Source organism: Rosa rugosa, chromosome 4, assembly GCF_958449725.1.
Source record: "Rosa rugosa chromosome 4, drRosRugo1.1, whole genome shotgun sequence".
NCBI classification, from domain to species: domain Eukaryota; kingdom Viridiplantae; phylum Streptophyta; class Magnoliopsida; order Rosales; family Rosaceae; genus Rosa; species Rosa rugosa.
The window spans coordinates 43,138,521-43,208,305 of record NC_084823.1 but is presented as its reverse complement, the minus strand read 5'-3'; the positions used below and the strand labels follow the sequence as shown (position 1 = coordinate 43,208,305).

General features: G+C 40.8%; 9 protein-coding genes and 1 long non-coding RNA gene across 10 annotated transcripts in view; 6 read left to right on the top strand and 4 right to left on the bottom strand.

Annotated features, from left to right (window-relative positions):
• LOC133706535 (uncharacterized) overlaps window positions 1-239 on the bottom strand; it is a 1,336-nt gene extending 1,097 nt beyond the window's left edge. The window contains exon 1 of the mRNA XM_062132075.1: window positions 1-239. This exon is cut by the window's left edge and continues 1,097 nt beyond it. The gene's annotated coding sequence lies outside the window, so the exon portion shown is untranslated.
• A 974-nt stretch (window positions 240-1,213) lies between these two features.
• On the bottom strand, window positions 1,214-3,259 carry LOC133706502 (expansin-A7-like). The gene is made up of 3 exons (XM_062132048.1): window positions 3,064-3,259; window positions 2,370-2,685; window positions 1,214-1,812 (listed from the first exon to the last, which is right to left on the bottom strand). Exons 1-3 carry the CDS (start codon window positions 3,218-3,220, stop codon window positions 1,500-1,502), a joined length of 786 nt encoding a protein of 261 aa, XP_061988032.1. The 5' UTR covers window positions 3,221-3,259; the 3' UTR covers window positions 1,214-1,499.
• A 7,029-nt stretch (window positions 3,260-10,288) lies between these two features.
• LOC133745223 (histone deacetylase complex subunit SAP18-like) lies at window positions 10,289-12,544 on the top strand. The gene is made up of 6 exons (XM_062173256.1): window positions 10,289-10,482; window positions 10,568-10,600; window positions 11,266-11,376; window positions 11,481-11,576; window positions 12,063-12,140; window positions 12,241-12,544. Exons 1-6 carry the CDS (start codon window positions 10,318-10,320, stop codon window positions 12,271-12,273), a joined length of 516 nt encoding a protein of 171 aa, XP_062029240.1. The 5' UTR covers window positions 10,289-10,317; the 3' UTR covers window positions 12,274-12,544.
• A 2,142-nt stretch (window positions 12,545-14,686) lies between these two features.
• LOC133744862 (uncharacterized) lies at window positions 14,687-15,732 on the top strand. The gene is made up of 3 exons (XM_062172892.1): window positions 14,687-15,011; window positions 15,105-15,617; window positions 15,716-15,732. The coding sequence occupies exons 1-3, from the start codon at window positions 14,687-14,689 to the stop codon at window positions 15,730-15,732; spliced, it is 855 nt and encodes a 284-aa protein (XP_062028876.1).
• A 10-nt stretch (window positions 15,733-15,742) lies between these two features.
• LOC133744861 (uncharacterized) lies at window positions 15,743-16,628 on the top strand. Its single transcript, XM_062172891.1, has 3 exons — window positions 15,743-15,812; window positions 15,902-16,548; window positions 16,614-16,628. The coding sequence occupies exons 1-3, from the start codon at window positions 15,743-15,745 to the stop codon at window positions 16,626-16,628; spliced, it is 732 nt and encodes a 243-aa protein (XP_062028875.1).
• Window positions 16,629-16,655: 27 nt separating this feature from the next.
• On the top strand, window positions 16,656-17,373 carry LOC133742619 (uncharacterized). The gene is made up of 3 exons (XR_009862641.1): window positions 16,656-16,822; window positions 16,900-16,977; window positions 17,048-17,373. It is a non-coding gene; the product is annotated as an uncharacterized LOC133742619 (long non-coding RNA).
• A 942-nt stretch (window positions 17,374-18,315) lies between these two features.
• Window positions 18,316-22,171, bottom strand: LOC133706841 (PGR5-like protein 1B, chloroplastic). Its single transcript, XM_062132398.1, has 10 exons — window positions 21,867-22,171; window positions 21,145-21,251; window positions 20,749-20,845; window positions 20,545-20,645; window positions 20,403-20,459; window positions 19,866-19,942; window positions 19,195-19,246; window positions 18,899-19,009; window positions 18,712-18,809; window positions 18,316-18,598 (listed from the first exon to the last, which is right to left on the bottom strand). The coding sequence occupies exons 1-10, from the start codon at window positions 22,066-22,068 to the stop codon at window positions 18,529-18,531; spliced, it is 972 nt and encodes a 323-aa protein (XP_061988382.1). The 5' UTR covers window positions 22,069-22,171; the 3' UTR covers window positions 18,316-18,528.
• Window positions 22,172-40,485: 18,314 nt separating this feature from the next.
• LOC133707549 (uncharacterized) lies at window positions 40,486-41,262 on the top strand. Its single transcript, XM_062133199.1, has one exon. The coding sequence runs from the start codon at window positions 40,571-40,573 to the stop codon at window positions 41,051-41,053; it is 483 nt and encodes a 160-aa protein (XP_061989183.1). The 5' UTR covers window positions 40,486-40,570; the 3' UTR covers window positions 41,054-41,262.
• A 20,400-nt stretch (window positions 41,263-61,662) lies between these two features.
• Window positions 61,663-64,534, top strand: LOC133744860 (uncharacterized). Its single transcript, XM_062172890.1, has 3 exons — window positions 61,663-62,671; window positions 62,955-63,109; window positions 63,599-64,534. Exons 1-3 carry the CDS (start codon window positions 61,663-61,665, stop codon window positions 64,532-64,534), a joined length of 2,100 nt encoding a protein of 699 aa, XP_062028874.1.
• A 784-nt stretch (window positions 64,535-65,318) lies between these two features.
• LOC133744859 (uncharacterized) lies at window positions 65,319-66,088 on the bottom strand. The gene is made up of 3 exons (XM_062172889.1): window positions 65,894-66,088; window positions 65,553-65,803; window positions 65,319-65,454 (listed from the first exon to the last, which is right to left on the bottom strand). Exons 1-3 carry the CDS (start codon window positions 66,086-66,088, stop codon window positions 65,319-65,321), a joined length of 582 nt encoding a protein of 193 aa, XP_062028873.1.
• Between the last annotated feature and the right edge of the window lie 3,697 nt (window positions 66,089-69,785).

Here is a 69,785-nt window from a genome sequence, read left to right as displayed (position 1 = left end):
ATAAATGTAGTATGGTTTTGTTTGATTTATTGGGCATGTAGCTAAAAGAATGGCTTGAATTCCTGTAAAACTACCTCTATATCAGCTTTCTGTGGATTGTAGAGATTGGTAAAGGGTTGCAAAGAGTGAAGCTTGCACTGTTTCAGAACTTTATAGCTCAGCAAAAGCTCTGCTGGATTAAAGGGTAAGCAAGCAAAAAGAGAAAAGAAAGTTCTTACTTTGTTTCTCATTATGAAGCTCTTGGATGGAATATATGTTGGGTGGTTTGACATTTTTGATCCAAAAGTTTCTCTGTTGGTTTGAATTTAGGTGGGGTCAATGGAAGACTGGCTTAGCTAACAAAAAAAAGTTTGGACAAAACAACAAATGTATGCTTGTTTTCTCAGAAATCAAAACTCGAGTACAGCTTCAGTGACAGAGTACGTATTTATGAACACAACTTAATTTAGAGTTCGAATCCTATTTTTCTCAACTTTCCTTTTACCCGAAAAAGAAAAGGAAAAAGAGGAACATATTGAGTTGGCCAGGGGGATGGAGTCACAGAGTCATATGGCAAAGGGGTCTTAGAAATGATGTTGGAGCTTGGGTGATGATTACAGTTTGTCGCAAAAGGAAGTGAAAAAGAGACTTGGCGTGCTTAGGCTTAGAGGCAATGAAATGGGAGAAAAGCATAGGCTCTTTGTGAGGGCATAATACCCCTAATTTGTGCTTTGAAAACATGTTCCCCACTTTAACCACTTTGTGGGTCTCACATTTTAGCAAGCATGGCATTCCATTTTGATTCCTCTCCCTTCTCATGGGCCCAAGGTGTCACAAAAACATTTAAAATACATGACATGCTAGCAATGACTAATGAGCATAGATAGTCTTGCTAAAAATGACTATGATTTAGGATTTCAAACATGCACCCCATTTGTTCCACGAAAAGCCGATGTGGGGTTTGAGTCGTTTGACTCTAGAGAGTTCATTGTTTGTTTCGTGTACTATGGGATCACAAGATTGATCATAAACTTTGTCATGGCTTGGACTGATTAGACATGGATGAGTTTGCTTCATTGCATTTTTTGACTTGTGAGTGAGCTATAATCATGAAAAACAGAGAAATTGGAAGTATTTTTTATTCATATAGGAAGAAGCAGTATGATAATTTCTACTTGTTTCCATAAAAAATAAAGAAAACAAGCAGCTGTAGTAGTACTCGTAGCATGTGAATCTTCTCTCCACGTTTGTGACTCAAGATTCACTTTCATAATATCAGATACAAATTACTTGTGAAAGGGGATTCAAACTCAGAGTCGCGGGTAAATAGTCTTACCACTAGAGAGCTACAAATTCCCGCTATCACCAGATACAAGCTACTGAAAGAAAAATTTGCCATACCAAAGCGATATATAAAGGCCTTGGGGCTAGTTATATTATGTATCAGAAGGATCAAACTGAGAAAACAAAAAAGTGATAGAGAGGACAATCTTAAGATTGCTCTGTTGTTTTGTACGTGATCAGAGGAAGTTGGTATTTGACTTGTAAGTCAAACCCACATTCCAATTAGAGGGTGCAACATTCCATGCAATGATGGTCTGCTTGGTTGTGTAGGAAGTGACCCTGAAAGAGAGAGCTTGGCCCTTCAAGGTTGCAAAAGCCTGGTATGAAGCTCCCCAGTTATGGCTCATCTTAATCCACCCAGATCTGGTTCCCTTCACCCACATGTTTTGGATGTCACCAGCTCCTCCCACATTCATCACATAGACCAAGAGCCAGTACCCATTTCCTTGGAAAGAGAATCTGAGACCCCCAGCCCTTATGCATGGTACCCTGAAAGCAAAACCACAGGATAAATGAGCATTCTACAAATTTATGTCTGTCAATATCTTACATAATCAAATGTTTAAGTGGAAACTTTAAGTTCACTCCATTTTGCAATCAATCATTTCTTCACAGTTAGGTAACATCAAGAACTAATTAAGGATGCATGGGATAGATTTTTCATTGATTTGATTAATCTTATTGTGTGGGTGCAATGCACTTATTTAGGAAATTAAGTGTCTCAAAAGATAATTCATCAAACACCTTTCGTCCATCGCATTGAGGAGAAAATAAATAAGATGAGGGCTGCATCTTCAGTCAAGTTTAATGATAGAAATATAAGGTTGATGATGTCAATTGTCCCCAATACCTAGTATATGAATCCACTATCACCAACTGTCATGATTTTATGTGATGAACGTACTGAGGGAAAGTTGAAAAAGATGACCTAAACTTAGGATTAAATTTTTCAAATTAATTGTTCTTTTTCTAATGTCAACTAACTTGGGAATATAAAGACTTCCTTGCAACCCAAGAAAATCCTAAAGTAAATTCTAAAGGCATACCTGCGGTACATGATTGGAACAATGCCAGCCTTCCACTGAGCAATCTTCATGAAGGCAGGCTTGGCCATGTCGAAGTGAGCCCTAGGAGGGTTGCACCAGCCTCCGGCATTGGAGTCCTGGGACCAGTTTGGCGGGCAAAGATTGGTGGCGGTAACAGTGGTGAACTGAACATTTTTAAAGCACCAGGGAGACTGATAACATTTGATCTGGAAACAAGCTCCACAAGAGTATCCATTGTTGAACAGCGTTGAGCTCAATGCTACAGTATCTGTTCCATAGCCATTGAGGAACAGGTTTCCATATCCACAAGCTCCTCCTTCAAAAGAGAAAAAAGAAACAAAATAAAACTTTTGCTAACATGATCACATGACAACATTCAAGGGGTACGCTAAAGTATATGTAAAACAACATGGCACTGATTTTGCTAACCTTGAGAGGGTTACAATTAATCACAAAGTAATGATATTTCATTTTTTGTTTCTGAACTATGGGGAACAAATTAAGTGGTATTTAAACCTTTACATTCATGAATAAGACCTAAACTATTGAATAACACATCGATCAATTTGATATCTACAACTTTCGTAGATATGATTTTCAAAGTCACTCACAACATCACGATATAACGTGTCAAATACTTGGCAAAAACTTAATCATTCACATATATGAATGAGCTAAAAACTGAAAGACATACCCATGGTCTCGGATGCAGTTTCGTCCCCGTAAAAAGTAGCATGAGCGAGTTGCCATGGGCTTGGTCGGTAAACCGCCAAGGTTGTTCTGCTTATGATTGCCAACATCCATGACAATAAGAGGAGGCTGAAACTCCATGAACGAAGGAAAGAAGCCATGGTAGTAGTTAAGAAACTTATTAAGGGCAGCAATGTTAAGCTTTTGGATCAACTCTGGGATGCTCATTGGATATTGTTGCTTGCCCTTATATAACGCTCACTTCAACGACTGCAAGACATGGAGGTGGCTCGAAACGCCTTCGTGACCACAACGAATTAGAGAATGTCCTACAAGTCAAATAAGGGTTTTTAATTTTCTTATAAAATATGAAGTGTTTTTCATGTTAACGTGCAGGCAGGTTTTGTTCCTTTTTTTTCAGATTTGTTAAGTGGGTGATAGACAATTTAAGATTGTGCGACGAATTGGAGCTAGAATAGAACACTAATTAATTTTTCCAATATTTCAGTTCTTATTTTGTCTTGAGGTTTATTGATGGAATGTACAGGTGTTGGTGACCATGTCTTTGTAATCCCCTCCAAGATAGAAGTTTCAGTCACCTCCTTTAAGTAAGCTTAGTTTTGCAGGTTTCTTCTATGGGGTAACATGTATATGATTCCAGTAGCAAGCGTCGGTAATTGAATAATATTGAACAAGAATATGAACAAGCTAGCTTTAAATCCCTAGTTTATTTGAATCAGTTTTAAGTCAAAATCTAAAAAATTATATCACATTTAGCCAAATGCTTGTATGCACAAAAGACGGTGGAGTATCGATTTGACTTTTTGTACCTAATTATTTGTACGAATTATATGTTAATTTTTGGATGTTATCTACAGTACGTAGAACATGCTAACTTATACGGAATTCGATCTCAATGTTTTTGCTGGATTTGAAGGTGGGAGATTCAAATGTCAATCTTATTAGATCAATATTTTGGATAAAGATCAAACGAAGTTGAGACTAGAACTTCTGAGTTATTATGTTTTTACACAGATTGACACATCTTAGCGTGTGTGTTTATTGAGTTGTTTTAAACTTCTTTTTAATCAAAAGTTGTTTTAAACTTTTGAGCTACACATGTTTTGGTTGAACTTCATAAATTGTATATTTTAGAGGAGCTTGATACAAATAACTATAGTCTCATCTTAATAAGAAACTTGTAATCTAAATCTCATTTAGAATACTTTTTATAAGATTAGTTTTGTTGCAGGTAGGGCTACTTAGGCTATGTTTGTGTCACGCCCCGAATTTTGAATAATCAATTCAAATCCGAAACATGAATAAACAATTAATACAAATAACGTTCTGAATTTTTTTCTCAGAAACAAACACACCACTCGCCACTCAACATAAAAACTCGAAAACCTCGAGTTAATTATTACAATTCACTCTTACAAGGTAAAATTGTAAAGCTCTAAATGAGCATAACAAACCTCACAATATAATGCTGTAATTCACATAACACTACTCTAAGCAGCCCGATCACCGTCCTGGTTCTCCTGACCTGCAGGGTTATCCGCTACACCGTTTGAATAGTGTACCGGGATTGCAACAACACAAAACCCGGTAAGCTTTTGACAGCCCGTATGAGTAAAAAGAAATGAACGGTTGCTTTATTATTACACAATACTTTTAACTCAGTAACAACCAACAATCTCAACATCTGCAAGGAAACATCAAACAACACACGGAAATCCACAACGAATGCATTTCCACAATCCTCTAACCACAATATCACCACTTTGGTCCTACAATCACTCAACCCCTTATATCACCACTTTGGTCCATCCCAACAACACGTTAGAGCTCTAACTACATCGCTACTAGTCACCTTGGCCTAGGTGCAAGTAATACGACATACTTCGGTTAAAAATAAACCGTCGCACTTTGGACATCCCCATCCTCAGCACAATATACTTCGGTTAATAATAAACCGTCGCACTTTGGACATCCCCGTCCTCAGCACACAACTTCGGTTAATAATAAACCGTCGCACTTTGGACATCCTCGTCCTCAGTACACAACTTCGGTTAATAATAAACCGTCGCACTTTGGACATCCCCGTCCTCAGCACACAAACACTCCGGTTATCTATAACCGTCAAACTTCGGACACCTCGTCCTCAGAATCCTACATTCTCCAACTCTATACATCCTCCAATGTAAATCATGAATATTAACAAGAACTCATCAATCATGATCATCACATATAATTATGGTAAGTCAATTTCAATTCATAGTAATTTAATCATCCCAAATTCCACACTCTTCAATGTCACACCATTCCACATATAATCACGTAAATATATATATACGTAATCACCCACTCAGGAATGACCACTAATACCAACTATAGTTCACACAAGAAAATCGTGAAATTCATTTTGTATAATTAAAATCATTTTACTTACCTATGGACCGTCGTTGATCAAGTCTGTATGATTTAAAACAAATATTTATTTCATAAATATTTTCACACAATTACAACTAAAATAAAGTAATTAAAAGTGCTCGGTTCGTAATATGAACCACGTGAGTTTTACTCACCTCTAAATTCCCGCTGCGTCTTCTTAACAGCTCAAAATACAATTTCACGAATCGTCCGCCAAATCAAACCGTCGATCACCTAATCAAACATGACCTTAACTTAGCCAATAACTCAAAAAACAAAATCAAACGACAATCCAACGGTCGGATCGAAATTAAATGATGATCCAACGGTCGGATCCTCACGGATCGCCTTTAGGATCACCCTCAAAAAATCATCACGAAGATCCAACGGTCGGATATTCCTGAATCGTCCTTACTAACATCTTCACAAATTTATACGAAAATCCGACGGACGGATTCTCACGAATCGCCTCCCTAATCACTGTTTTGCATTTATAGGAAGATCCAACGGTCGGATCTTCGCCCATGACCACACAAAGCCACTGGGACAGTCATAAGATCATCATATCAAAACTACAAGTCCATCTGACGGTCCTAACTTCACAGATCACAAATCTAACGATCGAAATCGATCTAAACTTAAAAATTCGTAACTTAATCATACGATATCCAAAAATTGCGTATAATATATCGAAATGATCGTATTGAAATATAGAATCTGAAAATGTACAGAAACCATATTTTTGATCCCCGGAGGTGGCCGGAAAGGGCCGCCGGAGTTAGTGGCAGAGCCGCCGCCGACCACCACCAATGGTGTCGGGGCCGGGCTGCTCTTCTTCCTCTCATCATGCTTAACAACTTTCATAACTACCATGTAAGCTGAAAATGACCGGAAGTGGTTGAAACTACCTAAAACAGTCGAGGTGGCCGGAATTTTTCCAGAAACCGGTGAGAATTTGCAGAAACCGGCGAAGCTCCGATCAACGTAAAAATGTCCTCCTTTCGCTTCGATTCCTTCAGGAGACTTGTTCAGAACTTAAAGACGAACGCACTGGTTCAAGAATCACTCAAAACGAAGCTCTACAGCTCGAGATATCTTGATCGAAAGTTTCGGTAGCCGGAAAAATTCCAGAATCCGGTGAGCTTGAGTTCCGACGTAAAAACTTCCACTACTCGCTTCGATCCCTTCTGGAGAGTTGTTCAGAACTTCAAGGCGAGCTCACTGGTTCAAGAATCACTCAAAACGAAGTCCTGTAACTCGAGATTTTTGGATCCCTTGCTCCGTTTCGATTCAAGTCGGGGTTGAACTCCAACCGCCTCCAGAGACAGCGCCGCCGTGAAAGGGTGTTTCTGGGAGTTTCAGATGGTTGAACCGAAGCTGTGGACGAAGTTTGAGGAGGTTTCGTGATCTGTAGCTCGAGTTATCACACTTGGAAAGAAATCGGGGCTGGACGTACCCGGTCTCTTCGCCGCCGTTTCCGACTGTGCCGTGACCCAAAACCGCTGCAGGTAGCTTCGCAAGGCTGAGATGATGCCACTGGAGGTTGTCCGGCGTTGAATGATGGCCTGTGGAGGAAAAGAGAGCTTGGAGAAATTTTTGCTTTGTTTCGGTATCTTTCGGACGAGAGAGAGTGAGAGAGAGAGGTCGATAGAGAAACGAAAAAAAAGAAACAGAATGATGGCTCTCCGACAAGAGGAGGACCGTTACAGCTAAAGGGAGGGGTGAGAAAACTAAAGGAAGGGTGAAATGTTTGTCTTTGATTCTTTCACGAGATGGTATTATTCCTCTATCGAGGTTCGTATTATTCCTCCGACGAGTTTCGTACAATTCCTCTAACGAGGTTATTACAGTTTGGTAGGGCTGTTCTTTGAGAAAAAGCTGGCTTCTGCTTATTTCTGAGAATAAGTGGCTGAAAAGCAAAGCTGCTGAGTGTTTAGTAAACTAGCTTTTTATAGGAGCTGTCAGTGGCAGAAGCAGTGGGAAAGTGTTTGGTAAATCAAACTGGCTTGTGCTTTTTATTTGTGAAATGACCAAATTGGACATGGGAGATTTTTTTGCCTTGATTATATACCAAACAATGTTGTTCAAATCCTCTTGTTATTATTTTTAATTTTTATTATGTTCTTATTAATTTTTGTTAACTTTCAATTTTTATAAATCATGGTGACTATATGATTAATATTGGACAATTTTAAAAATAACTTATACAAATATATTAGTAACATTAATAACAATTTGTTTCTGGTTCGCATCAAATGTTCACGTTATTACGCGCATTCATCAAACTTTGAGTAATGTTATTTCTTATTGTTTTCATTTCTTGTGCACCGTGACCATGATATTCTTTTTCTACATCATCATCCATTTCTATCTCACCACTTGACCTATAACCTTCTCTTGCTTCACTGCGGACAAAATGTCTATCACCATGTGCATGCATCCGTATATAATTATGAAGTGTCATGGTAGCAATGACAATCTTCACTTGCTTTTCAAATGAATAACCTTGCATGTCCCTTAAAATCTTCCACTTTTTTTTCCAAACTCCAAATGTGCATTCTATAACGCTTCTAAGAGAAGAGTGTGCTTTTTCTTCACTAAAAAGATGTATTGCTTTCCCTACCTTGCCCTTCTGCTTTCCCTGCCAATTTCCCCTTCCCAATTCATTATCTAATTCCTTCACTAAATCCCCACATAAAAATTCCTCAAACCTCAAAAAAAAAAAAAAAACCTGCTTGATTTTCTTCATCATCGTCTTCAAACTCATCATGGTTGCCCTTGGAAGCCTTCGCCATGTCCGATACACACTGCAAAATGACACAATCAATTTCTGCCAAGAAAACAAGAAAAAGAAGCCAAATTTAGAGAGGAAGAGGGAAAAAAGAGAGTACCTTTGAGGTCGGAGGAGTGGAGATGGGTATATCGACGTCGGGGCTGCGGTCTATGATGACGGACGGAGATGGAGAGCGGTGACGGGGAGCAGCGACGATGTGAGGGAGAGAGATACGTCTGTGATGGGGAGCAGCGACGATGCGAAGGTGACGGGGAGCTTCGAGGATGCGGCGGTGAGGGAGCAGCGAGGATGTGATCTGCGGGTGTGATGAGGGAGAGAGATGGGGAACAGTTACCAATTTGGGAAATGCGTAGGGTTAATGGTTCAGCTGAAATTGTTTCAGCTTGGAAGGGTATCTACCGGTATTTTGAAATTTTCATTAATCTACAGTAACACCGCTACAGTAGATTTTCGGGCTTCTGGCTTTTAAAAGCTGGGGTTCGGCAGCTTCTGCTTTTGGGCAGAAGCCACAGCAGCTTCTGCTTTTGGGCAGAAGCCACAGCAGCTTCTGGAGGAAGCTGATGAGAAGTTGGCTTACCAAACACTTATGGGTCTTCTGCTTATAAGCAGGGGAGCTAAAAAGCCCCCCCAAACATAGCCTTAGTCCGACTTTCCAAACCTAGAAACCTCAAGTATCTAAACAAAGTGGATGGAGCTATTTCGGTCCATCTTGTCCTAGAGGCATTGGGTAGTGATTAAAGACACTTCACTCTTCGGACCCATTTGATTCGCCGAAATGAAATTAGTTTATTTATAGGAAAAATAAATTTTCCACTGCTAGTTTATCTACTAATGTTTGGGAAAACCATGAAAGTGTTCGAAAAATATATTTTATTTTTCTCTTCATACACAAACCAAACATAGAAAACTGAAAATAAAGTAAAATACATTTTAACCACTGCAAGTAGCCTAATGGTTCTTGTCTAGTTGGGTGTGCTCCCCAACCTAGGTTCGAACCCCGAAGCTGTCAAAGTGACCAGACACTGTGCTGCAATGAACAGTTGGAGCATTTCACATGCGCCGAATGAGGTTTATCTTGGGTCTAGGAAGCCTTTGGGTTCGCCTTGACAAAGTCAAAAAAAAAAAAAAAAAAAAAGTAAAATACATTTTCCAATTTTTTTTGTATATAAAAAGGAAAGTAAGTAATATCAATTTTCCAATAGTATCCTTATTATCAAAACATAAAAAATTTAATGTTCAAAAGTTTCTTGGATAAAGTTGGTAATAATAATTAACCTTTAAAATGATTCTTAGAGTAGGCAATTAATTAATGTGCAATTAATCCATGAAAAGTTTGAGAGAAAATAAATCTCATGGGTGTGGGAGGATCCACTTTATCTATATTTTTCCTTCACGTAAGAAAGTAGTTTATTTCCTTGAGCATACCAAACAGAGGAAAGGATAAAGTTTTCCTTTCCAAGTCTTTCATTCCGCAAACCAAACAAGGCATTCAAGTAATTTTAGTACGTGTTTAGCTTCATTGTGCAAGTCTCCAAAAGGCTTGAATATCAGTACTTTTGATTTACGGTGTCAAAGCAACTTCCGAATAGATAATTATAATCTACAAATTTCAAAGCAATATTGAATATCACTAAAAAATTGATAAGATAAAGTCGTTCTAAAGTCTATTTTGGCTGTACGTAGTACCCGACCACACTAAAATATTAATATTGGGGAGTGAAATTCACAGTCCCCATTATACACTCCATTGTATCCTTTTTATCATCTTAAATTTTTGTCTTTTTATAGTGTGGATTGTAAAATATATGATGTTTAAGATACTAAAAAATGTAACATGGAGTGTGGATTATCAAATAGAGAGTGTAAATTTCACACCCCTAATTATTTGACTTTGGTAGTGGATAAGACGCATGTTCATGGGCTCCGGGCAAGGCCCGTGTCCTTGGGCTTCTTCCCTTTCGCTCCTTCCTTCCTCTAATAAACCCGCAAAGAGAGCGAGCTCAGAAAGCAAAGCAAAGCAAGGGTTTAAGAATGGAGAGGAGAAGCAGAGACGAAAAGATGGGCGGAGGAGGAGGAGGACCTGGTCCCCGAGGTGGCCCACCCGGTCGACCTCTCCCTCCCCCTCCTCCCCTTCCTCAGTCCCGCGGCCCACCTCCCCCGCCGCCCCGCCGCTTCGAACCAGTCGACCGTGAAAAGGTCCCTCCTTTCTTCCCCTCTCTAATTTAGGGTTTCCACATTTTTTTATTTTCGTATTTAAATTTTGATTATTCGTGCAATGCAGACTTGCCCTTTGTTGCTTCGGGTCTTCACTAAGGTATGCCCCAAGTCTTTCTTCTTCAGTAATTGTAATTATTTTTGTTTTTGAAATCTTGCTTGGTTGAACTGAGCTGAATTAGGTTGGTTAAATTAGTGTAGTAGTTTTGAGAGCAACTTCTTTGGTTAAAGATTCAATCTTTGCTTAAACTGGAAGTCTGGAACTGGGTTTTGTTAATTTTGTTACACAAGATAGCGTTAGAAAAGCATTTGGGTTTTGACTCTTTGGTACAATGAATTATACATTGATGTTACAAATTGTGTTGTGGAGACTCGTAAGTTCTGATGATCATGTATATTAGTCTTTTTGCTCTCTCTTGCCCTCGTAGGTGGTTCTAAGTAGCATCTGAGGACAGTTGTCTTTAGATAGTTGCAGGAGAAACGATACACGTTCGGTTACTAATATAATTAAAGTAGTCTCATTTTGATTTGGAACAAATATGTATAATTAGGAACCTTTGTGTTACTGATAAGAAAATAGGATACATGGAAACACATTGGAGTAGAACTAAGCAACTTTTGATAAATTGGCAACTTAGTTTGACTGATAAGGAGTGGGTGGGGTTAGAAATGGAGGAAGTTAGGATGAAACAGACTTGCTCATGGGTGGGGTGATGAGATTCGGAATTAGAATTTGACATATTTGTTTTAACAAATATTTTGCAGATTGGAGGTCATCACAATCAGGAGGACTTTGCAGTGAGAGGCAAAGAACCCAAAGATGAGGTTCAGATTTATACATGGAAAGATGCCACACTACGCGAACTAACTGATCTTGTATGTTGTCTGCTTTCATGACCTCATGTCATTCTATCCTCTTTCCCATATTCTGGTGAAATAGCTTATTACTTGTTCAGGAGATGACTATAATTGTTTGTCAGGTCAAGGAGATTGCCCCAGCGGCTAGGAGAAGAAATGCAAAACTGTCATTTGCTTTTGTATACCCTGACAAGGGTGGTCGTTTTGTCTTGAAACAGGTACTTGCATGTGTTATTATAGACTTTTGATTTTCCAAAAAAGTAAGCAAGATGAGTCAATGAGATAGAGTCCCAAGGAAACCTTGCTTTGCTCCACTCTACGGGATAGTGAGTCCTCTTTATTGCTTTAACTAAAACTTTTGTTGATCAGAGTAAAAGTCGTCTGTGCTAGTAAGAACAAGATGTGATTTGTCTATGTTGTTATAATTCTCTGCCTTTGCAATGCTTCTTGACATGCAATTGTTAGTATCAGATATCTTTGAAATTTGTTTGCCTTACATATGGTTGTAGTCTAGTCTGGGGGCTAGTATGACATTGTTACATTTTAGCATATAGGTGGTAACATTTACCTTAGGTACAAATGCAATTCAACCATCGGTTATGATCTTTAGTTCTTTACATAATTGTGGAAATACCATACAAGTACCTGTGCACATATTTAAATTGTGATTTGTTAAAACATGTGTATTTCTTCTCTTCTTAAAGGCGGGGATAACACATGCTTATGGAAACATGGGGAGACGTCTAGATGACAGCAAGTCCTTGAATGAGCTCAAGTTCCAGGTAAATGTTATGTCTTATTTTAATGCTCTAGTTTATAACTTTTGCAGCTCATCATTTATCTTTTGTGGGGGCCTGACATCTTCTCATTTTGATTATGTAGATTGGAGATTATTTGGATGTGGCAGTCCTATAGAGGAAGATGGTTTTCACTGCATTAGTTCTGATTGGTTCAGTCGCAACATCTCAGATAGATCGAGTCAGAAGTAGCCCGTCATGTTTTGGCCCATTTGAGTTGATGCTGATTTTCATGGGCATGTATCAATAACTAAAATTACTCGATTTGCTCCTTACTCAACTGCCATTTGAACCTGGTCTGTATGTAATGTAGGAATGATGTTAAACACTCCAGAAGACGTGCTCCGATCTTAATGTTTCTTTTTACCAGATGAAAGAGCATTTTATTACTCTGGTCGAGTATTCGTAAATTTTTTTTTGGACTAAATTCAGTTTGCCCCTTCAAAATTTGGGGCGAACATCAGTTTGGTCCCTGATCTTTATTTTTTTAATCATGATGGGCTTCTATTTTCCATCACAAGCCTCCAAAATTCAAAAATGGCTCGAAATGTGACGTCATTGGCCCACGTTTCTGTTTTGTCCCTTTAATTTGGTCAAAATGTCCTAAAAACCCCTTGTGACGGTTTTGACTTAATTACGGATCTATTACACGAGTTAAGACCTGTAATGAAACACTAAACTCTCTCTCTCTCTCTCTCTCTCTCTCTCTCTCTCTCTCTCTCTCTCTCTCTCTCTCTCTCTCTCTCTCTCTCTCTCTCTCTCTCTCTCTCATCACGATCCTCTCTATACAGAACTCGAAACCCAGATCAAGAGATTACTGTATTATAGACACGACGTGTTGGCGACATAGCCGGGGACCCGATAGATGAATGGATACCTCGAATCGAAGCTGGAGGCGACGAAATCCCCAATTACGGTGAGTTAGGGTTTTCAATTTCAATGAATTTATTTGTGTGGGTTTTACAAGTATTATGGATTTAGGGTTGTAGTTGTGGGTTATTAGAGATAGGGTTTAGAAGCTTCAGATTGGGGGTTTCGAGATTTAGGGTTATGTTTTTAATTTTTAATTTTCTAGGGTTTGTCTGTTTCTGGTTGAAATTGAATAATGAATGGTGCATGTGCTTGTTGTTGGGTAGCTCAAATAGGGGATTTAACAAAATGCGAGTGATTACAAGTGGTATTGAGGCAGTGTACTTTGTGGCCCTACTGGAGAATTCAATTTTGTTTAGGGTCTTACTGTTTTAGTGGTTGGAAACGTTGTGAAATGGGTTGGTGGATAAGGGTTAACCATTTGTTTAAGCTGCCTTTTTCAGCTACCCTATTTATTGTTTAGGGCTTATTGTTGTATTATGTTGGAACCCTGCTGTCAGCAGCCTTACATTTGTTGTCATGTGTTGCTTTGTTTGGCTAGGATATTGTGCTCACTGATTTTGTATTCTTGTGTTGCAGTACACCCTGATTATTTTACAATCAAGGTATACCATGGTGGCTACATAGAGCATGAGGATAGCAAGTACATTGGTGGAACTGTCAGCTACTATGATAATGTGGACAAGGACAAAATGTCATTGACTGAGGTGGATGGCATGGTGTGAGGGATCAAGTCTGAGTATGTGGGAACAAGGATTGATTACTGGTACTCTATTGGCAGTGAGGAAGATGCCATGTCTAAGCTGAACAATGACTCAGATGTCATCAGAATGTGTTGCATGGTGCCAGAAATCAGACTGGTTATTCTGTACCTTGACCACTTAGAGCTTGTCCCGGGTTATGAAGATTTGGAGGATTTGTTCATGTATGAGGATCAGATACCTAATTGGGGATGCAGTCAAGCTGGATCATCTGGGGTTATAATAGAGGAGCTCCCTGACTCACCAAGGAAGCCAAAATCAGGGGTGAAGATTAAGGAGATTCATGATTCACCTAAAAGGCATGCTGAGGTGGTAAAACCAGTGACAACACCATCAAGGAGGTATAAACTGTGTGCAAAGAGAAAGAAGGCTATACCTGCTCTACCTGGTGTGAAGATCAATGAGGCTCAAGATGAAGTTCCAACTCAAGCTAGTAGGGCTCCAATTGTTGACCCTAGTGATAAGGGGAAGAAGAAAATGCAGATGGAGGAACTAGTTGAAGAAGATGAGAGTGAAGATGATGGGTGGTTTCAAGAAGAGCTTGAAGATGAGGTAGCAGATGGGGGTGAAGAAAATTATGTTGAAGCTTCTGATGATGATGATTTAAATGATGATGATTACAACCCTGCAAAAGATGATGATGTGTATGCAGGGTATGGAGTGGATGATGATTTTCTCTTTGACTGGTTAACAAAATCTGAGGTTGTGTCTAATCCAGGGGAGGGCCCTTCTGTAGCAGGTAAAGGTCAGGAGACTAATGAGGAAAGTTTTGATGATGTAGAAGACAATGAGCAGATGTTTGGGGTAGAGGATTCAGATGAGGAAAGGCTAGGGCCAGAGTATAACTCTGATGATGATGGAGGTAACGATAGATTCCCTTAGTTTAATCCTAAGGTTGATATGAGGGATCCACACTTCTGCAAAGGGATGAAGTTTGCCACAGCAAAGGTACTCAGAGCTGCCATAAGAGAGAGGGCCATTCAAAATGGTTGGGAAACTGTTTTTCTGAAAAATGATAGGCTGAGGATTAGAGCCATTTGCAAGGCACCAAACTGTCCCTTTGAGCTGTTTGCATCAAAGATGCAGCATAAGGACACCCTGATGATAAAGACTTATAATGGAGAACACAATTGTCCAAGGATTCTTGATAATAGTATGGTACAAACACCATACCTTACACAGAAGTTTGCTGAGCAAATCAAGCTTAATCTTGGTATTTCAACAGGTATAATCTCTGCAGCTCTTTCTTTCTTTTGAATTGTCCTTTGTTTAATATAGTTTGCAATGTGATTATTTTTGTACTTGTTTGTTGCCACAGAGTCTCTTGCACAGCCAATGGCAGCTGGTGTGAGGGCCAGAGTCTCTTTTCAACAAGCTTATAGAACCAAGAAGGCTGCATTGAGTCTGCTTGAGAAGAACATGAAGGAGCAATATGCTCGAGTACAGGATTATGCACAGGAGCTGAAAAGGGTGGATTCAAACACCACTGTTGATATCAAATATGATTTCAACAACCCTGGTCAGCTCCCTGTTTTTAAGAGAATGTACGTTTGTTTAGGAGTCCTAAAGATGGGGTTCAGAGATGGATGCAGGCCCATTTTGGGGCTAGATGGTTACCACTTGAAGAGTGCTTATGGTGGGCAGCTATTATCAGCAGAGGGATTGGATCCAAACAACACAACCTGGGTGGTAGCTTATGTTGTGGTTGAGATGGAGAGTAAGGATTCATGTGATTGGTTTTTGAGGTTATTGGTGAAAGATTTGGAGATTACAGGAGATGGCAATGGTTGGACTTTCATATCAGACAAACAGAAGGGACTGCTACCTGCATGTGAGGCTATGGTGCCTCTTGCAGAACATAAGTTCTGTGTTAGACACTTGTGGACCAATTTCAATAAGCTGTTTCCTGGGAAAGTTTTCAAGGATCAGGTTTGGGCAATTGCTAAAGCAGCAACCATGGCCTACTACACCAAAGAGCTGGTTTTGATGAAGCAAATGGACCCCAAAGCTTATGACTGGTTAACAGGTATTTCAATACTCTAACCCTACTGTATTAGTACTTGTGTTATGAAGATGGCATCCTAAGGTTAATTTGGGTTGAATTTCATTTTGTAGATCCTTTGAGGCCCCCAAAGAATTGGTCTAGAGCTCACTTTGGCACCACCCTGAAATGTGATATTCTTCTTAATAATTTGTGTGAAAGTTTCAATGCTTTCATTTTACCTGCTAGAAGCAAGCCTGTGATTTCATGCTTTGAAGATATTAGGGTCAAAATGATGAAGAGGATTGCAATGAGAAGAGACAAGATGAGCAAAGTTGTGGACCCTATCTGTCCCAAGCCTAGAGAACTCCTAGAGAAGAACAAGATTAAATCTGCAACAGATTGCATACCATATGCCTCTGGCAGCCCTCAGATTAAGGTAGAAAGCTTTGGAGGATCTAAGCATGTGGTTGACCTGACCAGGAGGACATGTGCATTTAGGACATGGGACCTCATAGGCAAACCATGCAAGCATGCCATAGCTGCTATCAACTTCATGAGACAAACACCAGAAGACTATGTGGATTCTTGCTACCTCACCAAGACCTACATGATTGTTTACTCTAACACAGTAAAGCCAGTTAATGGAATGGACTTATGGATCCCTAGTGGTGAACCCCAAATCCTCCCATCTCAGTACAATAGGAAGCCTGGTAGGCCAAGAACCAAAAGGATTAAAGATGCATCTGAAAAGGAGTCTGAGGGTCCAAAGCTTGGCAGGGTTCAAAAGAGTTTGAAGTGTGGCAATTGTGGCATACTGGGTCACAATGTGAAGACGTGTCATAGGAATCTTCCTGTTGAGAATATATACATCCCACATGGGAAAAATGAGACCTTGCTAGTGGGTTTATAAGGGTTTGAGTCACTCCATCCATTGCCAATTGATTTTAGATGTGAACCCCAGATTACTTTATCATGGTATACCCAAGGAAAAAGCAGCTAAGAAGAGGAAATTGAACACAGGAGAAGCATCATCAACTCAAACTCAAACTCAGGTATTTTCACACTTCTGGTTATTAGTAGAACTTGCAAATGATATAGCTGTGGCCACTGACCACATTACTTGTTGCAGGCCAAGGGTAGCAAAAAGCAGCCAAAGACCAAAAATGAGCTTAGAGAATCGACAAAGAGAAGAGCTGAACAACAGAAGGTAAACTGATGCAACTAGTCATTTGATTATTGATTGGTTTTCTAAGTTATTTTTCATCTCATTATTGTAGAAAAAGAGGGATGAAAAGAAGGCAGCAGCAAGGGCATCAAAAGCATCAACAACTACAGCTGCTTCAAGCAAGGGCAGACCTCCAAAAGCTCCTTCAAGCAAGGGAAGACCAGCTTCTTCTTCACAGGCTTCATCAAGGTCATCTGCAAGGATCCGGGAAAATGCAAACAATGGTGGAAAATAGAGCAGGAGCTGTATGGGTTAGCAACCAAGGTTAGGTTATGATTTAGAGATGCATGTTGCAATTTTTTGTGCAGCCTTGTGCTATGCCAGAAGGTTGCTAGGTCTAATATTTTGTTTAGATTATTAGACCTATGATTTTGTGCAACAAAGGATCCAAGCTGTATTTTTTGTTGGTTTGGATGTAAAACACTTTGATGCATCTATTTGGTTGCTACAACAATTTCTGGTAATTTATGCACTCCATTTTATGCTCAGTTTCAGGTTTTGGTAATTTTCTAGTCTTCTTCATGTTTTGGTAGTTTTATAGTCATTTTCTGGTCTTGTTCATGTTTTGGTAATTCTCTGGTCTTGTTCATGTGTTGGTTCAAGTTTTGGTACTTTTTTGGTCATGTTCATTATTTGTTGTTAAGTAGGTTTATTTAGAGGTTTGGACCTCATTTTGGAACCCTTTTTGTGGTTAAAAAGGGATTAGATTATGTAAATTAAATTTTGGAGGGAAAATATTGTGAAATGTCCGTTATGCCCTTTTAGGGGTGATTAAATCTGACGAATGGGGCCCTGCTGTCTGGTCCAGCTCAGTTAATGACGTCACATTTCGAGTCATTTTTGAATTTTGGAGGCTTGTGATGGAAAATAGAAGTGAGAGGACTATCATGATTAACAAAAAAGGTCAGAGACCAAACTGATGTTTGCCCTACAGTTTGATGGGGCAAACTGAATTTAGTCCTTTTTTTTTTTTTTATAGATAAAGTCAAGTATTTGTACATAGCTTGTTTACCAGCAGTTGTGTTCACTTGGTCAGTTACTAACTTATGCTCAATCACCCTAAGATCTAAATCCAAAGGTGAAAAACAAAACAACTCAATTTAATAATAATTCTCTCCACCATTGGAATTACATCCAAGTATGGTTGAGTATAAGTTTCCTAATCAGTCACTAACCAGCCAGTATTCTTAATCTGGTGTACCTGTTTTCTACCTACAAAGAGTTGATGTGTACACAGGCGCTGAAGCTCATCTCAGAATTGGATCAACCAATGTTGTCAAACTTTGGAATTATGGAATGCTTAATCATAAAGCTGAACTATCCGGTCATGATACTCTCTTCCTGTGTATTCATATTCACAATCAACTGTCAAGGTATTCACAATCAACTTCTGGATCTTTTACCAAAGCAACTGTCGAGTTTATTCTTCAGCACAAGAAAACACTAGCACGATACAAGTGCTGATTATGAATTACTTAATGCTACATAATTGAGTTGGGGCATCATTACACACTCCCAAGTTTTAGTTATAATCTAAGCATTGCTTCCTTCTGGCAAGGTAATCAAGCGCGTAGTCTTATCATATACCAACGGAGTTCCACAGCTGCAATAAGGTATAATCATAACAGTTATAAGAGCTAAATTGTAAGGAAATGGCACAAGAACATGGAACTGAAAAGTGAAGGATAGAATATCAATTATTAACTTGGCACTTACTTTGAGCACTTAAGGTTGTTGGTAGAACCACCATTCGAAATTGATAGTATCGACCCAAAGAATGACTGATTCTCTGTACCACAGTTTGGACAAGGGCCCTGGACAATAAATATTGTCAGTTGATATTGCATCAGGTAGGTCTTACCGTACACCTTGAGAATTGACATATAACAAAACAGAACTCTACCTTTAAGATCAAGACATCCTTCACAATAAGTTTGGTGAGTTGTGTAGCTAGATAAACTATGACTGGCACGGCAGCAAACCATGTGAAAATGAAGCTGAACGGTTCTGGGAGCTGTGAGTCAAAGTATTATGAGAGTTTTGTTAAGACAGCATAAAATCGGTGGATAACAACTAGTAGTATGATGTGGAAAAAAACTTTGTGTCCTGTGTCCTGTGTCCTGTGTCCTGCATCATGACTTTTCGTAGGCCTAGATATTTGGTAATTAGAACAAGGTATAACGCATGGTGACTACATACCTCCAAAAGATATGTAATTTCGAAACCAGTCAGATCATCCAAGAAGAAAAACCTAGCGGAGTCAGAGAAGAAGGAAAATTAAGTAACCGAGTGTTTACAACAGTCAAAAGAGGACAAAGCTCTATTAAAAGAATAAGAAATGTAACTCCAAAACTAAGAAAGGCAGAATTTCATCAGTATGACCAATAAATCAAAAGGTAAATATTAGATCGTAGTTTATACAAAGTTTACGAGGGAGTTTTTTTTCGAATAATTGAAAATGAGATGACAAAAGGATAACAGGAACCACAATGCTGTGGAAAATAGAGCATAACAATAAAATACCCCTTCACTCCAAGGAGGGATGTGTACATACCAGAAGAATTCATTATTCTCAAGAAACTATATGTTGAGTTGCATATATAGCCCCAGAGTTAGGCTAGATAGTTATACTAGGCTAATGGCTCTAGAGGTCGATTATTTTAGTAGCTACAACTTCTATATCAACTACAAACTCTAAGATAGACTTCTCTGAAAATTTGAGAAAACTTTACAGAAAAGGAAGTGGTCAAGGAGTTAACTTTGGAGTCAGAAGATTTAATGATATCTATCTATGGGATTTTAGAATTTCTCTCGCGTCATCAGCTTGGGAATTTTAAGCCTACACTTGATGATATAATCATATGACTTACGCTCCTAAGGCAACAATGGTTGCTGGGACATTCAGCAGGAGCATCTTCAAATAGTCAACACTCAGGTCACTGTAAACCTGTTGAAAGAAAGTTAATTAGTACAGGCAGAAAATTCTGCTAGATCCCTTATTCTGCAACCAAGGAACCTCACAAAAAGCTAATGCTGGACAATCCAAAAGACACGTAGACTTTAAGTCTTTGAACAACTCATTCCATGGTAAGTTAACACTACCAACTAAGTTTGGAGATCAAGAAAATGAAGAAAGAAGTTTACAATCTTAAGATTTGGTACTGAAGTAGTGTATGGTGTGATTGATACTTGTACGATCAAAGAAGTGAATACAAAAAAATGTAAAACTATATCTTCTTATAGAGGTCAATCCTTGTGATGCCAGTATAATGTATTCATGTTCTTTAAGTGTAGCAGAAAAAACATCAATTATGAAAACACGTACTTCCTCCCACAAACATAAGATTACACAGGAGTCGGTACATGGATATTATGAATAAAGAGTAACAAAAGTGAGCACTTCGTACCTTTCTAGTACGGAGACTGCATCTGGGACCCAGGACGACAATATCACTCCCTTGTGACTGGAAAAGAAATTAAGATCAGTCATATAAAAAGATAGATGGCAAGAACTTTACCCAGGAAAAAAAAAAATAGACACAAACAAACCTTTAGTCTTATCTTCAAATCATCATACTCTTGGTCGCTCAAAATTGGTTTCCCAGAGACGTAGGCCATTGAAGCTTCCAGAAACTTTTGTTCATCAGAACCTGCGTTGCAGAATCAAACAAGAGAAATTAAATCTTATAATTACCACTATGAATCCTCACATATTGAGGTCCCAAGTCGATTAAGAAAAGAAGTAGTATGTACTTAGCATGACAACACTGCTGCCTTCCCACATTAGCTCTTCCTTGAGATTATCAAATTCCTCATTTGACATAATAGCTTTTCCATCATAATAAAATGACTTTAGGAGGGGAAAAAAAAAAAAAAAAAACAGAAGTCAGTGTCTCAAATACAGATTCATTTGCTATCACACTACATCCATATCAAAAGAAAAATTAGTAATTGTAGAACAACTGAACAAGGTAACGCAACGATGGCAGTTTTTGCCTACATAAGTTGTTAATCCATCCGAAAGTTGAAAATTGTAACCTAGGTTTATATTCAGATGTTCATATGCTGTTATTACTTCGTCCATAAGATCATTATATGTGCGATGCAAAATATAGTAAACATAGAAAATGAAATGCAGTGTAAAATTACTTGTAGAGCTTGAAGAAAGTCTTGTTCAAGTTCTCCCAATGACTTCTTCCCTTTCTTGTCTATGCTACAATATGGCAGGATCTTAGTATCAACAACGTCCTCATTTCCTGAAAAGAATACATGATTGAGAGAAACTCAAATAATAAATACATTTGAAAAACCACATGATCAAACACGCAGCCTTTCTCATTAATCCAGATTTTTTTTTTTTTTATAAGGTTTGAACCTACAATGCCACTAGCCCATCTATGATGTATCCGCATATCAGCCCCAGCCATGAGTTATATAAATTAAAGATCGGATCATGAGTAAGCCGGCGGTTGTCTTTTGTACATACTTGTCTACGTACATTGGTCGTGTAGTGATTTTGTAAAGCAGATTCTTCATACTATGTATCATGGATTCATATATGGTCCTAGTAATCTGCTCTCATCAATGCAATAGAGAAAATCAAACTTTCAACACAGTTTCTGCGCGCTAACCAAAAGCAACCTTTTTACTTAATGATCGATGATAAGCAAATTAATTAGTGTTCAAATTCATATCGATCATGAAATGACTCTAGTATCTAAATTCTAGTAAAAGATGCTTAATTTCAATTTCCAATTCCATGCACGAAAACATGAACTGATCAAATATAATGAATTACCAGGGTATCGGATCGATTTGATGTACGTTTAATTAGATAGATAAAAAAAATATTATGACCCTAACGTACGTACCTTGCTGTTGGTCAGCGGCAGCCTTAGAGGGAAACACCTGCAGCAAACGACGTCGTACGCAGAGCTGCCGCCCGCTGAACTGAAACGACTGCACCCTAGTAGAGGAAGACGAAACTGAAACAAAGGGTCTCTGAATAGAAGGATTGTAGGAATTACGAGTAGTAGGAGCTGCTACTAGGGTGAAGGCTAATTTGCTGGCCATGGATGAAACAGTTTCAAAAGGCTAATTTACAGATTGAGCCTGAGTGGGTAAATAAATGGAGGCCAAGGTTTTGGGTTATCTCTGAATTTTTTTTTTTTTTTTTTGGAGGGAAAGCTAAGAGAGGAAGATAAGGGAATATGTGGAGGGAAATTTGTTCTGTGTTTGCGAGTGTGGAAGGGATTCCACGTGGAGGTGGGACCTGGTGTGATTTTGCTTGCAATGGCTGAGTGCCACGTGCTGTCTCGTGGCTTTCGGGCCCAAAGTAGTCAAGAACTAATTAGGCCTCATCAAAAAGCCCGCGGATCAAGTGGGCCGATGGAGGCCCGCCGGCCCGCAGGGCTTTTGCCCCGGCCCGGCCCGTCAAAAAGCCCGCCTTAGCCCGCAAAACCCGGCCCGGTCCATAGGCCCGGCCCGTAAAAGCCCGCAAAATATTATATATATATATATAGAGCCGTAAGTGTTGAGTATATTTGATTAGTTAAAACTTCTCAAACCCCAGGTGGCGGACTACCGCCTAGGTGTGGTATTTGAGTCGTATCTATAGAAAAGTCCTCAAACCCCAGGTGGCGGATTACCGCCTAGGTGAGGTATTTGAGTTGATATCATTTATTCTACTTTTATGCTAAGTGATTATCTGTCTGGTTCCAATTCTTAAGTTTGTGAATCCCTATTTTATCTTTTCTTTTCCACCTTTAGCCTATACCTTTCTCCAACCAAACAGTAAGTCCAGGTCCAAACAATGAGTCCCGGGTGAGGCATGAGCGGATGCGGCATGAGCGGAGAAGAGAGATGCCTAGTTTAAGGTAGAATTTTAAGGTACTTTAGTCTTCCAAACTTAACTTTTTGTCCCAGCCTTTCTAATCACTTCTCCTAATGAGTAGACTATTTAGATCCAACTCAGTTACCTCCAGTTCGTCCAGATCCTCCCTAAATAGGATCCCTGACATAGTTAATGAAGAACAAATTGAATATCAGTCAAATGATAATATAGACATGAATGATTGGAATATACCCAGAGTCCCTAGTAACGAAATTTATAAGAAAAAATGGTCTCTTTCTTCATTCAAAAGTGAACATCATATTAAAACGGTAGAACAAGTCTATGCCCTTAGTAAACAACATGAAACTTGTCAATTATTTAGCCTTGAGTCAATTAAAAAACACAAAAAAGATGGTCACAATTTCTTACATATAGGTTTAGTCCAAATCGGTGTTAAGCCATTAACCCGAAAGGGTCTAAATGCCTCTATACTCCTATGCCTCAGAGATGCAAGATTCACCGACTTTAATGATAGTACCTTAGGTATAATTGAGTCCAGCCTATTTAACGGTCCAATCCATTTCGATTGTTACCCAGATTTTACAATTAGTCTTAGTGATCCTCACATCTTAAAATCCTTAACCTTAAATATTAAAACTTCAGGTTACAATGTCCTAGAAGGAACCCAACCATTAGCCTTAATTTATAGAATCCACTATAAAGTCACTGGTACAAACATGAATTTTCAAGCCATCAATAAAAGCCCAAAAGATCAAACTCTTTTAATTCAAAGTAGTCAAGAAAATGCTAATATTAGAGTTCCACACACAATCAGATGGTCAGATGTTCATCTACCTTCTGAATGGTCTCTTACTAGTGAAAATCAACCCATCAACATACAACATAATTTATCTGACTTAAACTGTATCCAACAATATAATGATGGTACAGTACGAATCAACTTCCATAACCCTAGAATAAGTCAAAATCTTAGGATTCAAGAATTAGGTCAATCTTCAAGACATTCAGAATTAGGTCAATCGTCAAGACATTCTTTCACAGCTCCAAGGCATTCTTTTGCAGGATCCACATCTGCTGAAACTATGTCTAGACAAGACTGTGAATTAGATAAAGAAATAAAAAATATTAGAATAAAAGAATTAGAGGAAGAATTACAAAAACTAAAAATTAAAAACATTCGGACTGCCTCACAAGTCAGTTACCCCAGTTATGCAGAAACTCAACCTGCCTTAGATGAGGAACAAACATCTCCCACAGCTACTGATTTTGAAGTCGTCCCTCCCATAAATCCTCAATTAAGTACACTCAGTAGACCTTTTAAAATTGATTATCCCAAATTAGATAAAGATCTTGAATCTGAAGAAAATATTCATAGAAGAAACCTTTATAGAAAACAATACCCCTTAGTCGAACAACGAAAACAATTATTTAAAAATTGGCAAGCTTTTATGCTTGAGACCCAATCTGAAATATTTTTCCTTGATTTCATTGATCAACAAAGCCAAAAAAATATTAAAACCCTCACAAAAGCAAAATGGAAAACACCCACTAACTCAGTTATTTCTTCCAGTCATCCCCCTGTTGAAACTATAGTCATTGATCACCTACAAACACTCATAACTGCATCACCTTTTAAAGTTTCTGGAGATAATCCAGAAAGTAAAAAAACAATTGAACAAAATAATTACACAAATCAAAGCCTAGTCACTATAGGAAGCCAATTAGACAAAATAGAAACAAAAGTAGATAACATCTTTTCAAAAGTAAGCGTTATACCCCAACCACGATCAGAAACACCTTTAATCCACTTTAGTGAAATAAATAAACCTAATCTCAAGCCCATCTCCACTGCACAAAAAATTGAACAAATGCTCAAAGAACTCAAAGCTGAACCCAGTAGAATTGCAGTCATCCATACCCACGAATCCTCCTCAGACTCCTCCTCTGATAATGATTCTGATACCATTTCTTAGATAAATCAAACATTTCAAGAACTCCAATTACATAGGATAGTTCACCCAAAGAAACGGCATTTTAAAAATTGGACAGAACGCCCTTTACCATTAGACATTCAACCCACTAATTATCCCAGTAATCAGTTTTCAGTCTCTTCCGATAAAACGTACGAATGGAATATTGATAATTTATCAGAACAAGAAATATTAAACAAATTACATCACATGTCCATGGCAGCCAATAGTTATGTCACCAATCATAATTTCAGCCAGCCTGAAATTATTGATATCCTCTCCACAGGATTCACAGGAATGCTTCATTCCTGGTGGGAGAAACATCTCACTCCTGATTCCAGAGCAGCCATTAAACAAGCAGTTAAACATGACGAAGATGGAATTCCAATCTTTGATGAACACATAGGAATGGGAGTCTCTGATGCTGTCAATACTCTATTTTATACAATTATTCAACATTTCATAGGCACACCTAGTCACATTACCTCTAGAATCCATGATCAACTTAGTAATCTTAGATGCCCCACCTTAAGCGATTTTAAATGGTATAAAGATGTTTTTATTTCTAGAGTTATGCTTAGAGATGATAGTAACCAACCCTTTTGGAAAGAAAAATTCATAAATGGTTTACCTAAACTTTTTGCCCACAAAATTAGACAAGTCTTAAGTAATGAAACAGGACACATTAATTATGATACTCTTACATACGGAAACATTATTACCGTTATCCAAAAAGAAGGGTTAAAAATGTGTATAGATATGAAACTAAACTCTCAAGTCAAATCCGATAAGAAAACAGCCAAATATGAATTAGGCAATTTTTGTGAACAATATGGTCTCCCATCTTTACCTCCTTCCCGACGACATAAAAAGAAAAATAATGAATTTGACTACCATCATACAACAAGAAAATTTAACCGCAATAAATTTTACTCAAGAAACAAAAATGATTTTGAACCAAATAAATTTTACTCTAAAAACAAATTTCGAAAACCTTGGCCCAGAAAAACAAATCATCATTCAAAAAAGCCTTTTGACAAAAGTAAAACCAAATGCTATAAATGCAACAAACCTGGTCACTTTGCAAATGCCTGCCCAGTAAAAAATACTATTAAACAATTAAAAATCAGTAAAGAAGAACAGGAAAATCTTATTCGACTTTTAGAATTAAGAAACACTGACTCAGAAAATGAACATAGTGAAAATGATTTCATGCCAATAGAGTCTTCCACCTCAACTGATTCTGATGAACACTCTTCACCAGATATCTGTTTCGGGTGCAACGATACTTGTTGCAAAACTATAAATGTTCTTTCCAAACAAGAAGAACAGGAGGAATTATTAATTGATCTAATAGGAAAAATCGATAACCAAGAATTAAAATCAGAATATCTTAAGAAATTGAAAAAATTAATCACACAAGAAAACGTTGTTAATATCCCTCAGGAAAAAATTTGTCTTACCTCAACCTTTGACAAATTTAAAACTAGTAAAAAAGAAATAACAATCCAAGACCTACAACAAGAAATAAAGACAATTAAAACACAAATACAGTCTTTACAAAAAACAAATTTAGAAATCAGTCATGACAACAAAGAAATCAAACATGACTTAACTATTCTCAAAATAGAACATGAATTCCTTAAACTACAGCATTCTAATGACAACCCTCTTAATAACGATCCACCTGGGCAAAATGATGTGGAAACATCAGAACAAAACACTATCAGCATCATTCGTCAAATCAAACTCAAAAAATGGTATACCACAGTACAAATTAAAATTAATGATTTCCAGTTAGTAACAACAGCGCTTATTGATTCTGGTGCAGATCTCAACTGTATCCAAGAAGGCTTAATACCTTCTAAATACTTTGAAAAAACAAAAGAGTCATTAAGATCAGCTAACGGAACCAAGATGGATATAAAATATGAAATCCCTAAAGCTCATGTTTGTCAAAATAATGTATGCTTCAAAACACCATTTGTTTTAGTCAAAAACTTAACCGACAAAGTAATTTTAGGACTTCCTTTCATTACTATAATTTATCCTTTTACCACAGAATATGATGGGGTTACCACCTATCCATTTGGTGAACCAGTAAAATTTACCTTTCTATCCAATCCCGAAATACACACCCTAAAGGCTTTCCAAGAAAATTCTATCTCAAAAACACTAAATTGTATTCAGGCAAAATATAAGCAGATCACATTTGTTAAAGAAGAAATCAATTTTAAACGAATCGATACTCAACTCCAAGAACCTTTTCTCCAACAAAAAGTCAAAACATTCGAAGAAAAAATTATTAACGAATTATGTTCGGATATTCCTACTGCCTTTTGGCATAGAAAAAAACATATTGTCACTCTCCCTTACATTAAAGGATTCCATGAGAAAAATATTCCTACCAAAGCCCGTCCAATTCAAATGAATCAAGAAGTCATGGAATTCTGCAAAAAGGAAATTAAAGATTTACTTCACAAAAGAATCATCAGACAAAGTAAATCCCCGTGGTCATGTCCTGCCTTCTATGTGCAGAAAAGTGCCGAATTAGAAAGAGGAACTCCACGCTTAGTCATCAATTATAAACCTCTCAATACAGTTCTAGAGTGGATTCGATATCCTATCCCCAATAAACGAGATCTCATTAACAGATTAAATAATGCTGTCATTTTCTCCAAATTTGATATGAAATCTGGTTTCTGGCAAATACAAATTAGTGAGGAAGACAAATACAAAACTGCTTTTGTCACCCCTTTCGGTCATTATGAATGGAATGTCATGCCATTCGGTCTTAAAAATGCCCCCAGTGAATTCCAAAATATTATGAATGACATTTTCAACCCATATAGTCATTTTTCCATAGTCTATATTGATGATGTCCTTATCTTCTCACAATCAATCGATCAACATTGGAAACATTTGCACCAATTCTTCACCATCATAAAAAACAATGGTCTCGTAGTCTCTGCTTCAAAAATTAAACTCTTTCAAACTAATATTAGATTCTTAGGATTCAATATCCATCATCTCCAAATTAGTCCAATAGATCGAGTAATCCAGTTTGCTGACAAATTCCCTGATGTCATCCTAGACAAAAATCAATTGCAAAGGTTCTTAGGATCATTAAATTATGTGGCAGACTTCTACCAAAATCTAAGGAAGAAATGCAAACCTTTATTTGATAGATTACAAGCTAATCCCCCTCCTTGGTCACCAGTTCATACTTCTTTAGTTAAAGAAATCAAGAGTTATGTCAAAACCCTTCCATGTCTTGGCATTCCCCTCGCCAATTCCTTCAAAATTGTCGAAACTGATGCTTCTGAAGTTGGTTATGGAGGTGTCTTAAAACAACAGATCTCTCCTACTCATCCTGAGCAAATCGTTAGATATTATTCCGGAGTCTGGAATCAATCACAAAGCAATTACAGTACTATTAAAAAAGAAATTTTATCTATTGTTTTATGTATTAGTAAATTTCAAGATGATTTATTAAATCAAAAATTTTTAGTTCGAGTCGATTGCAAAAGTGCAAAGGATGTCCTAGAAAAAGATGTTCAAAATATTGCTAGTAAACAGATCTTTGCCAGATGGCAGGCAATTTTAAGTATTTTTGATTTTGAAATTGCATTCATTAAAGGCAGTGACAATCACATTCCAGACTTTCTAACCCGAGAATTTCTACAGGGTTCCAAAACATGAAGACCCGATCATCCTCTGGGAGAAATCCCTCAAATCCAGTAAATGAAGACCCTTTTTGCCCAACTGCTCCCAAAAACACAGTCAAACCAGAATCATCAACACCAGTCAAACAAGAGTCATCTTCCAGTTTAGTTCCTTATGCTGGACATCCACCCCTACCATTACCACCCAGTAATAGATTCAATACCATTGGTAGCACCCTTGGTACTAATCGTCCCAATTACCAGTCAGCTCTAGTCAACCAATATGACCCATTCAAATCTGACTCACAAACAAATTACAAAAAAACCTCTCCTTACATTCAGCGAACTGTTCACCATCTTTTTTATGTTTAACCAACCATGAGTCATCTAAAAAATCCAATGTCTTTAGTCAAATCTTATTACCCTCCTGGTTTTCATTTTTTACCTAGTCACCCTAGCAAGTCATTAAAGTTTTATAGAGATATTCTTTTTGAAACTAAGTCAATCACCATTAAACCTATTCCTGACAAAAAAGACCCAACCAAAATCCTGTACCATTCTCTCTACATAGTTCGCATCATTTCTCTTTCTCAATGGGGTGATCCTCCTTTCACCTACCACAAATGCGGAGATCTCTCATTCAATTATTATGATTATGAAGAAGCATGGAATACCATCTTCCTTCATCAAACTGATGATTCCAGTCATTCATGGTTCTTAAATTTCGATTTCAAATTCAACAGACAATTTCCAATGTGGTTCCTTGGATGGTGGAGGGCTCATGGTTGCCCCTTCGATATCCTCCCACAAGAAATCAAGAATGCAGTCACCTGTTTCTCAACAGTCATGAATTTCACAAATTATGACCTGAATTTTCCAGTCGCATTACATTTTATGGCCAAATACAAGCTCCCCTGGATCTTTAAATGGCATTACGAAGTCAAAGATCATGTAGTCTCCAGACACTTCCTAGTCAAATGGTGGGATAATTTTAAAATTGAAAGAATTATCTCCCAATTCAATGAAGAATTTCCAGTCACTCCAGCACAACCTTCTCAGTCAAGATCTCCAGTCACTCCAATGCCAACCCAACTGGCATCCACTTCTCAGTCAAAGCCACAATCCCACAAGTTACCTTCCTCTTCAAAATCCAAGGGGAAAGCAAAATCCGATTCATCATCCAAGTCAGAAGAATTGAAAGAGTTAGCCAAGAAACTCCTAGAACAAGCTGCTAACCTCAGTAACGATGAAGATGAAGAAGAAGAAGAAGAAGAAGCCTCTTCCCGCTCCTCATCCTCTTCTCACAGTCATCCAGACACTCCTGGTAAAACAGCCAGATGGGCTGATTACCAAGATAGTCAAGATCCATATGAAGATTTCGAGTAAAGCCAATACCAGACAAGTCACTATTCATGAACAGTAACTTTTTACTATTCACTCACGAGACAGACAATTCACTATTCATGAACAGTAACTTTTTACTATTCACTCACGAGGCAAAAACACAGCTGATCGTGCTGCTTCCTGTTTTTGGCCTTTTCCGAGTAAAAGCAGATGGTCTGACCCAATTGTCGGAGCGTCAAGTCCTATATAAGGAGCATCCCTCCTTCAGTTATCACAGGCTTCATTTTTCACAAGTTCATTTCTTTCTTTCATTTTCTCCCTAGTCTTAGCGGAGCAACTCATGTGTTGAGTAGCCTCCGCTTTAGTCATTCCCTTTCCCTTCTGTACTCACTGTAAACCCTTCATGCATTCAAACTAGTAAGTTTATGTTTTGTAATTTAATTTTCAATCTCAGTCAATTCAATAACCAGTTTTAATATCAGTAATTTTATTATATTTATGTATTAATTTTATGCTCTGTTTTATTTTCCACTTCCGCTCGGTTTCCGTATGTAAGAGTATCATAATTAATGTGTCCTGTTTCATTACTTAAGACTTGTCTAATTTTGTGGGCAAAAAGTTTAGGTAAACCATTTATGAATTTTTCTTTCCAAAAGGGTTGGTTACTATCATCTCTAAGCATAACTCTAGAAATAAAAACATCTTTATACCATTTAAAATCGCTTAAGGTGGGGCATCTAAGATTACTAAGTTGATCATGGATTCTAGAGGTAATGTGACTAGGTGTGCCTATGAAATGTTGAATAATTGTATAAAATAGAGTATTGACAGCATCAGAGACTCCCATTCCTATGTGTTCATCAAAGATTGGAATTCCATCTTCGTCATGTTTAACTGCTTGTTTAATGGCTGCTCTGGAATCAGGAGTGAGATGTTTCTCCCACCAGGAATGAAGCATTCCTGTGAATCCTGTGGAGAGGATATCAATAATTTCAGGCTGGCTGAAATTATGATTGGTGACATAACTATTGGCTGCCATGGACATGTGATGTAATTTGTTTAATATTTCTTGTTCTGATAAATTATCAATATTCCATTCGTACGTTTTATCGGAAGAGACTGAAAACTGATTACTGGGATAATTAGTGGGTTGAATGTCTAATGGTAAAGGGCGTTCTGTCCAATTTTTAAAATGCCGTTTCTTTGGGTGAACTATCCTATGTAATTGGAGTTCTTGAAATGTTTGATTTATCTAAGAAATGGTATCAGAATCATTATCAGAGGAGGAGTCTGAGGAGGATTCGTGGGTATGGATGACTGCAATTCTACTGGGTTCAGCTTTGAGTTCTTTGAGCATTTGTTCAATTTTTTGTGCAGTGGAGATGGGCTTGAGATTAGGTTTATTTATTTCACTAAAGTGGATTAAAGGTGTTTCTGATCGTGGTTGGGGTATAACGCTTACTTTTGAAAAGATGTTATCTACTTTTGTTTCTATTTTGTCTAATTGGCTTCCTATAGTGACTAGGCTTTGATTTGTGTAATTATTTTGTTCAATTGTTTTTTTACTTTCTGGATTATCTCCAGAAACTTTAAAAGGTGATGCAGTTATGAGTGTTTGTAGGTGATCAATGACTATAGTTTCAACAGGGGGATGACTGGAAGAAATAACTGAGTTAGTGGGTGTTTTCCATTTTGCTTTTGTGAGGGTTTTAATATTTTTTTGGCTTTGTTGATCAATGAAATCAAGGAAAAATATTTCAGATTGGGTCTCAAGCATAAAAGCTTGCCAATTTTTAAATAATTGTTTTCGTTGTTCGACTAAGGGGTATTGTTTTCTATAAAGGTTTCTTCTATGAATATTTTCTTCAGATTCAAGATCTTTATCTAATTTGGGATAATCAATTTTAAAAGGTCTACTGAGTGTACTTAATTGAGGATTTATGGGAGGGACGACTTCAAAATCAGTAGCTGTGGGAGATGTTTGTTCCTCATCTAAGGCAGGTTGAGTTTCTGCATAACTGGGGTAACTGACTTGTGAGGCAGTCCGAATGTTTTTAATTTTTAGTTTTTGTAATTCTTCCTCTAATTCTTTTATTCTAATATTTTTTATTTCTTTATCTAATTCACAGTCTTGTCTAGACATAGTTTCAGCAGATGTGGATCCTGCAAAAGAATGCCTTGGAGCTGTGAAAGAATGTCTTGACGATTGACCTAATTCTGAATGTCTTGAAGATTGACCTAATTCTTGAATCCTAAGATTTTGACTTATTCTAGGGTTATGGAAGTTGATTCGTACTGTACCATCATTATATTGTTGGATACAGTTTAAGTCAGATAAATTATGTTGTATGTTGATGGGTTGATTTTCACTAGTAAGAGACCATTCAGAAGGTAGATGAACATCTGACCATCTGATTGTGTGTGGAACTCTAATATTAGCATTTTCTTGACTACTTTGAATTAAAAGAGTTTGATCTTTTGGGCTTTTACTGATGGCTTGAAAATTCATGTTTGTACCAGTGACTTTATAGTGGATTCTATAAATTAAGGCTAATGGTTGGGTTCCTTCTAGGACATTGTAACCTGAAGTTTTAATATTTAAGGTTAAGGATTTTAAGATGTGAGGATCACTAAGACTAATTGTAAAATCTGGGTAACAATCGAAATGGATTGGACCGTTAAATAGGCTGGACTCAATTATACCTAAGGTACTATCATTAAAGTCGGTGAATCTTGCATCTCTGAGGCATAGGAGTATAGAGGCATTTAGACCCTTTCGGGTTAATGGCTTAACACCGATTTGGACTAAACCTATATGTAAGAAATTGTGACCATCTTTTTTGTGTTTTTTAATTGACTCAAGGCTAAATAATTGACAAGTTTCATGTTGTTTACTAAGGGCATAGACTTGTTCTACCGTTTTAATATGATGTTCACTTTTGAATGAAGAAAGAGACCATTTTTTCTTATAAATTTCGTTACTAGGGACTCTGGGTATATTCCAATCATTCATGTCTATATTATCATTTGACTGATATTCAATTTGTTCTTCATTAACTATGTCAGGGATCCTATTTAGGGAGGATCTGGACGAACTGGAGGTAACTGAGTTGGATCTAAATAGTCTACTCATTAGGAGAAGTGATTAGAAAGGCTGGGACAAAAAGTTAAGTTTGGAAGACTAAAGTACCTTAAAATTCTACCTTAAACTAGGCATCTCTCTTCTCCGCTCATGCCGCATCCGCTCATGCCTCACCCGGGACTCATTGTTTGGACCTGGACTTACTGTTTGGTTGGAGAAAGGTATAGGCTAAAGGTGGAAAAGAAAAGATAAAATAGGGATTCACAAACTTAATGTCACACCCCCAAACTTGAGACCAATATTGTACTGAAATATGGTACCCGAATTTGGGATGTGAGCCAAACTAAATAAAACTTCCTTTTTGAAAGAAAGTAAAAGACTATATATAGATATACCTGAATTGTACTTTTATTAGAAAACGAAATTGTCAAAATATTTACGTAACCAAAGTTAAGCAAAATTCAAATCAGTACAGGTATTCACTTGAAATATATAGTAGTAGAAAAATATTCTTTTATCTAGTAGGTTCTTCCCTTTTTCCCCATGCATTTACTCGTTACCTGAAAACATGAAGGTGTAGCATCATGAGTAACACAGACCCAGTAAGTACATCTTACATTCTTATATTAATGTGTCTTATATGAAATCAAAACTGAACAACCAAGTAAAAATGTACCGAGAACCATTTATATGTTCACACCAAATCTTAAGTATGTATTTGTATACACACAACAGACACATATATCAATATTTGTAAAACTCATAATAATATCACATAGTCACATCTCTTTTATCGAATCAACAAATACTGTAGCAATAATAGGTGCAAATAACCTCAAAACAATGCATGCTCGATTCTCTTTTCACTTAACACCATAACATATTAACAATATATCACAGATAGATATTTGATCAAAACAATATAAGTACACTTTTCATTTTAGTGAATTTTCGGATTAACTGGTAACAAATCATAAATCCACGTGTTAGGGTCCATAATACCAAAACACGGGAAAGCCAGGTTGACTGTAACAATTCATAAATCCACGTGCTAGGGTCCATAATACCAAAGCACGGGAAACCACATGCTAGGGTCCATAATACCAAAGCATGGGTAAGCCGCAGCATACCAGGGTCCAACGTACTATACCCAAGTATGTATACTCAAAGTAAGCAACCTTCCTAAGAGTATAATAGTGCACTATCTGAAGGGACTAGGGCCCAGGCTTAACGTCTCATAACACCAAAACACATTTACCAGTAATTCACTTAAGCACGGGGTTGTAGATAACACCCGGCTTCACAATTGTACTTCTCAGACATAATCAAATTTACAAAATACAATCTTTATAAATTATAGATCATAATATATGTATATGTACACACACATATAGAGACATACATATATTTAGGAATAACCTCATATGAAAACATATGTAGCATAATTATATAACCCAAATAAGTAAATTCACTAGCAAACAACATAATTAAAAATAAGCTAATTAAAAATAAGCTTATACATAACTGAAATCAAGTAAAATATGTAATAATAAAGTACAAGCATATAAACAAGCTTACATAAGTAAATATAACTGAAATTGTGTGGACAAATTAATATATATACATAATTATATATATATATCTATAATTAAACTTGAAAGTAATTGTGCAATAAAGGTACTGCAAATTAAACTTGAAAGTAAATGTGCAATAAAATAAAGGTACTGCAAATTAAACTTGAAAGTAAATGTGCAATAAAATAAAGGTACTGTAAATTAGAAGTAGTAAGAGAATATTAGTTAGTAGTCAAAGAGTTAGTAGTCCTCTTTTCATAGTATTAGAAATCTTAGTCCGAAGTGTCCATTCGTCAATCAAAATAATAGTACCAAGTACTGTCAACTTTCTGTTTTTATAACTTGTTCAATTCATGTCCGAAATAGTCAAGTGAGGACACCAAGTCATAGGATTTTTCATAAGGAATTCAATGGAATAAGTCATGTAGTCCAGATCAGAGTGATATAGTCCATAAATGGTAAAAGAACCATAACAGTGCTGAAACCGATATTTTTGAAACTGACCTTTGATGTTTAAGTCTTTACGTACTGTGTATTTTACCATTACTTCTCAAACTTTCCAGAATAAAAGTAGAGGTCCTAAGCTTCAAATTGATATAAAGTTTGTAGAAAATGGATAAGAAATGAGGGAGATATGAATTTTTGAAGTTGTGATGGCGGTATGAGATTTCCAGCTAGTTTAAAAATTGAAAACTTTGATTAGCCATAACTTCTTCATTTCTTAACCTTTTTTAGTGATTCAAAAGCCTAAACTGAAGGATTTTTCATGAAGAAACTGAAAATATAATTATTTTTGACAAGATTAACTTTTATCAAACACGAAAATATATGACTGCAGCAAAACAGATTCTTTTCCATTTTATCATCGGTTATGCACTTTGATAAATCTTAAAGGCAAAAGAATATAGGAATGTATTCATGTACTTACTTAAGAAACTCAGAAGTGAAGTGAAGATTTTGGTCTTGGATCCAAGCTTGGACTTCTTTGAGAAAAACAAAGGGAGTTTCTTGAAAGAAAAGGATGAAGGATTTGTGAGGTGAGTTTTCTCTACAACTAAGACTTCCAAATCAGTTTTGCACTTGATCTTAAGGCTTGAAGGAAAAATGATTCAGCTTCATGTTTATAAAGACTAGAAAGATGCATTAAAAATTAATTTTTAGCATCTTACTTGTAAGTCAAAAGTGAGTTGAAAGTCTACAAAGCATTTACAAGGAAATTTCCAATAAATTTCCAAGAAATGTTATGGTTGTTAGAAAGAAAAATCAGATTAGTTCTTCTAGATGTATTGACATTTGAATCATGTATACATATATACACATAGATATACACATAGATACACATTTTCTCAAACTAATACGAAGATTGATATGTCATTTCGTAATATTCAAAATATGTGTTAGCAATAACTAGTACTAAAATGACATGCATCACAAAAATAATATAGGTAATAGTATTGGGCTCAATAACAAATATCGAGTATACACAAGAAATACGAACTAAGGTATTTTAGTAAGTTCCTAGAACTCTATTATAACTTGTAAGTATAGCATGTGGTATCATCGGTTTCTAATCGAGAAAATAAATGCTTAGAAGATACTTGGATTATTTCTAAGTTTAAGGTATCTTAGAGTGCTCTACAGTGATACTAAGTTTCGGGTTATTACACTTAAGAATTGGAACCAGACAGATAATCACTTAGCATAAAAGTAGAATAAATGATATCAACTCAAATACCTCACCTAGGCGGTAATCCGCCACCTGGGGTTTGAGGACTTTTCTATAGATACGACTCAAATACCACACCTAAAGGCTTTCCAAGAAAATTCTATCTCAAAAACACTAAATTGTATTCAGGCAAAATATAAGCAGATCACATTTCTTAAAGAAGAAATCAATTTTAAACGAATCGATACTCAACTCCAAGAACCTTTTCTCCAACAAAAAGTCAAAACATTCGAAGAAAAAATTATTAACGAATTATGTTCGGATATTCCTACTGCCTTTTGGCATAGAAAAAAACATATTGTCACTCTCCCTTACATTAAAGGATTCCATGAGAAAAATATTCCTACCAAAGCCCGTCCAATTCAAATGAATCAAGAAGTCATGGAATTCTGCAAAAAGGAAATTAAAGATTTACTTCACAAAAGAATCATCAGACAAAGTAAATCCCCGTGGTCATGTCCTGCCTTCTATGTGCAGAAAAGTGCCGAATTAGAAAGAGGAACTCCACGCTTAGTCATCAATTATAAACCTCTCAATACAGTTCTAGAGTGGATTCGATATCCTATCCCCAATAAACGAGATCTCATTAACAGATTAAATAATGCTGTCATTTTCTCCAAATTTGATATGAAATCTGGTTTCTGGCAAATACAAATTAGTGAGGAAGACAAATACAAAACTGCTTTTGTCACCCCTTTCGGTCATTATGAATGGAATGTCATGCCATTCGGTCTTAAAAATGCCCCCAGTGAATTCCAAAATATTATGAATGACATTTTCAACCCATATAGTCATTTTTCCATAGTTAAATATGTGTGTGTGTGTGTGTGTGTGTGTTTATATATATATATATATGTGTGTGTGTGTGTGTGTGTGTGTGTGTGTGTGTGTTATATATAGATATATCTATATATGTGTGTGTGTGTTTATAAATATATATATATATATATATATATATATATATATATATATAGACACATATAGATATATATTTGTGTGTGTGTTTATATAGATATATAGTCATATATATATATATATGTGTGTGTGTGTGTGTGTTTATATATATATAGAGATATATATATATATATATATATATATATATATATATATATATATATATATATGTGTGTGTGTGTGTGTGTGTGTGTGTGTGTGTGTGTGTGTGTGTGTGTATGTGGAAGTTCTTATACTATTATACTTCTATATAAAATATGTGCATATATATATTCTAAATATCGGTTGACCAATTCGATCGGATTCGAAAATATGGTGAAATTGACTAAATTTTTTACCACACTCATAATTTATTGTAATAAACTCATCCAACGGTCGGTTTTTCCATTTTCTTTGAATTGATAGGGAAACTCTTTGGAGTGTATGATATATAAATATAAGTTTATAAGAGTAACTACGTTTGACCTAGTTGATCGAATTCGAAACAATAACCAAATTGGCTAGAATTTCTACAAACACCATAAAACATTACAATCTCTCCATCGAGCGGTTGGTTTCTCCGAATTCATTTCCCACTTCATGGTTGCTTTAGAATGAACCTAAACAATTTAAATGCAATGTATAAGTCATACAACTTTAGGAAGAAAATTGGTATAGGCCAATGTGTTTGTAATTAAAATTAAATTTTTTTATCTTATGTCCACGCACATCCATCGATGGAATATATACAAACGTGATGTGAAAAAATACGCACGTTTCGCGGTTGTCACGCCATCGGTCAACCAAGAAAACATATAAGTGACTACGGTTGACCAACTCGATCGGATTCGAAAATATGGTGAAATTGGCTAAATTTTTTACCATACTCATAATTTATTGTAATAAACTCATCAAACGGTCGGTTTTTTCATTTTCTTTGAATTGATATGGGTTGCTCTTTGGAGTGTATGATATATAAATATAGATTTATATTTAAATTATGTAAAATTATATATATGTTTTTAGAAAACTGTGAAGTTACCGTTTTCTAATCATACCGTTGGATACCAGCTGTGAGAGTGTGAGACAAATCAGACAATGACCTAAACCTAAACTTCCTAAAATTTATCACTCTCTCATTCTCTGTTTCTCAAGGCCTCAAGCCTCAGCCTCCTCTCGACGACTTAGTCACTCAGAGTCTCAGATCTAAATATCCATACCTCTATAGCTCCTCAACCTCCTCTCGACGACTCGACCTAAACCTCCATACCGGATCAGCCTCCCCTCGACCTAAACCTCCATACCTGATCAGCCTCCTCTCGACCTAAACCTCCATACCTCCTCAGTCTCCTCTCGACGACTCGACCTAAACCTCCATAACGGATCAGCCTCCTCTCGGCGAGCTGGATCTGTTCACAGCGAGTTGGATCTGTTCACGGCGAGCTCCTCTCCTTCTCATTGTCCATCGCTATTTTTCTTTTTTTCCTCTTCCTCATCTCACGGGCTGCAAGAGGGGATAATCTGAGAGCTGAGGTGTTAATCGAGCAGGTACTAGTTTTGTTGATGTCTTTGGTCTGTGGTTTTGTTTCTGTGTTGTTAAGATTATAAGGAGTTATATGTGTGAAGATATAAACTTTGCATTGAAAAAGGGCAGAAAAGATTAGAGGTTGATGTCTTTTCTGACCTAATCTTTGTTTCTGTGTTGTTAAGATTATAAGGAGTTATATGTGTGAAGATGATAACGGGTACCTGTGGTGTTTGGTCTTTGGTCTGTGGTATTTGGTCTGAGAGTACTGGACCTTTGTTTTCTGAGGTGTTAAGATGATAAAGTTCAATAAAGTTGTTGATTAGTTGTTGATTAGGCATATTTGGATAATTTGTCTAATATTGTCAGTTGCCACTTTCGGTAATCGATACTAAAAGTGATGCACTTATGAATAAAGTCTTTGATTGTGCAATTTGTTTTTACTCTGTGCCTGATAATAACAAAGAATTACTCTGTGCCTGATAATAATAAAGAATTAGATTCTTGTTTTGATTGTGATCTCTTACATTGCAGGATGAGTAAGAGCAAACAAAGGAATGGACAGTAGCATCTCTGCGAATAAGTTTTAGCTTGCTCATTCAAAACTCTCAAGTAATATCTTAACTTTGTTTATTTCCAGCTAGAAATGGATGATATTAATGCTGATAACTTGACAGAAGCCGGAGCTTCATCTATTTCTGCATCTTCTAAGAAAACTAGATTCACTAGTAATGTTTGGGAGTTTTTTGAAAGGGTTCAAGTTAATGACCATGGAAGTATGGTACCAAAAAATAAATGTGGGGTTTGTAAGGCATTGCTTAGAGGTGGTGCGAGTGCTGGTACTAGTCATTTAAGAAGGCATTTACAAATTCATGAAAAAGGGCAGAAAAGATTAGGTCTTGATAGTTCTGGAAAGGATTAAATTCAGTTTAGTCCCTCAGACTTTAGGCCAAACATCAGTTTGGTCCCTCATCTTTTTTTTTTAATCAAACTCATCCCTGATCTCTCGAATTGCATCAACCTCGTCCAAAATTTGAATCCGGCCCCAAATGTGACGTCATCTGCTGAGCTGGAGCAGACAAGGAGGTCCCACAGGAAGGGCATAATGGACATTTCGTATTTAATCTAATTTCTATTTTTTTTTCTCTTATTTTCTCTCTCTTCTCTCTCTCGCTCTCTCTCTCACTCACATCTGAAACAGAGAGAGGAGCTCTCTCTCTCTCTCTCTCACACACACATATTCCCAGCCACCATGAACACCGGCCGGCCACCATGAATCTCTGCTCACACCCTCGACCACCTCCACACCCTCGACCACCTCCACACCCTCGACCAAACTCCACACCCTCATGGTGGAGTGAGAGAGAGCAAGTACCAACCTCTAACATCGACCTCCACTGCTGGCTCCGCTTCCCCCTCGATTTCCTCCCCTTCCGCTCCCCCCACCCCGTCGCCTCCTCCTCCGGCCTCCTCTACCTCTGGGCCGACTCCCGCCACTCCACCAAGTCCCTCGTCGTCTGCAACCCTCTCACCCGCCGCTTCCTCACCTTACCTCAGCTCGGCTCCGCCTGGTCAAGGCACGGCTCCGTCCTCGTTGACTCCGCCACCCGCGTCATGGTCCTTACCTAGCTCGTCGCGCTTTACTTCTCCGCCGGCGCCGGCAACCACTGGCTCAAATTCTATTCCAATCTTCCGTCCAAGCCCCGCAGCCCGATCCTCGTGGCCGACTCGGTCTTCGCGCTCTGCGACGTCGGCTCGCACAAATTTGAGGTTAAATAGGTGCTAGCATTTCATCTTAGGTTGGCAATCTCAGAAGGTGAGCCTCCGCAGTTTCAAGATTTGATTTTTGGCGAAAGATCCTCGCAAATTTTGTTAATTTTGTGAAATTTTAGGGTTTTAGAGATGGGCAAGGACGCCAAGGCCGGAGGAAAAGGCAAGGGAAAAGCCGCAGCCGGCGCCGGCTGCGACGAGGGCGGCGGCTCTAAGGGAAAAGGAAAGTCCGGCAAGGGCGGAGCTTCCGATGGGCTCGGCACCTGCACGTATGTGAAGGCAAGGCACTTACTTTGTGAGAAGCAGGGAAAGATCAACGAAGCCTACAAGAAGTTGCAGGACGGCTGGCTCGGAAACGGCGATAAGGTCCCTCCGGCGGAGTTCACTAAGTTGGCCTCCGAGTACTCCAAGTGTCCTTCAGGGAAGAAAGGCGGCGACCTCGGGTGGTTCCCTCGCAGGAAGATGCCCGGCCCTTTTCAAGAGGTGGCCTTCAGCACTCCGATTGGGGCTACCAGCGGTGCTTTCAAGTCCACGTATGTGTTGATACTTTTCGCAATTTTAGATCTTTATAGTCTTTCTGATGCATTTGTTACTCTCTGCTATACACTGGAGTAGAGTAGAGTAGAGTGGAGTGCTTGTTTGTTCCTTTGGAAAACTAATGTGGTGGAATAGGAAGGGCGTGTACTGTTGCAAGCTGTGAAGACTTAATTGTGATACTGAAATTTGTTCTTGGTTATGGTGGATGTGTTTAGGTAATTTTCTCTGCTACTGTCGGTTCGGGGTGATTGAGTCTTGATTGTATAGGTTATTGGCAAGATATGTGTTGAGGGTGTGGAGGTGGTCGAGGGTGTGAGCAGAGGATTCATGGTGGCCGGCTGGTGTTCACGGTGGCTGGGAATATGTGTGAGTGAGAGAGGAGAGAGAGAGCTCCTCTCTCTGTTTCAGATGTGAGTGAGAGAGAGCGAGAGAGAGAAAATAAGAGAAAAAAAAAATAGAAATTAGATTAAATACGAAATGTCCATTATGCCCTTCCTGTGGGACCTCCTTGTCTGCTCCAGCTCAGCAGATGACGTCACTTTTGGGGCCGGATTCAAATTTTGGACGAGGTTGATGCTATTCGAGAGATCAGGGATGAGTTTGATTAAAAAAAAAGAGGAGGGACCAAACTGATGTTTGGCCTAAAGTCTGAGGGACTAAACTGAATTTAATCCTTCTGGAAATATCACTAGTTTTGCTTACGATAAGAATGTTGCACGTAGAGACACTACACCAAAAACTGCATCACACGACGGTGAAAAAACGTCGTCTGATTTGAAGACTCACCGTCGTCTATCTCGATGTTGTCTGATGAAAAATCAGACGACGGTGAATTCACCGTTGTATGATACAAAATCAGTCGACGTATATTTCTTAAAACCGTTGTCCAAGAACTCGACAGATGTCGGACGCACCTATGCGCAGCACTTGTGCGCAGCAGTTCACACAACAGAATTTGCTTTTTTGCCGTTGTGGGTTGAGACTTTCATACAATGGTTTTGTAGTATAGCGCGCTGTTGTGTGATTTAGACTAGGACAACTGAGTTCTAGTCTTTTCTGTTGTATGAGATTAAAACTAGACGATATTACTTATTAAAATCCATTGTGTGATATCTATGAATGCGTTGTGTGAATACCCAAATTCTGAATGGATATAATAGTGATCAATTGGATGACAAATTGAATGCAAACCATCAAATGATCAATATTTGTACCAAAAGCATTGTGATACATCAATTCATCAAATATTGAATTTAAGGAACATTGCTAAAGCTAGCATTCATACATATCATAGACTAAGAAGCTTTTAAGTTTCCTAAGTTTTGCATGATGAAAGAAAGAAGAAAGTATAGCTTTGTAGTCCATGCTTGATTTCCCAATGACCCTTGCTTGATCTTTACTATTCTTTTTTTTGGTAGCTCCGGCTCCTGAGGTCTTTCTAGCTCCGGCTCCTTGGGTCTCTCAGGAGCATTGAAAAGAGCAGCCAAAAGTGCTTTTTGTAGATCAAATCTCTCCTTTTCTTTTCCAGTAGATTCTACTGCATTTGTATTTGAAGCCCTATCTTCATTACTGCAAGAAGACAAACATAGATAAGTCAGACTTATGATTGTATAAGCCAAGTACTTTAAGTACTCACCATCTCCTCCATTCCCCTCTTCGCATAGCAAAGACGGAGATAATAATTAATAAGTATAACAAAAGTAAGGATAGAACAATTATCTCAAATAAGACAGAGGTACTAGGTACTAGAATAGCAATAACTAATTTGTTCTTGACAGATTTCTACCTCTTCTCTTAGTTTGCATTTTACTAGTATGTTTATTGTATGATGACATAAAAGTAAAGGCTACAGAAATGAGATCCTCTTAACAAGCAGTTTATACAAATCTATGACGTCTTATATCTCCTTAAATCTGACGTTGACAAACTGATCAGATTTTCTATGCTCAGTAGACAAAACAAAACAAAGAAAGAAAGACACAATAGGTGTCAAGAAACTGCCTTTGGGGTAAATTGCTGACAACCTAATCAACTATCCGCAACAAAAAGCACTAGACTCCAGAATTCTAAATGAACTAAAACATAGCTTTAGTATAGTTTCCTCTCAACTCCATTAATCATAACACAAACTCCAAAACGAAAGACACATCAATTAAAACTTGCCCAAAAAGGCGGACAGCATTCCTTGCTGGGTGTGAGACAAGTAACCAAAAGGTCAAGTATGAAAACTAATATACTGCTTTTGAAGAAACAAAATGAGGCCTCAAGATGACAAGTATAGAAATTTCCTGGAAATATGAGCAAGACTATATTGCTACCAAACAAGTAACCAAAAGGTCAAGTATCATTAATTTGTATCCCATTGGACAATCCATTGACAGACCTAATCTCTTCAGCTTCAGGACAAACTTGAGAAGAAACAGATTCACAGTTAGTCTTGACACCCTTGCTAGACCAGGGAATACCATGTCTCGCAACAATGTACCCAAGGTATCTGAGTTGCCTATAAGCTCTAAATTCCTCCAACAAGAACTTATTCTTTCCATCTGAAACCTTTGTATATATATCTTCCAAGGAAATACTAGTATCACTACCATCCAAGAGAAGCAAAGCCCCTATTTCAACCAAATACCTATAAAAGGATTGTTACAATATACTAATAGTTCAGTATCATGACCTGCAAGGAAGGGCCTGAAGGTAGTGAATAAAATTAGAGCTTTCATGTACACAAAGCACCTACTAAATATATTTGACAGTCCCAAATTTTTCTTTAGGGCAGGTCAATTGTAGCTCACATTAAAATTTCGTTGACCTCATAATGATAACTACAACAAAAACCATTGAAAAGGAAACAACTAAAAGGCCACATACACCATGGAAGTTTGAAAGGAAAAACTTTAAGCTATAAACAAAATGTTCAAAATTTAATCTCTGAATAAGTCAATGAAATCAGTTGTATGAAGAATGAACAAGTCCAGCTCTTTCCAGTCAAATCTATATCCCCTATTTTTCATAAAGTTTAAAATCCTAGTAATTTGCCAGAGAATCCCACCAAAAAAAAAAAAAAAGGATGTAATCAAAACAAGAATCACAACAAAAAGAAGTTCTCTTTTCACTTACAAAACTTCCTCAATGGAGATATAGAGCTTGCCATTACGAGAGATTCCCGTGGTTCTCCAAATTCTGCCCTTTGGAAATACGACAGCCATGCCCATCTCATCATCCCAGTAAGCCTTGGATACACTAGACCTCCTGCAAGAGATCCCAGAAAGCTCAATATGTGAGCATATATAAAACTCTCCTGTAACTTTTTCACTGAGATGGTCAGTTTAAGAATACCAATAGTTGAAGATAATGATCGATCTTGAAGTACTGATTTAAGTAAAAACCCTACCTGGGTTGCATCTTGGATATGGCACGAGAAGCATAGTGGTTTTCCTCTTCTTCTTCATCATACTCATTGGTATATTCTTCATCTAAACATTCTTCATTCATAATCGTTAATTTTTCAGCTACCTGTGAAGATTAAGAGTAAATCTATAAAGTATAAAATCAGGCAAAACAATAGAAAAATATTGGATCACTGATATCCAAAAATAGCCACATACAAGCAAGAACATGAAGGACTTCAAATAAATAAAATCAGATGAAATTGGTATCCTAATTTCCAATCCAGGAACACATGCGAGCAAAATGTTGTGCTATTGGAGATGCAGATGAGAATCAGCTGGTGACAGCTGATAAGAGTCGATAGAGTATGTTAAGGTCCACCGTGAGACTACAGAATGTTCTTGCAAATTGTGGCCCATAGCCCCATACCAGATAAGCAGTAATTACAAATCCAGAGTTTAATCATACTCTAGCAACGCCATTCGAACTAATTCGATTGCTGATGGTTAGGCACACATGTAAGAACACACACAAACTTACAAACCTATATATTCACTTTAGTACTTATCCATAGAGAATTCTTGAGTTTCCCCACCAGAAGCATAATATATAAAAGCTCCAATATATCAATCCATTAAGATACAATCAGGTGCTCTTTAATGTTACAAATTAGAGTAGCAAAAGCCCACCTCCTCATCGCTTCCATCCTCTGCCATAGTGTTGAAAAACAGCTCATCGTCATTCAACATCTATTCAGAATCATCTATGTCAAGAGGTTCTGAGGCTGAGGAAAAAGAAATTCACAGTTTGCTTACCCTTTGAAGATTTCTATGGTGTCTGCATCCAATTTAGGCAACAATCAATACATAATCTAGAACAACAATCACTTCCAACTTGGAATTAACACGATGTAATAGAGGGTTACTGCCAAAACAAGAACAAAGAAATTGAAACTATTACTTCTTAACGACAAAGAGAAAGCCTTCAACAGCCCCGGAATGAGCTGGAGAACGAGTCGAGGTCTTCGATGGAGACTATGCCAAAACCCAAAAATGTTGTTGCAGAATGAATCTGTTTCTGCACATCGAGGTCTTTGACGGCGATGACGATAGCTAGACTCAACCCCTAATTCCATAGCAGAGAACACTACGCCGATGAAAACCCACTCAATCAAAACAACGAAGCATTAGGAAAAAGGGGGAAATCTAGGGTTTTGAGATGGAGAGAGAAGAGTACCTGACGGCGAGGGGGTTAACGGAGTGGCGACAACGTGCGGGGAGAGGGAGGAGAAGCGCTTGGCGAAGTGGGTGGAAGCGGTAGGGAGTAGTGATCGGCTATTGCAGCAGAGGGGGTGGCCGGATGGTCAGAGAATCGGACGGTGGTGATGGGTTCTGAGAGCAGAAGAAGAAGAAGAAGAAGAATAAGAAGAGCGAGAGAATCAGAAGATGAAGAAGAGACGAGTGGTGCAGGAAAGAGAGGAGCGAAGGAGAGCTGCTCGAGAGAGAGAGAGAGAGAGGCTCGATTTCGTGGAGGCTAGAAACTGATGTTGAGACAGAGGGTCGAGAGGGTAGGTTTCGCACTTTCGCTTTCTTTCTTTTTTTCTTTTGGACGCGATGTGGAATAGGCTTTAAACCTCAATTAATTCTGAAAGTCACTCCCACAACAGAAACGTAATAAACTGTCGTAAGAGTGTACTACTGAAAATAAATGCCAAAACATGGAGGGAAACATGCCGCCTGCTTCATTTTGGCTCAAAAATTTACCGCCTATGTTTCTAGTTCAGACAACAGAATGGCTAAAATCCGTTGTGCAATTTCTGCGTCTTGCACTAGGTATACCTAGTAGAATTTGCAACCAAGACATTCAAGCGAGTTTCCTCAAAATTTGGCGCCCAGCTTTCAATCATACAACAGAAATAGCTATACCGTTGTACCTAGTAGCCCACATTTCATACCATCTGAAGGGAATTATGACTCGAGAGTGGAGGGAAATCTGCCGCTAAATTTTTTAACACTCAGACAACGGACAATACTTAATTGTGTTGTGCAATGTAGTTCTGAGAAAAAAGTTATCACTTTTTTGACATTCACACAACAGAACATCACTAGTACCGTTGTACAATAAAGTTCACTTAAACATACAACAGACAATTTCTGTTCCGTTGTGTGATTAGTGTTGTGTGATGCAGTTTTTGGTGTAGTGAGAACTTGTTGATTATGTTATTAGAGCTGAACTGCCTTTTACTTTTGTTGAAAAACATGATTTTAAAGGAATGATTGGTCGAGGATTTTGTCCTCAATATGTAGGAATTTCAGCCTCAACATGTAAAAGAGATGTGATGAAGAAATTTACTAAGGGCAAAAATGAGTTTTTGAGTTGTACATGGACTTGTACATACATGTACATTTGCAAGCATAATTAGCTCTAACGGGCTACACTCATTGTACCGCTGAAGGTACTGATTCCAACCAAAGGAATGACATGCAGACACACCGCCAGGCGGGCTACAGCCCCAACGTCAGACCACCTCCAGATCGCCGCCAACGCGCCGCCACGCGCCGCGCCAAGATGGCATCAGAAGCTTCTGAAACTGGGAATTGAAGCATATCAGTCCCACATCGAAAACAAAGAGAAGATCAACCTCTTCCTCACCTATAAAAGGTCCTCTCCTCTCTCCTCATTAATTACGCATTCAATACTTTACCTACTGTTACTTTGTCAACATAAATACATTGACTAACTTAGGCATCGGAGAGTTGAAGACCGCCCAACGCGGTCTCCCTCTGACGCCCTTTGTATTTTACTTGGCAGGTAGCGGAGGCTTTGAGAACACCATAAGTATCGATCCGCCCACCGGATCAGCGTTAACAAAGGTTCAGCTACCGCCGAACTTTTAGACATTAACATTGGCGCCGTCTGTGGGAATCCTTGAACAAAAGGCCATCCCACCACAATCACCATGACTAACGGTAGCGGGGGAAACGCTGAAGAGCAGGCAGACCATCCCGCCGTCCCCCAACCTCCCGACCCAGCAGTAGGCGTTAACCGCGCACTATTCACAACCCCGGCCAACCCCGGCGGTGAGGCAAATCCGAGCAGCAGCCGCCCGCCGGTCCAAGATCTCGTCACTATGTACGAGCTAGCACTGGCGGATCTTCACAAGGCAAACAAGGAGCGTGAGGCGTAACGCAAGGAAAAGGCTGAAGCCCAGCGGCAGGTGGCTACGCTCATGACACGTTTCGAGGAATTAAAGAAGACGCTGGAGGCCACCGCCCGCCCAACACAGAGCGAGTAATCACATAGCACCAGGCATAGCCGACCCGGCACCGGAACGTTGGGGCCGGGGCCGGTCATACAGATGCAGGTGCCGCTGAACCCACCCGAGTTATTGGGAATGGGACCACCGCCCATACCCCAACCCATGTTAGAACAAGAAGCGGAATCACTCCCGCACACCAACCGCTCGGAGGCTAGGGCAAGGACCGAGAATATTCCGCCTGTGCCAAGGCGCGGGCTGTCCCAGCGGGTTGTCCAGGCTGATTCCACCAACGATGCAACCGCCCAGATATTGGAAAGGATGCACCAGCTGGAGCAGAGGTTGATCCGGGCGGAGTCGGGCGTCCCAGCGCCAACTCAGAATCCGCTCTTCGCTTCCAGACCCGGGCCCTTCACCGCTGCCATTCTGCAGGCTGTCAGACCGGCATATGCAAAAACCCCAAAGATGGCGCATTACGGTGGAATGTCTGATCCCTTCGTCCACATGGACACCTTCAAGAAGGTCACCAACAACAAGGGGTTCGACGACGCCACCTTGTGCCACTTGTTTAGCGAAACGTTGGATGGCGAGGCAATGAACTGGTTCTTTGAGTGTCCGCCGGGGTCTGTCAGTTCATTCAATGCACTATCCCATGCTTTCCTCTCCCGGTTCATCTTATTATCCGCTGGTCATCACAACACAAGTCAGCTGTTCAGCGTCAAGCAGGGGGAGGACGAGTCACTGAAGGCCTTCGTCACAAGGTGGCGGGCGGCAGCATCTCAGTGCCGTGACCTAGACAAAACGATGGCGTCGGCGGCCTTCAGGAAGGGACTGCTCAAGGGACCGTTCCTCTATCACCTCAACTACAATCATCCCAATGCGACGTATGACCACGTCATGAGTGAGGCGGTCATTCACGCCCAGGCGGAATTCATCACATACGGAGAAACCCCACCGCCACCACTAACACCAAAATCAACACAGCCATCTTCCAGTCATCAGGAAACCGCTAGCAAGACCCCCTCAGCACCATCAACTGACAAGAAAAGGGAGTGGCAACAGGGCCACCACCAGAGCAAGCGGCAGAAGGACCAGCATTACCATAAGGGAAACCGCCCAACCCATGGGGATAACCGCAACAAGCAGGCGGAGTCCTCGCAGCGGTATGCAGTTTTCACGGTCCTGACTGCCTCATATGAAGACATCTACAATCAGTGCAAGGATCAGATCCCACCGCCACCCCCTCCAAAATACCCAAAAACAGGCAAGCCCAGGAACACCGGCAAGTGGTGCAAATACCACGAGGACAGCGGCCACAATACCAACAGTTGCAATGCTCTCAAAACGGCCATTGAGACCTTGTACCGTGATGGCAAGATGGACCAGTTCAAGGTGCGTCAGCCACCACCAGTAATTGCCAACGTTGAGACCTTGGGCCGCATCAACACCATCGATGGCGGTGCCCCAATCACCAGCATGTCTCACAGGGCAAGGAAGCGCTATGCACGCACTAATCACCCAAAGGAAGTCTGCAATATCCGCTACGAAAGATCCGCCAAACTCCCGAAATCAGGTTGGGAACCTATTACCTTTTCGGAGGAGGAAGAGCGCGGAGTGCATTTACCCCATGACGACCCATTCTTGGTCGATGCCATTCTGGGCAAATTCTCGGTGGGGAGAATTTTGGTGGATAGCGGATCCGCTGTCAACGTCATCTTCAATGGTTGCTACGACCATCTCAAGCGGAACAAAAAACTGCTCCAGGATCACGAGCCACTGCTCAGCTTCTCCGGTGACGTCACACAACCGCTGGGGTCAGATTACATGCGGCTGGTTATTGGTACTAGCCCTTGCATGGCGGAGGTACATACAGAATTCATTATTGTCGACTGCTTCAGTTCGTACAACGCCATCATCGGTCGACCAGCACTTAACAAGCTCAAGTGCATCATTGCCGGGTACATGCTCCTTATGAAGTTCCCCACGCCCAACGGCACGGGCTGTGTCAGGGGAAGCCAACAGCTGGCACGAGAATGTTACTCAACAACTATAGCGCGGTCGACGCGCCGCCATGAAATTCTGACAGTGGGTAATGAGACACCGCCACCAAACATCTTTGAGGATCCTAGGGATGAAGAGGAGAAGTATGTAAGGAAGGAGCCAGTCGACCCTGACACGTCACTAAAGGTTGTCTGCCTCTCGGACGAACACCCTGAGCGGACAGTCCGCATAGGCGCCCATCTAAACCCAGAGGTGGAGGCAAAGCTCACTAAGTTCCTACGTGATAACGCCGCCGTCTTTGCATGGTCATACGCGGACATGCCAGGTATCTCTCCTGACATTATCACTCATAAACTGACCATCAAACCCTCCTTTTATCCCATCAAGCAGAAGCGAAGGGCCTTTGATGAGGAAAAATACCGGGCAATCGGAGAGGAGGTCGCAAAACTCCAGGAAATTGGGTTCATCCGCCAAGTTATCTATCCCCAGTGGATCTCAAACCTGGTAATGGTCAAGAAGGCCAGCGGCAAGTGGCGGATGTGTGTCGACTTCAAAAATCTCAACAAGGCATGCCCAAAGGATAGCTTTCCGCTACCTCATATCGATCAGCTAGTCGATGCAACTGCCAGACATGAGCTCCTCAGCATGATGGACGCTTTCTCCGGATACAATCAGATCAAGATGCACCCCAGCGACCAGGAATGCACCACCTTCACCACCGACAAAGGCCTCTACTGCTACAATGTCATGCCTTTCGGTCTGAAGAACGCCGGTGCAACTTACCAGCGGTTGATGAACGCCATGTTCGCTGACCATCTGGGAAAAATCGTCGAGGTCTACGTGGACGACATGTTAGTCAAAAGCGTAAAGGCCAGCGGACATGTGGCAAACCTCAAGGTCATAGTAACCATTCTCTTGGCCTACGGCATGCGCCTCAACCCAGAGAAGTGTTTCTTTGCGGTCACCGCTAGCAAATTCCTGGGATACATCGTCAGCGAGCGAGGCATCGAGGCTAACCCAGACAAGGTCCAGGCCATCCTTGACCTGGCGGACCCTGAGTATAAGGTACACGTCCAGTGCCTCCAGGGCAAGTTAACATCCCTTTCTCGGTTCATCTCTCGACTCACTGATAAGTACGCCCCATTCTTCAAACTCCTAAAAACAACGCACAAGAAGGTCATCGACTGGAACCCGGAGTGCCAGGCGGCGTTCCAGGGCTTAAAGGAATACCTGGCGGCAGTCCCTCTCCTTTATGTTCCTGTGCAAGGAGAAACACTATTCATCTACCTGGCGGTTTCGGCGTCGGCGGTAAGTTGCGCCATTGTCCGGCGGGAAGGCCAAGATGAGCTTCCAGTGTTTTACGCCGGCAGAGGCATGAACGGAGCAGAAACAAGATATCCTCCCTTGGAGCAGCTGGCCCTCGCACTTATCGTTGCTGCCAGACGCCTCCGGCAATACTTCCAGGCTCACACGATCCATGTGTTAACCAATCAGCCGCTGCGGCAGGTGATGCAGAACCCTGAGCACTCGGGGCGCCTCTGCAAGTGGGCCATCGAGCTCAGCGAATTCGACATAGATTACAGGCCAAGAACCGCCATGAAGGGCCAGGCAGTGGCGGACTTCATCGCTGAGCTAACCGAGCGACGGCCGGAGCCCGGTGTTGAGACAAGTCCCGGAACAGAAATGGTAACCGTTGAGGAGGTTGCTCCCCCACAGTCAGACTGGAACCTGCATGTGGATGGCTCCGCCAGCGCCAGGGCCAGCGGCGCCGGAATCATCTTAACAGGACCCGGGGGACTGAACGCGGAGTATGCGTTAAAATTCATCTTCAAAGCTTCGAACAACATGGCGGAGTACGAGGCACTCATCGCCGGTCTACTCCTCGCCATTGACTCAGGGGCTGACAGCGTCAACATATTCAGCGACTCCCAGCTAGTCGTTAACCAGGTCAACGACAGCTTCCAAGCCAAGGACCAGCAGTTAGCGGCATACTTGGGGTACGTCAAAACGTTGCTAAAAAAGTTCAAATTCCACAACATCACACAAATCCCCAGGGAAAAGAACGCCAAGGCTGATTCACTGGCGAGACTGGCAACCGCCCAGCCACATCATAGTCCAGCGGACACAAGGGTAGAGTACCTTGACAAGCCAAGCATCACAAAGACCCTGGCGGAGATCTTCAACATTGAAGTCAACTCCAGCTGGATGGACGAGATCATTGCATATAAGCGCAACGGCACATTGCCAGAGGATAAGATCCAGGCAAGACAGCTCAAGCGGAGAGCAACCCGCTACAACATTCAGAATGGCAAGCTGTACCGCCAGGGGTTCACCTACCCCAACCTCCGCTGCCTAACCCCAGAGGAGGGAAAAATCGTCCTGGTGGAAATCCACGGCGGAGAATGTGGAAACCACTCAGGTGCCAGATCATTGGCCAACCGCACACTGCGACAAGGCTACTTCTGGCCCACACTGGGTGATGACGCCAGGAAAATTTCGAGGTCTTGCCACAAATGCCAACAGTTCACAGATCTCCCACATGCACCGGCGGAACCTCTGTCAGTAATCATCGGCCCTTGGGTTCACTCCACGTGGGGCCTTGATTTGATGGGACAATTCCAAACCGCCAAGGGCCAGTTCAAGTACATCATTGTAGCCATCGACTACAACAGTAAATGGATAGAGGCGGAGCCACTAACGGCAATTACTACCGCCAAGGTCATTCGCTTCCTCTGGAAGAACATCTATTGCCGCTATGGTGTCCCGCACACAATCATTACAGACAACGGTACACAGTTCAACAACAAGGAACTCATATCGTTCACCGCCAACTTGGGCACCAAGCTAAGTTTTGCATCTGTCGCCCATCCCCAAACCAACGGCCAGGTCGAAGCAGCAAACAAGATAATCAAGAAGCTGCTAAAAAAGAAGCTCGACAGCCCTAAGGGTTTATGGGCGGAGAAGCTTCCAGAAGTCCTATGGGCCATCCGGACAACTCCAACTACCGCCACCGGCGAAACTTCCTTCTGCATGATGTTCGGCGCAGAGGCGGTCCTCCCTATTGAAGTAACTCAGCCTACCGCTAGGGTCGAGGGCTACTGCCCCGACACCAACGGCGACGGCATCAATCTGGACAGGGACCTCCTAGAAGAGAAAAGACTCAAGGCCCATTTGCGCAACTTGCAAAACAAAAGGTTGTATCGCGTTTCTATAACGCAAGAGTCAAAGCCCGGAACCTCCAACTGGGGGACTGGGTAATGAAAGAAGTCATCCCACCTCCGACAAAGCTCCGCCCAACTTGGGAAGGCCCATACAACATTGTGGAAGTCGTGAGCCCAGGCACCTTCTACTTAATGGACAAGGATGGCGTCAAATCGGCCCACCCTTGGAATACTGAACACCTTCGCTATTATTACAAATAGTCAGACCGCTACCCAGGAGCATCTTGACTTAGCTAAATTTTTGTTTAATATTTAGCTAAGGGAAGCTACCCGACGGGTACTACCCCACTTTTGTACGCTGATCAATCAGCTATCAATGAAATGAGGAATTATTCAAACCATTGTTACCAAGTCTAGCACTGAGGGCAACTGGCAACGCCAGCGATCGTCAGCGGACCTCGTCCGCTACGAGGTGCACTTGGACCAATTTTAATTCCTTTAATGTGTCATTGATTGACAAAAGCAAAATGTAACTCAAAGTACTAACGATACAAACACATGGGGCAAACATAAACTCAGAATTTCATATTATTCAGCAAAACATTACAAAATGATATGCCTCAACGGCTACAAAGGAAATAGGGAAGTTGCAAAATCTAGAGCGGTCCAACTGGCCTCAGGGGTGCTCTTCGGCATCTTCTGCTCCGGCGGGCGGCGGCACGACCGCTCGACTCGTCTGATCGGACCCTCGCGCTGTCGGACTTGGGGTCTCTATGGTACCATCCGCACGGGTGTGCGCCGCCAAGAAACCAGCGCGCGACACCTCCGATGGGGTGGGGTTGGGAGTCTGCTGGGAGTCTTCCACCGGATGTGCACCACTTTCCCCGCTCCCTGACCGAGCGCCTCCCACTGGAGCTGCCACGACAGTTTTCTCCGGCGGCGTACTCCTGGTTGGCGGCGCATCCGGCTGCGACGCTTTGGCGAAGTCGATGGCACCCTTCCGCTTCAGCATATCTATGTTTGCCAGGGCCCCGGCCTTCGCCGACTCAGTCATCGCCTTCTTAAACTCCGCAGACCGCTTGAATGCCTCGACAGCGGCCGCCGCAGCGGTATTCCCTTCAGCTCTCAGACGAGCAACCTCACCTTCTAACCGCTTCAACTCCGTCACCCTGGCGGCGGACTCCCGCTGTACGATAATAAGTTTTTTGTCCTTGGCGGCAATCCGCTCCTCCAGCAACGCAACGTCCCGCTCCAACTTGGAGACGCGGTCATTCCTCTCCAAGTCATGCTCGATGGCCACGCGGAGCTTACCGCGGGCATCGGCAAGGTCACTCTCTGCCATAGTCAGACGCCGCTCTGCCTCTGCCAGCTTCTCCTTATCCTCCGCCAACTCCCTCTGGAGACTTTGAATTTCCTCCCGCAACTCCCCCTCGACCATGGGCTGCTTCGACGCCGCCGCAAACATGTCGTACAGTCCCGCCGATATTTGCCCAAACGCCAAGTTGAAGGGCGATTGGTCAATTGCTGTCGGGCGTGAGATACCCGCTAGGCCGCCGAACCCTAGCCGTTCGCATAGGTGGAAGAGAAACTCCCGCTCCCCATCTGTCATGAACGGTGCGTACTCGGCAAACGAGTCTAGCTCGTTGGCGGCGGGCTCTTCTCCCTCCACCACAGCAGTCTTCGACGGAGCTCCTCGGGCCCTCTTCTGTTGGCGCGAGCCGATCACCTCCACGTCCTCCCCCTCTTCCTCGTCAGGGGAGTCAGCCTGCCGACGTTTTCTCTCCGGCGCCCTCTGGTTCCCGGCGGCAGTCTTTGTCACCCTCACCGGCGGTTCCTCCCTTGCTGCAATGACAGTATCCGCCGGCGGCACCGCCTTTTCCTTTTGGGGGCCACGCCTGTTGGTGGGCATCCGATCTTTCTGCTGCCCAGCCGCAGCGCCTCCCTTCTTCCCGCCAGCCGCTGGGACCCCCGCCTGCACTACCGGCAGGCCATCCTCACCAAGATGGGAGTGGTGTGGCATTGGCAGCACTACCGGAACCTCTGACTGGCTCAGCGCCAGTGTCTCGGGGTTCACCAGCGTCTGTTGGGCTGCCAGCCCTTCGGCGTACATGGTCTCCAGATAATTGTCCACCTCGGCGCGGTCCATTGCTTTTTCGAAAGCGTCGCGACTCGACTTATTTCCTGGCGGAGTTTCTGGGAAAATAAACATAAGCCAGTCAGTCTCGACTACTTATTACAAACGAAACATCGGTCTGACGGAAATTTCTTACCAACGGAGCGAGTAAGTTTCTGGTCGACTAGCAACTCCCAGCCAGTCAGAAGTCCGAAGTCCAGCAGGTTACGGTTCCGCCAACAGCCTCTGATACGAGCAATGCGACACTCCTCCTCCCGCGTTAGGTTGTACCGCAGTCCCGCTGCACAAACACAATTACATTAGTAAGAATACAGAGCCTTCAAGATAGAAACCCCGCCGGCTACCGCCAGCGGAAATTGGTCACCAACCTCGGATAGGTTGGAATTCCGACTTAATCCTAAACGTCGGCCCTTCTTCGTTCGCTCCAGCCTGGTACTCCCATCCCTCCGTGGCGACACAGAAGGTCCCCCGCCAATAGGACATTGAATCCCTTAGGTTTTCTATCAACTTCGGCGCTCCCTGACGGCGGCTCAGGTTCACTTGCCCTCTGCAACCCTGGCGCTTCACGTACACCAGTTCGTAGAAGTGAAGCACTTCCGCCACGGTAGGCCCCTCGCACCCGGACAACCGCCACAAGGAGTTCATCGCCAGCAGCAGGCGCCACATGTTGGGACAAACCTGACCGAACGAAAGGCCGAATTCACACACCAGGATTTGCAGATTCGGCACCAGCGGTAATGTCACTCCTTGGCGGAGTATCGCTTCGTGAACGGCCGCAAATCCCACCGGGAGAATTGACGCTTTCTCATCCGCAGTCGGCGGGCGCAGCTTCACAGAGCCCGGCAGCCGGAACGTCCGCTTCATCTTGCCAACAGCGGCGAGAGTCATCCGCCCTCCCGCCTCGTCGACGGGGGTGCCATCCCGGAGGAACCACGCGGACTCAGCGTCTTCCCCCGCTGTTTCCTCATCCCCAGCGGATCCGCTGGCGGCACTGTTGCTCGCCAAGCGCTCGTCGCGCCTAGCTTTGGCCGCCGCCACCTCACCCGCCTTAGAGCTCTCCGGACGTGACGTATGACCCATGGCTATTACCCAAGGTATGGTCTGTAGCGGCTCAACCTCTAGCGGTTCCGGCAGTGAGGTTCCTACATGGGCAGACGGACGCAACGAGTCAATAAATATCCTATCCGCCGCGCTGAACGACACGTCAGACCCGGAATCCTCACTGCTCGATATCTCTATGACGTTAGCCATCCCAAACCCTAAAACCCACACCAGTTAGCACAAACACAGATCTAGCCTATTCTTACGTCAGTATCGACAAAAACATGAGTCACAGTTTACCCAGAAATCACAAAAACAAGAACAAATAACCAACAAACACTGAACCCAGATTCGACCATCTAGCAAACCCAGAAATCCCGACTGTCAAAAACACCAAAACCCATCCCCCAAAACCCACTTTACACACTCAGAACACCCCAATTTCACAAAACCCAGAAAACTGACAACAACAAATACATAGAAATTTAATGGAACAGGGATAAGATTCAGAGAACCAACCTTACTGATGAAACCCTTGCTGTGATTGCAAGCGCTTGTCCTCACCAATAGAAACCTCGTTCCCAAGACCCGGTGACTCCACAGCTTTCGCCCTGCAGAACTCTATTCGCAAATCGCAGAGAGCTTGAAGACGACGACTCGGGTTTGAAGTTTTCACAAAGTGTCAAATCTCGCTAAGGTTCCCCCCCTTTTATGTCAACATCAACGCGTTCTAGGCCGTCCGCTAAAATACGACATCACACACCAGCCGTACACGTGTCACCACTTTTCACTTACTCTCCGGATTAACCGAGGCGTCGCCTCGGTTACGAAATCCATCATTACTATCATTAATGGCGAGAAGACGGCTACGCTTAGGGGACAGGCCTGCACACGCTAACCCTCTACGGGTTCAACACGTGTCAACCACCACCAGACGAAGCGTCCGGTGGGAGCAACCATTTGGGCAGAATTCCCCAATCGTCCGAAGTCTCCGCTGAGCGAAACCCCGCCAGCGGAACTTCTCACTTGTCATCCAAGTGACGAAGTCTCCGCTGAGCGAAACCCCGCCAGCGGAACTTCTCACTTATCCTCTGCTAAGTGACGAAGTCTCCGCTGAGCGAAACCCCGCCAGCGGAACTTCTCACTTGTCATCTGCCAAGTGACGAAGTTTCCGCTGAGCGAAACCCAGCCAGCGGAACTTCTCACTTATCCTCTGCCAAGTGACGAAGTCTCCGCTGAGCGAAACCCCGCCAGCGGAACTTCTCACTTGTCATCCCCCAAGTGACGGAGTCTCCACTGAGCGAAACCCCGCCAGCGAAACTTCTCACTTGTCATCTGCCAAGTGACGAAGTTTCCGCTGAGCGAAACCCAGCCAGCGGAACTTCTCACTTATCCTCTGCCAAGTGACGAAGTCTCCGCTGAGCGAAACCCCGCCAGCGGAACTTCTCACTTGTCATCCACCAAGTGACGGAGTCTCCACTGAGCGAAACCCCGCCAGCAGAACTTCTCCCTTGCCATCCTGCAAGCTGGGCATCTTCCGCTATGAACATCTAGCGGAACCTCCTTTTCAGCTTGCTAGCTGCGTATGTTGTTCAGCACTATCGCTCTACAAAATACCGCTAGGCACGCCTACCGGGCGCCGCTTCTTACTGCATTTAGCGGGGGGATATCCGCCAAACGGCGAATCCCGAGGCCACGCCTCACTCTGACAACGACCGCCACGCGGCGTTACCGTCAGACCGTCCCTACGGGACACGGGGACTTGTCAACAGTCTACGACGGCCCTGATCAGGCACGTTGACCCCCGTCATTTGGGTCCTAAAGCTTGGGCTCGCTACCCAACACCCTCTGCTCCGTGCAGCTCCCCCTCAACAAACAATTTTCCGACCATCCGGAGGTCTATCTTAGCCGGGGAGTGGGGGACTCCCTGGGGGGCCTAGCAGGGGCCCACCCGAAAGGGTATAAAGCGTTTGCTCGATAAAACCAACGGTTGACAACGCACTGACGCTAATTATGCTCTTGCAAGTCTAGCGGAAGAAAACGCTTCAAACCACCGAACAACTCCCCAACCAAGATTGCCCTCCTTGACTGGGGACTTGGGGGACTTGTACATACATGTACATTTGCAAGCATAATTAGCTCTAACGGGCTACGCTCATTGTACCGCCGAAGGTACTGATTCCAACCAAAGGAATGACATGCAGACACACCGCCAGGCGGGCTACAGCCCCAACGTCGGACCACCTCCAGATCGCCGCCAACGCGCCGCCACGCGCCGCGCCAAGATGGCATCAGAAGCTTCTGAAACTGGGAATTGAAGCATATCAGTCCCACATCGAAAACAAAGAGAAGATCAACCTCTTCCTCACCTATAAAAGGTCCTCTCCTCTCTCCTCATTAATTACGCATTCAATACTTTACCTACTGTTACTTTGTCAACATAAATACATTGACTAACTTAGGCATCGGAGAGTTGAAGACCGCCCAACGCGGTCTCCCTCTGACGCCCTTTGTATTTTACTTGGCAGGTAGCGGAGGCTTTGAGAACACCATAAGTATCGATCCGCCCACCGGATCAGCGTTAACAAAGGTTCAGCTACCGCCGAACTTTTAGACATTAACATGAGTGTTTTTGAAAAGTTTAAAGGAAAAATTTGTTTGACATCCGATGTTTGGTCATCACGTCAAAAAATGGGTTACATGTCACTTACTGCACATTTTATTGATAACACTTGGTCTTTAAATAAAAGAATAATATGCTTTAAGATGATTGAGTACCCTCACACGGGAGAGTCACTTGCAAATCATATATTTGGAGAATTGTTGTCTTGGCACATTCATGATAAAATATTTTCCATCTCTTTAGACAATGCTTCAAATAATGATGTGGCTGCATTTGTTCTTCCCACTTATCTTATGCTTGAGGAAGTGCCTAAAAGATTGTTTCATGTACGTTGTTGTGCTCATATTTTGAATTTGATTGTGCAAGATGGTTTACATATTTTAGGTCCATCTATTGACAAAATAATCAATGTTGTTCGAAGCATGAATTCTTCTAATAAGAGACATGAACTGTGGGTGCGTTGTTGTAAGGATTTTGATTTGCCAAAAAAAAATATTGACAATGATGTGCCTCATAGATGGAATTCTACTTATGAACTTTTAGAACTAGCAATAAAGTATAAGGGGCCGTTGAATAGGTATGCTCAAAAGGTGAATGAAAATAGGTCTTGCAATTTAGATGTTCCATCGGAACAAGATTGGTCTATTGCATTTCTAGTTAATGGCTTTTTGGGGATTTTTGCATCCTCAACTAAGATATTTTCTGGTGTCTATTATCCTATATCATGTCGTGTTATTAATTGCTTGATAGATATCCATGAAGCATTTGTGGCATATTCTGATTTTTCTGTCTTTAAAGATGCATTGGCTGCAATGAAGGACAAATTTGATAAGTATTGGGGTACATTTCCCAAAGCTTTATGTTTTGCTACAATTTTCGATCCTAGATTTAAGTTATTTGCTCTTGGAGAATGGCTAAAATGCATGGGTATTGATCAGCTTGATGTTGATACAAAATTGTTAGCGTTAAGAACCGAATTGCAAGCTCTTTATGAAACATATAAGAAGAATATTGTGTCTAATGTAGCACCTAGGCAATCTGAAAATTTAGCTTCTTCGACCTCGAGTTTATCTCCGGGTTCTATAGCATTGCCTATTGTTGGTAATTTCTCAATGCAAAGTTTGAAAAGGGCAAAGGTATCATCTTCTCATACTTCAACTACGAGTTCTAATGATTTACAAATGTATTATGATTTACCAACTATTGAAGTTGATGATGATAATCAATTTAGTGTCTTGTCTTGGTGGAAATCAAATGAATCATTATACCCTGTGGTTTCTCTCATGGCTAGAGATTTGCTAACAATTCCAGCTTCTACTGTAGCTTCAGAGTCATGTTTTAGTGCAGGAGGTAGGATTGTATCCGAGAGAAGGGCTAGCTTGAGTCCAAATACAATATAGGCATTGATTTGCTTGAAGGATTGGAGTTTAGCAAAATCAAGGATGCAAGAGGCTCAGCGTGAAATGCAGCTAGCTGAAGAAAGGAGGCTCATTAGGGAAGGACGACCAGATTGGATGGAAAATAGTGAAGATGAAGCTGGAAATGAATCTGATAATGATTCTGAAAATGAGTCCCATGAACAGGTATATTGTTTTGGCTACTTCATTGCTTCTATTTTTTATTTTCAGTTTAGCAAAACATGTTTTCTGGTTTTTTAATTCTTTATTTAAATGGGTAGGTACCAAGATCAGCTGAATCCCATGAGTTATCAACCAATCTGCAGCCTTAAAGTTTCAAGGTCAGTAAGTTGTAGTTTATGTGGAAATTAGTAATTGGATCCTTAACAATTCTTAGGATGCTTTTACATACAAACTTTATCTGAAGTTAGACTATAGTGGGTAGTTTTAAGGGAAAATGATCATTTACCCAATTTTTGGGTCATTTAACCCTATTTACCCAAACAGTCTAAGAGATTCCCCACTTAATCAACAGTTTTCATTTTTAAACCCCAATTACCCAATCTTTTCCTCACGTGCCTGTTTTATCCAAATTTGCTGACCCTTTTGCCCCTCTATAACTGAAACGCTTTCAAATTGTAACAGAAACGTGATTTAGGGAGCGAAGCTCTCCGATTTTAGAGAGAGAGAGAGAATCGGCCGGGATTGTAGAGAGAGAAGCTCCCTGGTTTTTGATAGTGGAGCTGTATCATTTTAGAGAGGGAGAGAGAGAGAGAGAGAGGAGCCGTGCGCTTTCAAATTCTGGAGGGAGAAGCTCCCTGGTTCCGGTGTGCGAAGCTCTCAGGCGATTTCAGTGTGGCAAGCTCTCCGGCGATTTGTATTTAGAGCTGGTGGGGTAGAGGATTTGCGAAGCCTAGAGAGAGAATATCTGCTGCTATTTTCAAATGGAGCGAGGTCGAGATGCTCTGTGTGTTCCTCCACTGCGGTTTGTTTTTTTTTCTTTAGCTCTATCTAATCTGTTTGAGTTTTAGCTCGATCTAATCTGTTTAACGAACAGATCTTCTTGTGTACGAATTGTTGTGTTATTTTCGAACTGAATTTTCTGAATCAGAGATTCGTGTTATGTTTGTTTTGGTTTTGAATTGTTGTTGCAGTTCTGTTATGAATTTCCAGGTGTTTTTGAGTGCATTGTGTCAGTTTTGATTTTCTGTATTAATTTCGTGTTTTTATTGGTGAATTCATGCTTGGATGAGGGTTTGAGCTGTTTCCTAGGTGATCTGGTAGCTCTGATTAAATTTTTGGGAGGCAGTAATATTTCTACTGGGGGGCAGTAATGTGTGTTCAATGATATTTTAGTATCTATAATTGTTGCTTGCTGATCTTTTATTTGAATTCATTTCAATTTATTTCATTTTTGAAATTGTTTTTGCTGTTTTGACTATATTATTGGGGACCAGTAGTATGTGTATTGGGGGGCAGTAATGTTTTTATGTGATATTAACTCGCTGTAATTGTTGTCTAGGTATCCTTTTCATTATTTTAAAAGTAATTTGGTACTGCTGCTTTTTCGTTGTCGTAGTTTTGATTAAATCATTGGGGGGCACATCTCAATTTAATGGGGGGCAGTAACATGTGATGTAGGTTTAATAATAGATTCGTTCGGTTGTGTTTTCTTCACAGGTCTATGGTTGATCCTCTGGTTGCTAGGTGCCTTTACTCTGGCAAAGGTTATATGATTCCTTTGAATCAATGCATGAGCTACTCTGAGTTGTATGAAGACATTTTCCGTACATTCCAGTTGTTGCCAAGTGATATTATTGAGCTTCAGTATTCAGTTCCAGGTTGTGAAGTTTGTTTTCTTCGTAACAATCGTGATTTCCAGATGCTGTTTTGCTCTGCTAGAATACATAGGTTAGAGTGTGTCGATATTTCAGTTTTAAAGATTGGGGGAGGTTGTAGGAGAACTTGTTCTGTGGATAGTGGGTCGGAAGTGATTGATGAAGATGATTATTTGGGTGATGCATTCAGGACTGAAGTTCACAAGACGTATTTGTCTGATGAGTGGAGTTCTTATATTCATCATGTCGGGGATAAGTTTCATGGTGCTGCTGAGCTCCGTGAGAAGCTCAGGAAGTATGCAATTGCAGTTGGTTTCGAGTTTGTTTTGCTGAGAAATGATTTGGACCGTATTCATGCAGTCTGTGCAAATGTTGGAACCGAAGGATGTCAGTGGCATCTTCGTGCTTTTTCATCATCTGCCAATGGTTGCCTTTACATAACAGAGTTGAATAATATTCACACTTGCAAGGGTGTAGTTAGGACTCAAAAGAACAAGCTTTTGGGATCCAAGGTTGTCAAGACTTGCATTGCTGCTGATGTTAGCTATAATCTTTCATTGACGCCAAGGGAGATTATGAGCAAGTTCAAATCAACTTATGGGTTTGATATTTCCTACAAGGTTGCCTTGAAAGCAAAGCATCGGGCTAAGGAAGCGATTTATGGTTCCGATGCAGACACGTTTAGCAAGTTATCTTGGTATAAGGAAGCTGTTTTGCAGAGTAATCCCGGCTCTTCTTTTGTGTTGGAAGTTGAACCATCGACAAATCGTTTTCAGAGGCTTTTCGTAGCTTACGGAGGTTGTGTAGAAGGGTTTAAATTCTGTTTGCCTGTGTTGTATGTTGATGGAACGTTTGGTAAGAGCATTTACTAGGGGCAGATTCTGTCTGCAACTGGAAGGAATGGGAATCAAGGTAACTGTATTGTTTATTGCCCCCCATACATTTATTATTGGCCCCCAGTAATATTGGCTTTTGTTATAGTTTCATCTGTGTGCTTAATATTTCTTGTTCTAGTTTCTTTCATTGTGATAGATATCATTTTTACATTGCTGTGCGACGCTGTGATAGGTTCCTGCCGTTCAATATCAACATTATTGGCCCCCAGTAGACTGATTTTCCTGTGATCTGGTTTATGCAGGTTTCTACCCTCTAGCCATATGTTTTTGTGATTCTGAGACAGATGCAAACTGGACATTCTTTTTCAAGCATTTGAAGAGTCTGCTTGAACCTCAAGGAAGAGTTATCACATTTATTAGTGATCGGTGTGTTGGATTGTTGAGTGCTTTCGATAAGGTATTTGCTGGTAATCCTCATCTGTTTTGTTACAAGCACTTTGTTAATGTCTAAAAGTTCGGCGGTAGCTGAACCTTTGTTAACGCTGATCCGGTGGGCGGATCGATACTTATGGTGTTCTCAAAGCCTCCGCTACCTGCCAAGTAAAATACAAAGGGCGTCAGAGGGAGACCGCGTTGGGCGGTCTTCAACTCTCCGATGCCTAAGTTAGTCAATGTATTTATGTTGACAAAGTAACAGTAGGTAAAGTATTGAATGCGTAATTAATGAGGAGAGAGGAGAGGACATTTTATAGGTGAGGAAGAGGTTGATCTTCTCTTTGTTTTCGATGTGGGACTGATATGCTTCAATTCCCAGTTTCAGAAGCTTCTGATGCCATCTTGGCGCGGCGCGTGGCGGCGCGTTGGCGGCGATCTGGAGGTGGTCCGACGTTGGGGCTGTAGCCCGCCTGGCGGTGTGTCTGCATGTCATTCCTTTGGTTGGAATCAGTACCTTCGGCGGTACAATAAGCGTAGCCCGTTAGAGCTAATTATGCTTGCAAATGTACATGTATGTACACACTTGGTGGCGAACCTTGCCGGTAAATATAGGGGTAAAGGTAATTCAAAATTGATTGAAGATGTTAAGCAGAAGTTTTTTAAGGTTGCATATTCATCTACTGAGAAGGAATACCGTTTCAATTTGCGGTTGCTTAGAGCAGTTGGTGGTGCCGATATTATTGACCCTTTTCTTGCTGAATTGCCTGTGGAAAATTGGTGCCGTGCATTTTATACTAGTTGCCGATATGGAATTATGGCTAATGGGATTGCTGAATCATTTAACTCTTGGATTGCAATTGAGCGTTTGATGCCAGTCTATTGTATGCTGGACCAGACAAGAATTAAACAAATGGAGATGGCCGGTAAGAGGAGGGAAGAGGCAGAACGTTGGACCACAGAACTAACTCCTAAAATGGAGGAAAGATTGAAGGTGCAAATGGAGAAATCTCGTCGTTTCAGTGTCCATTATTCTAGCCCTGGAGTTTATGAGGTTCGATCTGACTTTTCATATGTAGTCAACATCTCCGATCATTCATGTTCATGTGTGAAATGGCAGATCAATTGTTTTCCTTGTCCTCACGGCCTTGCTGCATTACAGGCTGCTTCTGTAAATGTATATGATTATATTGATAAGTACTTTCAGGTTGATATGTTCAAGAAGAGCTACAGTTTTCCTATCTGTCCGATAACCAATGTTGATATGTCTTCTTCAGAATCTGCTTCTGAATGTATTTTACCTCCCCTTTCGAAGAGGCCCCCCGGGAGGCCTAGGGTGAAGCGGTTCAAGTCGGTTGGAGAGGCTGAAAAGAAGCTGATTCGTTGTGGTCGTTGTGGCAAAATGGGCACTCATAACAAGTTGAGCTGCACTGAACCTCTCGTTCAGTAGTAGTATATGTTTCTGTAAAGAGTCGTTAGGTTTTGAATTTGTCTACTGGGGGGCAGTAATTGGTTTATTGGGGGCCAGTAATTGTTTATATTCAGGCACTAATAATCATTTTTCTTTTGAGATGTCAGATTCTTACAGTTGGGATGATTAAAATAGTTTTTACACAGCTGAATTTAAATTTTCCAACAGCTTTAATGCTTACAGGTGGTTTCTGGGGGGCAATAAACATATTAGTGCCCCCCAGTAAACACATCAATTCAGGGACTCCTTGTATATTCAGGCTCAAACAAGCATTATTCTTTTCAGAATACAGAATTATACGTTTGGCTTCTTTGCAGTTGCTTTTAGATAGTTTAAGTCAATTTTCCAACAGGTTTAGCTGTTTGTAGTGCTTACAGTAGGTTTCTGGGGGGGGGGGGGGGGGCAATAAACAAATTCCTGCCCCCCCAGTAATGTCATCTTTTAAATGACATCTACTTATTTGAAACCCTTTTCAAATGTTGCCAACAAATTTAAAAGCCAACTGAGATACTTCTGGACATCTACTGGGGATATTAGTGGGGCCCAATAGTATTCTGACCTACAAACAACAAATTACTGGGAGGTAGTAACATGTCTACTTTGGATCATTTTGTGTAAGGTGCATGCTTCTAATTGAAGTCAGCCCAATAATGCAGTTCATTTCACCATAGTTTGAAGATAAGGCTAGTACGAGAACTTTACAATCCCTACTCTTCGGATACAAAATCTACATTTCTAAATATGTTATATCTTATCTCGCTCCTCACTTTCTGCCCAATAGTAGGTGCATGAACCTCTCAAGCAATCTCTTCCTCATGTTGTCCCCGCCTTCCTTGGTTGGTTCTATGCCATTTACTATGCTCTCCATGTAATGGAGCATAAAGGGCCCGCAATCACCACTGTAAAAAAGTAAAAATAATTTATGTTTATGAATGTAGGCAGCAACGACAAATCTTACACAACTATTATGACAAATAGGTTGCTTTAATTTACTTACGATGATGTGTTCTGTTGCGGGCAGTCAAAGTCTTCAAAGAGTTCATAGTCTGTCTCCACAACGTTATTCTGTAAGATCCAGTTTCTGGTTTGTTTTTCCTCCTCGGTCATTGCTTCTTCAACAATAATCAGGTTTTCCTTATCATCTTCGCCTTTGCATTTTTCTCGAGTGATATTTGGATCTTGGCTTTCGCCCCGTATTCTCATCTTAGTCAAGTTCACAACATGTATGAATTTCTGTATGTGCTTTACCTGTTTTTTGCAGACATGGAATTTTAGTTCAACAAAAGCATGATAACAGTATGGAAAACATAAATCTGCATTTGTGGAATTACTACATACCACTCTTGCTGCATTCAGTTGGTACTTCTCCTCATTGGTGAATTCATTGATTGGTGGCCTCAATGAATTCATATGTCTGAACCTCCTTGTTTCATTGTCAATTACCAGCAATGTGTGGTGCATGCTTGTGGTGTGGTGAATTGGTACTAGCACCTTTTTGAAACGGAAGACTGACCACAGGGGTTCATAAATCATTGTCTAGACACCACACTCAAAAGGTCTAGTGTCCTCATCTTGTTCTTTGGTCTGTTCATACTTTATAGCATAGTACTGCATACAGAACGTAACCAAGTTAATTCAAGGTCAAACTAAAAATTTTTGGGTAATAATCCTTTCCTGACTACAATAAAACACATTACTGGGGGGCAATAATGTGCCTACTGGCCCCCAATAGACCGACATATACCACTTGATTTACATCCAATACGAAAGAAATAAACTCTTGTTAGATCAAAACACAAAATGATATATATTCAGTGCCAAAAATTGGGGAATGACCACTCTACTGCCCCCCAGTAGAATGATTACTTCCCCCCAATAAACACAAATTGTACGCCATAATTTAGACTAATACACAATGTTGCTTTCCAAAAAACACATAATTAAATGTGTTTGGTTTAGGCTACTTACCCCTGCGTCGACTGTGAGGAATCCCACTTGTGCATTTAGCTTTTCTGCATCAGACTTCAACAAGTCCATATAAACGCTGATCACCTGCAATTGGGTCATTGGATCTTTCATCAGAACATTAAAAGTGAACAAGAGTAAGGAAAATTGAGTGAAATACGCATTTTACTGGGGGGCAGTAATCATTGTCCTGGGGGGCAGTAAATCATTAAATGGAGCCTTTCATTGAAAGACTTACATCAGTTTCGATGTCCCCGTCTTGGATGATTACTCTTAAGTCGTGCTTGGTGATCCGGCGTAGAAGATCAATGCTGGTCCAGTACTCGGTCCTATTCAAACAAAACCATTTGATTCCAATGCAGATTTTATCAATATGATAAACAGAAATTGAATTGTTGTACCCATTTTAAACCAGGCTGTGTACTTACGTATCTTTCACAGCAACGTTGAAGAAGTCTCTATAGTGCCTTGCCACTGCTGGGTCCAGTGTCCTCCATGTTGGCTTATCGCATTTAACACCCTTGATCTTGATATTGTTCAACATTTTTCTCTGGGCTTGCTGCATGATTCCTGCTTTCTTAGGTGCAGCTCTCTTCGTAATTTTTGCTTCTTCCGGAGTGTCTTACTCCCACTCCTCCTCTCTAGCCTTCTTGGCAGCCCTCCGGTATGTCTTCACGTTCTTCACTATAGAATGTATCTCCGGAGTTTTCTTCTGTGGTTCCTGTTTGGCTGGGGTCCCTTCCCTCTGTTTTTCCTTTCCCATTACTCCCATCACTTCCTTCTCAGCAATAATCCTTATGATGTTATCGAGCTGTTCATCTTCCTCTTCATTCCCATGTACTTGTTGCCCCGGTTGTAAACGGCTTTCATCTTGTTGTCCAGGTATTTCCTCTGCAATAGGAAACGCTGACGTCACCGTGTCCGTCGACTTTCCCACACTGGCTGCATAATGGGTCTCCTCTCCTACGCTTTGTCCAAAGTTTGGATTTTCATCCTCAACTTCGTCTTGGGGGACCACTTTCGGCATGAAAGGAACTATCTCAAGTTGTTTTTGTGGTGGGGGGACCTCTCCTTTCTCCTTTTCAAGCCGGATGTACAACGCCCTGATGAGGTTATTTTTTGCCCTCTTTTCAATTTCCAGCTCTTTAATCCTCTCATCGGCAACCTTTAGTTTGACCCATAGATCTTTGTTCTGTGCATTCAGTTCCTCGTTTGCTTTGGCAAGCCTTCCTAGCTTTGCCTCCATTTCTTTGGTGGGCTTTGACTCACCAATTGCTGCTTCCATCTCCCTGATTAGTTCCTTGATATTCCCCGTCAGCCTTTCATTTTGTTCCTCTTCCGTTTGGCTTGCCTGGGGCACCTGCCAAAATTTGAACCAAAACCTGTAAGTTATTGGTCCCCCATAATGTGTTTACTGGGGGCCAGTAATAATATTATTGCCCCCCAGTAGACTACCATAGAAGCTCATATTTCATTTTAGGGAAAAATTCACCAACGGTGTCTGGACACCTAGGGGACTTTCAGAATGATACCTGAACTTACAAAGTTATCAATGTGATACCTGGACTCATTTTTTCGTATCAACGTGATACCTACGACCAATTTCCGTCACGGAGCCGTTAAATTTTGTCACGGAAATTGGTCGTAGGTATGACGTTGATACGAAAAAATAAGTCCAGGTATCACATTGATAACTTTCTAAGTTCAGGTATCATTCTGAAAGTCCCCTAAGTGTCCAGACACCGTTGGTGAATTTTTCCCAATTTTGCACGTGCGATGCACGTGAGTCACTTAATGAAGACAAAAGGACTGATTTACCCTCAAATTTTTTCTTATCTTTTCTTTTTTTCTTTATTCTTCTTTCTTTCTTTCTTCTTCTTCTTTTCTGGTTTCTTCTTCCCCAGATTTGAATCATCAAGATTCAAATCATCTTGCTCGTTCGATTCCCACTGTCGATCGCCGATCAAACACCGCCACTGCGTCTCAATCCACCTTCATGCACCACAGATGTTTCTGGTTTCCCCAACTTCAAATCCTATAGCAAATTGAAATTGTGCATTGAGGCTTCACCGCTCACTCCGAGTTCATCCCCGCCGCCGCCGCCAATGACTTGACCACCACCACTCTCGTTCTCTCCTCCGACCCCCTTTTATACACCATTGATCAGAAACTCAGACCCCGCCAGCCCTCCACTCTCAAATCACAGCTCCAATGCCACCCCTCCAATCGACGGCCTTGCTAGGCTGATCGTATCCAAGCCGGTCCTGCATGTCGTAGAATTGAATTGCAGTGTGGGCGACGAGCCGGAAGCTGCAGTCCCTGGGGCCTTTGGTGGTGCAAACCTTGCTGTGGCGGTCCTTGTTGTGAAATTTTAATTAAAACTCGCAAGCGCACGAATCGTCGTTAGTATAGTGTGCAAGTACGAGGTCGTTCCAACTGAGGATTGATAATCAATTTAAATCCTAACCTAATTAATCCAAACACAAAAACACATAAACAATCAAACTAAAGAAGATATGGTTTTAAGGTTTTCGACTAAACAAATAATGTCAAAATTAAGGAAAGAAAGAAAGAAACAAACAAATAATGATAAAACCTAGGGTTTCGGAATCAACCACTAACAATCCTATTTATGTTTCAATGCAATTAATAGATTCTTTTGTTTCTTTTGATGACAATTCCCGTATCTAAGTCCAGGTACGGCACTTAGACCATAATTTTCCTTAAGTGTATGATTCTCTCCAGGTACGGCAGAGGTCGTATATCCTAACATGCAGTTTATCCAGGTACGGCATAAATTTAACACTTAGGACTTATTACGTTCTAGAAAACAAGAGAATCATGCAAACCATTACTTCAGGTACGACAATAATGTAATTCACAACTCTTAATCACAAGAAGCTAATTTGAATTATATTGCAGGTACGCCTCAAATTCATCTTCTAATTACTAGATGCAAAGCCCTAAGGTGATCAATCAAAGAACTTAAACATAAAGCATCAATTCAAATAGTGACTAAAAATTCATCATAAAGAAACTATAAATCCATCAATAAATCATCAAAGTACATAAACAATCATGATAGAGCATCATCTTAACCCTAGAAAAAGGTTAAGCAAAATATAACTAAATAAAACATGGGAAAAACATAAAAAGAATGGAAGGGAAAAAGAAATGGAAGAATGGATGAGTCGTCTCCGCTCCTTAGGCATCTACATTGTGCTCCCGAGACTCTCCCTTTTTCATGTAAATTCGTGCTCCCTTA

Coding starts and splice junctions, on each gene's coding strand:
- LOC133706841 (XM_062132398.1), bottom strand. CDS start 22,068: ATGGCCAGCAAATTAGCCTTCACCCTAGTAGCAGCTCCTACTACTCGT. Junction 19,247..19,865: donor ACCATTGTTGCCTTAGGAGC/GTAAGTCATATG, acceptor TGACTCCGCTAG/GTTTTTCTTCTTGGATGATC. Junction 19,010..19,194: donor AAATTACATATCTTTTGGAG/GTATGTAGTCAC, acceptor TTTGACTCACAG/CTCCCAGAACCGTTCAGCTT.
- LOC133706502 (XM_062132048.1), bottom strand. CDS start 3,220: ATGGCTTCTTTCCTTCGTTCATGGAGTTTCAGCCTCCTCTTATTGTCA. Junction 2,686..3,063: donor AACTGCATCCGAGACCATGG/GTATGTCTTTCA, acceptor TCTCTTTTGAAG/GAGGAGCTTGTGGATATGGA. Junction 1,813..2,369: donor GTTCCAATCATGTACCGCAG/GTATGCCTTTAG, acceptor TTTTGCTTTCAG/GGTACCATGCATAAGGGCTG.
- LOC133744862 (XM_062172892.1), top strand. CDS start 14,687: ATGAGGGATCCACACTTCTGCAAAGGGATGAAGTTTGCCACAGCAAAG. Junction 15,012..15,104: donor TAATCTTGGTATTTCAACAG/GTATAATCTCTG, acceptor TTGTTGCCACAG/AGTCTCTTGCACAGCCAATG.
- LOC133744859 (XM_062172889.1), bottom strand. CDS start 66,088: ATGATTTATGAACCCCTGTGGTCAGTCTTCCGTTTCAAAAAGGTGCTA. Junction 65,804..65,893: donor AACTGAATGCAGCAAGAGTG/GTATGTAGTAAT, acceptor TGCAAAAAACAG/GTAAAGCACATACAGAAATT. Junction 65,455..65,552: donor CCGCAACAGAACACATCATC/GTAAGTAAATTA, acceptor ACTTTTTTACAG/TGGTGATTGCGGGCCCTTTA.
- LOC133707549 (XM_062133199.1), top strand. CDS start 40,571: ATGGGCAAGGACGCCAAGGCCGGAGGAAAAGGCAAGGGAAAAGCCGCA.
- LOC133744861 (XM_062172891.1), top strand. CDS start 15,743: ATGGCCTACTACACCAAAGAGCTGGTTTTGATGAAGCAAATGGACCCC. Junction 15,813..15,901: donor AGCTTATGACTGGTTAACAG/GTATTTCAATAC, acceptor TTCATTTTGTAG/ATCCTTTGAGGCCCCCAAAG.
- LOC133744860 (XM_062172890.1), top strand. CDS start 61,663: ATGGTTGATCCTCTGGTTGCTAGGTGCCTTTACTCTGGCAAAGGTTAT. Junction 62,672..62,954: donor GTATGTTGATGGAACGTTTG/GTAAGAGCATTT, acceptor TGGTTTATGCAG/GTTTCTACCCTCTAGCCATA. Junction 63,110..63,598: donor TGTTGAGTGCTTTCGATAAG/GTATTTGCTGGT, acceptor GGTTGGAATCAG/TACCTTCGGCGGTACAATAA.
- LOC133745223 (XM_062173256.1), top strand. CDS start 10,318: ATGGAGAGGAGAAGCAGAGACGAAAAGATGGGCGGAGGAGGAGGAGGA. Junction 10,483..10,567: donor AACCAGTCGACCGTGAAAAG/GTCCCTCCTTTC, acceptor CGTGCAATGCAG/ACTTGCCCTTTGTTGCTTCG. Junction 11,377..11,480: donor TACGCGAACTAACTGATCTT/GTATGTTGTCTG, acceptor ATTGTTTGTCAG/GTCAAGGAGATTGCCCCAGC.